This window comes from Peromyscus maniculatus, chromosome 22 (assembly GCF_049852395.1).
Source record: "Peromyscus maniculatus bairdii isolate BWxNUB_F1_BW_parent chromosome 22, HU_Pman_BW_mat_3.1, whole genome shotgun sequence".
NCBI lineage: Eukaryota > Metazoa > Chordata > Mammalia > Rodentia > Cricetidae > Peromyscus > Peromyscus maniculatus.
Genome location: NC_134873.1, coordinates 10,245,055 through 10,305,646, shown reverse-complemented (window position 1 = coordinate 10,305,646; position 60,592 = coordinate 10,245,055). Strand labels below are relative to the sequence as shown.

General features: G+C 40.7%; 1 protein-coding gene and 1 long non-coding RNA gene across 9 annotated transcripts; one reads left to right on the top strand and one right to left on the bottom strand.

The window, feature by feature from the left end:
* Positions 1 to 10,936: 10,936 nt before the first annotated feature.
* Positions 10,937 to 41,429, bottom strand: LOC107399971 (uncharacterized). Of its 3 annotated transcripts, XR_013047463.1 has the most exons (8): positions 41,302 to 41,429; positions 38,582 to 38,738; positions 38,285 to 38,419; positions 36,927 to 37,093; positions 35,970 to 36,053; positions 19,565 to 24,157; positions 14,106 to 14,200; positions 10,947 to 11,746 (listed from the first exon to the last, which is right to left on the bottom strand). It is a non-coding gene; the product is annotated as an uncharacterized LOC107399971 (long non-coding RNA). The 3 variants fall into 3 exon arrangements; XR_013047464.1 differs by having other exon boundaries at positions 10,937 to 11,746; positions 14,106 to 24,157; positions 35,960 to 36,053; XR_006066995.2 differs by having other exon boundaries at positions 10,938 to 11,746; positions 14,106 to 24,157.
* A 97-nt stretch (positions 41,430 to 41,526) lies between these two features.
* LOC102906280 (uncharacterized) lies at positions 41,527 to 51,758 on the top strand. Of its 6 annotated transcripts, none has more exons than XM_042266875.2 (4): positions 41,527 to 41,676; positions 46,544 to 46,637; positions 48,672 to 48,831; positions 49,742 to 51,758. In XM_042266875.2, the coding sequence occupies exons 2-4, from the start codon at positions 46,545 to 46,547 to the stop codon at positions 51,163 to 51,165; spliced, it is 1,677 nt and encodes a 558-aa protein (XP_042122809.2). In that variant the 5' UTR covers positions 41,527 to 41,676; position 46,544; the 3' UTR covers positions 51,166 to 51,758. The 6 variants fall into 6 exon arrangements, with proteins under 6 accessions (XP_042122809.2, XP_042122813.2, XP_015845363.3 ...); XM_042266879.2 differs by having other exon boundaries at positions 46,754 to 48,831; XM_015989877.3 differs by having other exon boundaries at positions 41,557 to 41,676; positions 48,705 to 48,831.
* Positions 51,759 to 60,592: the final 8,834 nt, after the last annotated feature.

Sequence of the window (60,592 nt, the reverse complement as noted above, 5' to 3'; positions counted from 1 at the left end):
GCCATTTTAATTCCCCACATTCAATGACATAAGTGCTGTGTTCAGTAACAAATCTTAGCATCTGGTTTTAGCATGTAAATAGCATTGGCAATAGCTTGTAATGTTTATGAGGCCCATAGCCGCTCATTGGCCAACAATAAAATAAAATGTAATCTCTTAGTGGTACTAGGGGTTGAACTTGGTACCATAAGATGTCTAGTTGGGGGTTTGTCTCCCTCATTCTATTGTGATTCCACTTTAAGTTTTTCATATGTGTATTTTAGGAATCATCTATAATAATAGTTTTCTATATGGCTTTCCAAAATATGTTTGGTATGTTTTCCCTCTCTCTATTCCACCCATTACCATTTATTCCATGCTCCTTACCTCTCCTAGTCTAATTACTTCAGTATTCCTTTGTAATACTATTTTCTATTTCCTCTTTCTTGATAGATTCCCTCTGGACCCCCCCCCCATCCAGTACTATGTACATAACCTTTGTCTTATTCTTAGTGAAGTAAATATATGTAAAGCTTAAAAGATAACATGTACACAAATGATAAACCACAATGTGAGTCTTTCTGGGTCTGTTACCCCACCTTTGTGATTATTTCTGTTTCTATTTATATACAAATTCAATATTTTTATTTTTCTTAACAGTTGAATGATATTTCATTGAATAAATATACCATATTTTCATTATCAGGTGATGCATAGGGAGCCTGTTTCTAAATTCTGGGCATTATGAACTGGGTAGCAATGAACACAGATGAGCAAGTGTCTCTGTGGTAGGATGTAGAATCCTTTGGGTATACGCCAAAGAGTAGTACAGCTGAATCTAGTGTTAGAGCGATTTTCATTTTTTTTGGTTTCTTTTTTCTTTCTTTTTTTTTTTTTTTTTTTTTTTTTTGAGACAGGGTTTCTCTGTGTAGCTTTGCGCCTTTCCTGGAACTCGCTTTGGAGACCAGGGTGGCCTCAAACTCACAGAGATCCGCCTTACTCTGCCTCCAGAGTGTTGGGATTAAAGGCATGCGCCACCACCACCCGGCACAATTTTCATTTTTAAAGGAACTTTCATGCTAATTTGCATAGTGCTGCACTAGTTTGAACTCCCACCAGCAATAACTGTTTCCCTTTCCCCACATCCTCATCAGCATGTGCTGTCATTTATTTACTAATGAAGAGTCATTCATATATATATATATATATATATATATATATATATATATATATATATATATATATAAAATCATATCATCAGCAAATAAGAATACTTTCCTTCTTTCTTTGTTTTCCATTGATGTCCTCCTATTATCACTCTAGCTAAATTTCAAATACTACATTGAATAGGTATAGAGAGTCAAATATATTGAATAGTATAGGATACACACACACACACACACACACACACACACACCTATACACCTTTGACCTATTCCTGATTTTAGTGAAAATGCTTTCAGCTTATCTCTGTCTGAGACAATATTGGCTGTGGGATTACTTTAACTTGTCTTTATTATGTTGACATGTGGTCCTTGTTTCCCTATTCTAACAGAAGTTTTATCATAAAGGGGATGTTAGATTTCAAAGGCTTTTCCTGTATCTGTTTATGTTGTGGGTTATGTTTATCGGTTTCTGTATGTTTAACCATCCTTGCTTCTCTGGAATGATGCCAACTTCATTGCAGTGCATTATTTAGGTTTGCATGTATTTATTGAGATTTTTTTTACTTAAGTTCATAAGAAATATTGCTCTATAATTTTCTGGGATTTTTCTTTTTGGGGGGCTTCATGTGATTCTAGTGTCAGTTGTGTTAGTCATTTCAAATTAGTAATTAGAAAATGTTCCTTCAGATTATATTTTGTGACACAATTTGAGGAATATTGCCATTAGGTCTTCTTGGAAAGACTCGCAGAATGCTGTCAGGAATCAATTTGGCTCGGGATTGTTTTGATTGAACAATTTTAATTACTGCACCTCTTTTACTAGGGGTTGTAGAATTGGTTTATATTTATTACATCTTGATTTAATTTTGGTAGGTCATATATGTCAAGAAATCATCCATTTCTTTTAGGTTTTCCAGTTGACATGAATATAGATTTTTAAGACATAATTCTCTGAGTTCCCTTGGTATTTATTTTAATGTCTCTGTTTCTAATTATGTCAATATGGTTCTGCTCTCTTCTATGATTAATTTAGAAAAAGATTTTTCTTTTTTTTAATAAATTTTTTATTAAGATATTTTCTATTCATTTTACATACCAACCACAGAATCCCCTGTCCACCCTCCTCCCACAACCCAGCCTTCCTCCCCACCCAATCCCCCCATTCCTACCTCTCCTGAGGAGTTAGGAGAGCCTAGTACATTTAGTTGAGGTCAGGTCCAAGTCCATCCTCCCTGCACCAAGGCTGAGCAAAGTGTCTCACCATAGGCACTGGGTTCCAGAAAGCTGGCTCATGTACTAGGGACAGGTCCTGGTCCCACTGCCCGGGGCCCCCTAAACAGTTCAAGCTAAACAACTGTCTCTGTTATCCAGAAGGCCTAGTCCAGTACTATGGGGGCTCCTCAGCTATTGGTCCACAGTTCATGCGTTTCCACTAGTTTGGCTAGTTGTCTCTGTACTTTTTCCAGTCATGGTCTTGATATCCCTTGCTCACAGAATCCCTCCTCTCTCCCATCTACTGGACACCTAGAGCTCTGCCTGGGACCCAGCCATGGATCTCTGCATCTGTCTCCATCAGTCACTGGATAAGGATTCTATGATGACAGTTAGGACATTCAGCTGATCACCAGAGTAGGTCAGCTCAGGTAGCTTCCCTGTGGGTTCCTGGGAAACCACCCCCAGCATTCTGTTTCTCCCTATTCCCATGGGGTCTTCATTTATCCTGGTATCTCTTTCCTTGTTCTCCTACTCTGTTCCCATTCCAGCTTGAGCCCCCCACTCCCCTAAGCTCTCATCCCCCATCCCTTGCCCTACATTACCCTCCCCTCACCCCAAGTTTGCTCATGTAGATCTCATCCATTTCTCCAACACTGGGCAATCCACGCATCCTTCCTAGGGTCCTCCTTACTAGCTACTCCTGCCTAGAGCTGTGGGTTGCAGTCTGGTTATCCTTTGTTTTATATCTAGTATCCACTTATGAGTACATACCATGTTTGTCCTTCTGAGTCTGGGTTACCTCACTCAGGATGATATTTTCTAGTTCTATCCATTTGCTTGCGAACCTCATGATGTCATTATTTTTCTCTACTGAGTAGTACTCCATTGTGTACATGTACCACATTTTCTTTATCCATTCTTCAGTTGACGGGCATATAAGTTGTTTCTAGATCCTGACTATTATGAATAATGCTGCCATGAACATAGTTGAGCATGTGTCCTTGTGGTATGATTGGGCATTCCTTGGGTATATGCCCAAGAGTGGTATAGCTGGGTCTTGAGGAAGATTAATTCCCAATTTTTTGAGAAACTGCCATACTGATTTCCAAAGTGGCTGTAAAAGTTTGCATTCCTACCAACAGTGTAAGAGTGTTCCCCTTGCTCCACATCCTTTGCAACATAAGCTTTCCTCAGTGTTTTTGATCATAGCCATTCTCACAGGTGTAAGATGGTATCTCAGAATTGTTTTGATTTGCATTTTCCTGATGAGTAAGGATGTTGAGCAATTCCTTCTGTTGAGAATTCTCTGTTTAGCTCTGTAGCCCATTTTTAATTGGACTATTAGGTATTTTGATGTCTAGTTTCTTGAGTTCTTTATATATTCTGAATATCAGCCCTCTGTCAGATGTGGTATTGGTGAAGATCTTTTCCCATTATGTAGGCTGTCATTTTGTCTTATCGACAGTGTCCTTTGCTCTACAAAAGCTTCTCAGTTTCAGAAGGTCCCATTTATTAATTGTTGCTCTCAGTGTCTGTGTTACTGGTGTTATATTTAAGACGTGGTCTCCAGTGCCAATGCATTCAAGACTACTTCCTACTTTCTCTTCTATCAGGTTCAGAGTAACTGGATTTATGTTGAGGTCTTTGATCCACTGTGACTTAAGTTTTATGCATGGTTACAGATATGGATCTATTTGCAATCTTCTACATGTTGACATCCAGTTATGCCAGCACCATTTTTTGAAGATGCTTTAGTTTTTCCATTGTACAGTTTTGACTTCTTTGTCAAAAATTAGGTGTTCATATGTGTGTGGGTTAATGTCATGGTCTTCAATTTGATTCCATTGGTCCCCATGTCGGTTTTTATGCCAGTACCAAGCTGTTTTTATGACTGTAGCTCTGTAGTACACCTTGAAGTCAGGGATCATGATGCCTCCAGAGGTTGTTTTATTGTACAAGATTATTTTTAGCTATTCTGGGTTTTTTTTGTTTGTTTTTCCATATGAAGTTGAGTATTGTTGAGTATTTCCAGGTCTGTGAAGAATTGTGTTGGGATTTTGGTGGGAATTGCATTGAATCTGTAGATTGCTTTTGGTAAGATTGACATTTGTACTACATTAATCCTACGTATCCATGAGCATGGGAGATCTTTGCATTTTCTAATATCTTCTTCAATTTCTTTCTTCAGAGACTAAAAGTTCTTGTCACACAGGTCCTTCACTTTCTTAGAGTTACTCCAAGGTATATTATTATTTGTTGCTATTGTAAAGAGTGATGTTTCTCTGATTTTTTTCTCAGCCCTTTATCATTTGTATATAGGAGGGCTAATGATTTTTTTGTGTTAATCTTGTATCCTGTCACATTACTGAAGGAGTTTATCAGCTGTAGGAGTTCCCTGGTAGAATTTTTGGGGTCACTTATGTATACTATCATGTCATCTGTAAATAGCTCAATTTTGACTTCTTCCTTTCTAATTTCTATCCCTTTGATCTCCTTTTGTTGTCTTATTGATCTAGCTAGAACTTCAAGTACTATTATTGAATAAGTATGGAGAGAGTGGACAGCCTTGTCTTGTTCCTGATTTTAGTGGAATCACAGTTTCTCTCCATTTAATTTGATGTTGGCTGTCAGCTTGCTGTAAATTGCCTTCATTATGTTTAGGTATGTTCCTTATATTCTTTATCTCTCCAAGAACTTTATCATGAAGAGGTTCTGGATTTTGGCAAAGGCTTTTATAGCAGCTAATGAGATGATCGTGTGGGGTTTTTTCTTTCAGTTTGTTTATATGATATATTACATTGACAGATTTTTTTTTTTTTTGGTTTTTTGAGACAGGGTTTCTCTGTGTAGCTTTGCGCCTTTCCTGGAACTCGCTTTGGAGACCAGGCTGGCCTCGAACTCACAGAGATCCGCCTGGCTCTGCCTCCCGAGTGCTGGGATTAAAGGCGTGCGCCACCACCGCCCGGCTACATTGACAGATTTTTTGTTTTTTGAACCATTCTTGAATCCCTGGGATGAATCCTACTTGATCATGGTGGATGATTTTTTTTGATGTGTTCTTGGATTCGGTTTGCCAGTATTTTATTGAGTATTATTGCATCAATGTTCATGAGAGAGATTGGTCTGTAATTCTCTTTCTTTGTTGCATCTTTGTGTGATTTAGGTATCAGGGTAACTATAGCCTCATAAAAGGAGTTTGGTAATGTTCCTTCTGTTTCTATTGTGTGGAACAAATTGAAGAAGACACGAAGAATAATGCTCTACCTTTCATGAAGGGTTAAGTTGAGGAACTACTGATGTATTTTGGCAATGTTGTTTGCCATTAAGGAGATCAATAGCAATCCCCAACTCAATACATCTCTATAATTTGGGATCCATAGTGTTGCATTCAGTAAAATGTTCACTCTGAGGAAACTCATAACCTCACAGGGAAGAGATTCACTATTCCTAATTACAGTCGTGCATAAGAAAACAAATCAGCTGCTGTACTTACAGGAATATCATGGATAATATCAGAAACTTAGGGATATTTACAAATTACCAAAGGTGACAGAGGGTGGAGTGAGGGAATATGAATTTGATGACATTTCTGGTGGTTGCTAGGGGAACTAGATAAGACATGAATTACTACTCATCACTGAAGGGAAAGGATGCTTACCTTCGTTGATGAATCTCCATCACTGCATCTTGGATTATAGAGAAGTGGGTGAGTGAAACAGGCACAGCACATCTGAATAATGTCATGAATCTTTTAGATAACTTAGGGATTAAGGTGCGACTTTAAAAGTAACATGAGTGCTATTAGTCCTAAGGGCTTCTAACTGTTGTTTTAGGGTTGAGTTGTGTGCTATGACAATGTTTTTCTTTCTGATATATTTTTCCCTTCAGTTTACTTTTGACCTTTTGATACTATCCTGAGTGACCAAGCCAGGTGTCTCTGTATCAAGTGGCCCACAAGGACATATCTTTGCCACTGGGAATGACTTCTTTGATGAATTATTTCCAGTGGGCCTGGGTGGGGCTGTTCATTTCAGATGACCACAAAGGCACTCAGATTGCATCAGACTTGAGAAGAAAGATGGATAAAAGTGGAGTCTGCATAGCATTTGTGGAAATGATCCTAGTCAGCAGGGGTTTATTTCTTACTAAATCCTGGGAAAGATGGGTACATTTAATTTTATTAACTGTGATTATTACTTATGTGGATACTGATTCTCCATTAAAATTAATAGTGAATATTATGCATTGGTCACTCACCTGGAAAATCTGGGTTCTAAACTCACAATGGAATGTTTCCACAGTTGATAAATACCACATATAGTCATTGCACAGGACTCTTGTTTTTTCACACCATCAAGAGGAAATAGTTAACTTTACAGATTTTATACAGACAACCAATCCTTCCAAATACTGAGAAGAAATTTAGCTTCATGCATTGTGGACATTGTTTTCCAGCTGCTCGTTTTCAAGGAACAATTGTAAAATTCTGAATAACTGTCTTCACAATATCTCCTTGGGATTCTTACCTGGGAAAATATTTTACATGGCCATGAATGAAGAGAGTTACAATGTATACAATGTTTTATATGGAATGGCCCACTATCTACATGAGATGTTTTTCCTCTCAATCAAGTATAAATCAATTTCATGGAAATGGGAAAGAGAAAGTATAGGCAGAGTTTTTTGTCCCTCCAGCCAACTCCCAAATAAACACACAGAGAATTAATATTAATTATAAATGCTCAGCTAATAGCTTAGGCTATTTATTAGCTATCCTTTATAATGTAAATTAACCCATATTTCTTATCTCTGTTCTGCCATGTGGTGGTACCTTTTTTCAACTTGACAAGTTCATCTTGCTTTTCTCTTTAGCTCCTCACTATCCTCTGACTGTGCTCCTTCTTCTTCTTCTTCTCAGCATCCCTCTGCTCTGAAAATCCTGTCTAGCTATGGACAAGTCAGCTCTTTATTAATGACTGAGAGTAATACATATTCATATTGTACAAAAAGAGTATTCCACAGCAAGAAAGTGTTCTTTCCCTGACAGGTAATATTACTTCCATAGTATTGTAACATCAACAATATGTCACACTGTGGATTTATAAAGGCACTTGGGCTAGGCAACACATAATTTAGAATATTTTGTCAACAGGCCAACATGACAGGCTCTACTTGTCTCACTGCCTAATGATAGATAGAAACCAAGGTTTCAATGTCTCAGATGAATGTGGTGTCTGTAATAAAGAGGGCCTTTATTTTAAGTCATTACAGTTTGACTACAATGAGCCTTGTGATCTTCCGATGACAAAATGTTCAACCTAAATAATCCATATATCTTCTGACATTTCTCACACCAGAGATGGTATGAACTAGACTGGTATGAGCACTTTTATTTTGTGGGGTAGAGACACAAACACTATTCAGCATGACCAATGTCTAAATTGAGAGTCTGTATTAATACACCAGTGACTACCTGGAGAGAAACACTTCTCAAAGAACAGCCTCACATTCATTTTATAGGTAGCTTTAAAATGCAAAGAACACAGAAAAACTACATCATGGTTGGCAGTTGTAAGAGGAAGTCAAGCAAGCAAGCAAGCAAGCAAGTAAGCAAGCAAGCAGTTTAATAGAAGCCAAAAACATGCAGTTAGCTGAGGCATTTCAACCCTGAGTTTCTAGAACATGGTTGGGGACTTTTCATTGTAGAGGTAGAAAATGGGGCTCAGTTTCAATCTAAACCAAAGATAGCTCCATCTGAGACAAGCTGGAAGAACTTTGCCCTGTCATATTCTACAAACACTGTGCTAAACAAATGATCACATAATATTCTATTAAAAAAAATCATTCCCTTTATGCAGTGCAACTGTAAATAGTCTAAAAACTTACTTGGGTGTTATCTTTCAAGAAAGTTGGCATTTATCTCAATACATTTTCATTATTTAGGAGTGCTTGGCTATACGTTTTCTTTTCAAAATGACTGATCTTTGAGGAACATAATGCTTTGTCCACTTTTCTAGGCTTTCATTTGTTCAACATCATGGATGCCCATGTTAAAGTCACTTTTCACTTTGTAATTAAAGTCAGTAGGAGATTGTCCTTAATTCTGGCTCAGTTTTACCTCTATGGGGCCTATTTATCACAAGATCATGCATCTATTTAGGTTCACCCTTTTCGGAAGAGTACCCAACTGACCAAACCTGCTGGAGACCATGTGGTTCTTGACTGGAATGGGAAATCAGACACAGACTATGGTATTCTCAATGTTGGAGGTTTCTCAAAGGGTTTGGTGCTGAGCATGGTAATAGGAACAGTTTTCCCAAGTGATTCCCAGGGACACTTGTCTTTATCAGAGCACATGATACAATGGCCTACAGGACTTACAGGGTTGGTTTTCAAATTATCTCAATGTTTTCACACATATATAAATAACAAAAATAAGTTTCCAATTGTCACATGGTCTGTCATTGCTACATTGGGGCCCATATAAATAAATATAATGTCCAGTATCCTAAAGAATTGTCTACCAGTTAGATCATTTATTTTTAAATCCATTAATTCATGTTATATCATAAATAAATGACACATTTCAGTTTATTCTTCTGGCTAGTTTTATGTCAACTTTATGAAACCTAGAGTCATTTGGAAAAATGGACACTCAATAGAGAAAATGCTTCACCAGGTTTACCAGTTATGAAAAATCATTCCCCACGTTACCATTTTTCTACATCTGCAGAATATAAACAAGTGGAATATATCCATGAGTGAACTGTAGAAATTATCTTCTTCCTTCCAGCTGTAGGTAAACCACTGGTTCCACTTCATTTTATTTCCCACTGAAATAACACACTTTAAACATTGCTTCCTACAAAAAACCCTCTTTCTACATTAGAGCAATGCAACATTTTACCATGAACTTGAACACAACCCACTGTAAGTACCAAGTCTTCATGACTTTTGAGAACATAGCTCAGTCACATTTAAACCTCATTTAAGCCTTTTGTCTTTTGCATCTCAAACTGCATGATTGCCAGCAAGGTTCCAAATACTCAGCATATCAGAAAGGTTGTGTTTTATTTTCCATATTTATATATACCTATACATACATACATACATACTTTATGAGTACAATAAACAATATATTATGCAAAAAATCAAGATTATGATCAGTATGCAGCAAACACATATTGGGCCATAATGGGAGAATATAACTGAATCCATATTTACAGTAGAGTACTGTGTCTAATTTAATGTTTTATTCAGAAGAAAAATATTGATATATCTATTAATGAAGATGACCATACAGTTATATAATTATATAATTTCTGAAACTTGTGTGTTGAATCTCAGCCACATCCTGAAATTTTCAAATCTCAAATCTCTGCCTCAGATTAAAGGTGTACCATTGACTGATTTCTATGTTTAATATAGTGGCTGGGGTTTTCCTCTGATCCTCAGATAAGCTTTATTAGGTTGCACAATATTTAGGGGTACACAATATATCACCACATTTCACCTTATATTATCTAAAATAAAAATATAATATAAAAAACTATATATAGTAAGTACAATAACTATTTGCAATATATACAAGCAATGAATACATCAATAATGTCTAGCCCATTTGCATTTGACAAATTCAGAGAAATTATTTTATTATCGATTCTATTTTTGTGAATACAGAGGATTGTATCTAACATACCTTCTATCCTAATTTACATTACAAAGACTATCTTTTGGTAACTTTCAAACTGATAAGTTTTACACCTCTTTAGTGAGTTTCTTTTCAGAATTTCTTTATAAGTAAAACTATAACTATCTAATCTTCAGCTCCCTCAGAGAACAGAGAAGGAAATAATATGACCTAGTAAAACAGAAAGTGCAAATGAGTGACTTCTAAAAAATGTGAGTTATGACAGAAACAGCTAGCTGCCTGGACAGTCACCCAAGTTTTCTCTGCAATGTTGGGGCATCATCTTCAGTCTACAGGCTTATCATATTTGACAGACTCCTCTGTGAAACAGGATTTTCTAAAGACCCTTCCTATCTTGTCTTGGCAAGGATTGGTAGTCCTTTTTTTGTGTGTCCTGCTTGTCCATTTTGGACAGTATACTGTCAGCAGTCAATGTAAGGGCAGTTTCTTTCCCAGTGGCCAATTTTTTGCCACAGTGAAAGTAAACTCCATGTGGAGTTTCTCCATTACCCATTGTTTTCACTGAAGTAGATTGACGATGCCAGAGGCAGACATGTCTCATTGTCATGTAAAAAGAAAAAAATCTATGTTATTAAAACATCTTAAATGCCATATTATGCAGATCTCTGAATTGTTTGAAGGTAACCTGTCTATCATAAATATATCTCTGCTTGACCTTGGAAACATACCTAATATGACTACAAGTTTGATTGTAATGACTAACTACTAATACATGTCTCTATATACTAATTAGTTGGTAATAATAACTTTCAAGGATTAGCAAATTGCATTACATTGTAAAATGAATTGTATAGGTACAATACCTTGAACAAGATTAGAAATATATGTACAATATATTCTAACAAAATCAATCTGAAATTTGTATCAATATATAAAATTTGTATACAATATACAAAAATTCAATCCAATGTAAAATATATTAAAACTAATAGTTGCCTTCTAAAAGTAGATTCAATAATTTACCTTTTTATCTTTTCATATTCTCTCTTTTTTCAGTGTAGATTCAATAATCTACATTTTATCTTATCATATCTATATCCTCTTTTTTTCTTTTGAGAGTAGATTCAATAATCTGCCTTTTATCTTATATCTATATCCTCTTTTTTTTCTTTTCAGAGCAGATTCAGTAATCTATCTTTTATCTTATATCTACATCCTCTTTTTTTCAAACAAGAACTTTAAACATAATCTCCTTTGTTTAGCCTTTTTCTTAACCATAAACAATAAGAACTTGTAAACGACCATCCTAAACAATGACAATTATCCATAACCCATTGAAAGACCAAAAACCACCCACCCACACCTCTTGGAAATGTGGGCATCTTGTTCTTAAAATTACTTCCTGCTCTTTGGGGGTGAAGGCATCTTTAGGGGATCCCAAAAAGAAAAATTCTGAGTTAATTGTCAAGTTCTGGGAGAGTTAACTGCATCACTTGTTGTCCAGTTTCTGCATATGGGAAAATTCAGGGCTTGTCTCAAGCCCTTGCTCAAGTAGTCTGTGAGGCTGGATCATCTCAGCTAGTCATCTTGAAATTATCCTGAGCAATTTGTAGTCCAAAGCTGATCTTTGGGTGATGTTTTCCAGCTTAGTGGTATTATTATCAACCTGATGGAATCATTGTTGTGGGGTCTTACCATCTTTTTCAAATTTGCTGTTAGGTGTAGTCATGGTTCCCTGTAGAAAAAATGATAGAAACTCAAACCCAAAATAATGTACAGGAAGCTAGATGAAGCCTTCTTTATACAATTAGGTAGTACTCTATATGACCATTAATATCATGACAAAAGTTTATATATATATATATATATATATATATATATATATATATATATATATATGTTTTGATATAAAATAAGTACCTTAAGAAAATTATTAAACAGTCAAAATAGAACCAGAGAATTATGAGATTAGTGGCAATAAAATTGTCCTTTAATTTTGGTTTTCTTCTCTCCCTTATCAGATGGCTCTTCTGACATGATATAGAGATTTTGGATTTTCCTTTTAACAAGCATGCTTGCTTTAGAGAAGGAAAGAGCCACACTCCAACTCCAAAGCCAGCTTTAATTTTTAATTGAATTGGGACTACATAAAGACCATGTGTATTATGTTAATGGGGGAATATCTTTCTATATGCTGTGAAAATGTTGCTCTTCAAAAGTAGATTCAATAATCTACCCTTCCATCCTATCATATCTATATCCTATCCCCATGTCTTCTTTTAGAAAGAGATTGACTATGACCAATAACAATTTGTAACCAACAACCTAAACAAAGACATACATCCATAATCCATTTTTTGGGAATGTGGGCATAGTGTTCTATGATAGTGTTCTGATAAAGGGTGCTGTATTCTTATGGGGATCCTGAGAAAATTAAGAGTTATGGTCAGGTCCTGACTGGAATAGTTTGTGAGGCTGCATTGTCTGACTAGTTGCCTTGAAACCACTCTGGATATTGGATCATCTGGGCCATAGTGCCATCAGAAACCTTTTAGGAGGTCTTGGCTGGTCAACCTATATTAGCCTGGAAGCAATCCACAGCTTCTCATCTTCTGTGGAAACTAAAGCAGAACCTCTTTTCCAAAGCAATATATCCTTAGACATAGATTTTGAAATCAAGATACCTTTAAAATATACATATTGATTTAACTAAGCAGCTTTTACAATCAAATGTCTTCCTGCAATTAAAAATCCCAAAGACAACACAATCCAGATTCTCTGTGTAATATCCATCTTTACCTGGCTTATTTTTTTTATATTACCTTTACTGTCTCTTTAAAGACTTTATTTTTAAAAACTATTTCTTTATATAACTGTCTATATTTCTTTTCCTCTCTCTACCAAGTCTATGTACATTTTTACACACACCATAAACCATTTACAGGTTTATTTAATCTGAATCTGACTTATTGTGACTCTATTGCTTTAAACTGTAGAATGAAAAGGAGTGAAATGGCAGCTTTGGCTGCTGGCTCTGCCAACCTCAGCTTCCCAACGTGGTGGAACTATGTTCATAGCCAGCTCTAGGAACCATGCTCACCATGGGCTCTGTGAAGCAGTGAGTCTATGCTTCCATCCATCAGCATATAGCCCAGAAACATCTTTCTTTTTTGTCTGTACTAGCAAAAACTATATCCATCATGCACCATGCTGCATGGCTTGCAGATGCCTCTGTATACTGTGGTGAAAATCCACAGCCATGCCACTTAGCTCATGGTGGCTGGTGGCCAGCTCCATCTTGTAGGCAGCTGTTGGGAGACAAGTCTGTGCTGCTGCTGATATGAGACGGTGAGACTAGGAAGCCTAGTATGGCTTCATTTCTGTGAAGTCAGAATCTTTAAGCTTTCTTAGGTCTATGAGGATCAATGCCCAACAGTGAGGAATCTTTAGACTCATAAATACAGGATAGACGGAATATTTTCTTTAATTTTACCAATACAAATACACTAGATATTATAACTGTAATTCTTGCTTGATATATGTAATTATACTAGGTTAAAGTTAAAACCTTCCTTTTGTTTAGAAAGAAAAGGGGAAGTGGTGAGGAAATGTCTTTCTGTATGCTATGAAAATATGTTGGTCTGATTGGTTGATAAATAAAGATGTTTGGCCTATGGCAAGGCAGCTTAGAAGTAGGCAGACAATCCAAACAGAGAATTAGGAGAATGACAGAGCAGAGAAGAGACTGCCAGCCACCTCCATGAGAAACAAGGTGTAAAAATATTATTAAGCTACAAGCCACCTGGCAAAATATAGATTTATAGAAATGGGTTAAATTAAAATATAAGAACTAGATAGCAAGAAGCCTGTCATGGCCATAGTTTAAAAATAATATTAGCCTACGTGTGTTCATTTGTGTCATTGGGGCTGCAGGATCAGCAGGTGAGAGAGATTTGTTCTGACTACAGGCCAGGCAGAACACAGGAAAACTTTCAGCTACATTATGTGTCTGTAGAGAACAGCAGAAACAAACATTTAGGAAGACATGAAATTTTATCCTGTTAGATATATGATATACCAATAGGTCAATTTACTCTTTTTCTTGGGACATTTCTTCTGGATGGTTTGTCCTTTTTCTTCAGATGTTTCATTTGTCCAGTGTTCTTCAAATTCCTTAGCTTTCATTCTCCTGAAAGACAAAAACAAAAATCCTTCCCCAATTCTAACTTTAGGGAGGTTCTAAATGAAATCTTTATCAATTTTGATTTATAGTTTTTCCTTACATTTTTTTTTATTTTCTAAAGCTGTTCTATCATCCAGAGCAGTATGACTTTTTACAATAGGCATTAGGTTCTTTAATTCTTCTGGGAAAGTGTTTCTTCTGTGATGGCAGGAAAGCACTGAACTGAATTTGTCATGAGGGCCTGCAAGAGGCCTGTTAGGATATTTCCTAATGGCAAAGGCAAAGGATTACTGTCTGTCCCTTATTGATCTACATTCATTAGTCCAATTGCAACACCTTCTGTTGGGATTATTCCTTGAGAAAACATTATGTCTAGAAATGCCCTGTTTACATTCCCTTTTTAGGTGATCTTGTTTATCACATTTGAAACATTTGACATTACTATTTTTTTCAAAATTCTGGAAATCCCCTCTCCTATCCGAAGTATCATCATGGTCATGAGATTCAATATTCATTGTATCTCGGATCCATTCCTCCAAGACTACTGATCCTGCCTTTAATGGCATAATTACCCTTCTGCATTGTGCATTAGCATTTTTTATAATTTAATTTAATCTTACATATCAGCCACGGATTCCCTTGTTCTCCCCACTCACGTACCCCCCCCCCACATTAGCATTTTCAAAAGCCAGAGATTTAGGTATTATCTGTCCAGTTTCTGAATTTGGTATCATTCTGTTTATTGCTAAAGACAGCCTTTGTAAGAAATCTGTGAAGGTTTCTTTTGGGCCCTGTATAACTTTTGAAAATGACTCAATTTTCTATCTTTCTTCTTCAATTCTGTCCCAAACATTTAAGGCTACCATGTGGCATAAAATTAGGGTGTGTTAATCATATAAAGATTGTTCTTTAATTCTTCTGGGAAAGTGTTTCTTCTATGATGTATATCAGCATAAGCACCTTCTCCAAGAAGTTAATCTTGGGAAATTTCCATACCTCTAGTCCTACATCATTGTCCTGTAGTTTTATGCCAAAATCCAGCTCCGGATGAGGGCACAGTCTGAAGATAGGTGGGTGCAAGAGTGGTGACAGAAGAATCAGACACAGGGTACTTCTTAGTTTGCGGTGGAGGGAGAAGGCACAAGAGACTTCTTAATTTTGTTTTAGGAGAGATGGACAGAGAAGAAGCACTTCTCAATATGGCTTGTCCTACTCTAACAAACTGTATCTCCCACAGGCTTTATTTATACAGAATTTAGTAAATAGGGATGCATTCATGATGTTCCAAAACATAGATCATATTTTTGTTTTTGGACATGTGTTTCACTTCCTTTTGCTCATCTTTTAGTCATCATTAATAAACTATGACAGAACAGAGTTATAGTTTCCAATCATTTTCCCTCAAGTTTTGACATTATTAATAACAGAGCTATCATTCTTACTCATTAACCCCATAACCCAATTTTAAGAATCTAGAGTCACATGACAGCCTGTTCTCAAGCTGGTAGCTTTGGTTGCTTTAAGGACACTGGACCAAAACAAAATCTTTAAGTCACCTTGGGCATTTTGCTATGTCTCAAGCAGTGTATTACTAACTTTTAGTGGTCAGAGTGTCTAGGAAAAATCCCCAGGTTAAAGCTGCTACAGTTTTTATTCAAATCCTGGCATAATACAATGTTTATATTTTATATCTTTATAGAATTTGTCTATATGTCTAATCCTGGCATTCTGTTGTTCCTTGGTCATATGACATTATAGTGGCTCTAACTTTTAAGAGAGGGAGGTCCTGCCACCTTATAATTTCATCTTCTTTCCATTCCATACTTTGCTCATCATATGTCTCTTGGGCAGAGTTGTATGCCACATAATTTTCTAAGTGTACAGTGGAAAGAGTCTTGTAATCTGAACTGTGGCCAACTCCTCTAGCCCATCGAATCTTGTTGACCTTTTTGAGTTTACTTTGTTTTGAATATCTTGTTCCTGTGTAAGTACAGGGACAGATGTTTCAAGAATGTCTCATTTCCCCATGAAGAGACCTCTGGCTTCTTTATGTGTCACAACCTCCAAGGCATAAGGGAGACCTTCAAGTAGATAAGGATATCTCCCTCAAAGTGGGGCAGGGGATAGTATGTCCAGGGCTTTCCTGGGGAAGCTTAGAAGCAGCATTCTTGGGAGAAGACATAAATGAATGATTCATAAGGAATTTTCCATCAATCCAATATCCCCAAATTGTACAAATGTTAGAAGTGCCCCAAATATGTAACAGGTGGAGGTGAAAAGCAAAGGTGGCATGGCAGTCTTCATGTGGCTCAGCTTTGCTGGATCTTTGTCAGGAAGCTGTGCTGGCTTTATGACTTTTGCCATTCCATCCAGCTATGGCTGTGACAGTTTTAACCTCCTCTTCCCACCAGGTCCTCCATTATAACTGGGTTACACCCTCTAGGACAGCTGTAACCAAATCTTTCCAGTCTTGAGGGATAATTCTATTACAAGTTGACCATGAGTTTAACATTTGCTTTACAAACAGAGAATGCATACCATTTGAGACTATGACTTCCTTGAATTTCCTCAAATCTAACATTTGCACTGGAGTCCAGTCAGTTCTTACACAGCCTTGAACATTTGGCAGTTCCTGTAAGGTTACTGGATAGATTGAGTCTGACTGTTTGAAAGCCTTAGGCTCTTTCTCTGTAACCACATAATGTAATGCTGAGATAGGTTCACCTTTAAATTCTTCTGTCTGGGTCTGAATATCTTTACAGTCTGTTTTAATAGGTTTTTCTAAAACTTTTATTTTGGCACTAATATTAACCAACCCTTTTGATGATAAAAAAAGATCAAACAAAAAATATTCATAATTAATATTATGTAAATCCTATCAACACAAACTATCTTCTCATTTTGTTGCTCCATTTTCAGACTGCCTAATGTGTTATCAGAGACCAAATTCTCATTGTAAAAATGTTCCCCTTTTTTTTAATGTAGAAAAATTCTGTTTTAATTAATTTCTCCCTTTAAAAATCTTAATTGACTAACCAACTCTGCTGACTACTTAGAACAGTAGAAGCCTGAGGGAGTTTCAAGGCAGCCACCTGGTGTGGTAGCAGGCTGAGATGGGAATCCAGAGAAAGCCCACAACTCACCAGGAGAGAAGCCAAAGAAACTCCTGCCTATGTAGGGTGGAGACTCTGGCCGTGTGCAGCTGGGGCCTGAGCACCAGGCAATTGGCTTTTTTGGGAATTCATGCCACAAACATTGGGTCACCAGATATAACAAAAATTGCTAACTGGTCTTATTAATTAAAAAAAAACAAACAAACCAGAACCAGATATTGGGGTGAAAGCTGAAAGACCAGAGGAATAGAACAAGCCAGCCATAAATTCTTAATGCTAGGAAATCCTCAGCCCAAAAGAGCTACTTCCTATAAACTTACACCTATATACTTTTCTCTACCCTGCCATCTTACTTCCTCTCTCAACCCAGCTACATCACTTCATCTTTCAACCCAGCTTTGTACAGAACCTCAGACCTCTACAGTTAACTACTGCTGGGATTACAGGCATGTGCCACCACCACTCCTGGCTCTGTTCCCAATGTGGCCTTGAACTCACAGAGATTCAGCTGAATCTCTGCCTTATGAATTAAAGGCATGTGCTACCACTGTCTGACTTCTATGTTCGCTATAGCAGCGGTCTTTGTCCTCTGATCCCCAGGCAAGCTTTATTTGTTAGAGTACAAATAAAATATCAACACACACTACCTCAGAGTGAAAGGTTGGGAAGAGACTTTCCAGTCAAATGGGATTAAGAAGCAAGCTGGTGTAGCTATCCTTTTATTAATTAATTAAGAATTTTTTATCCTTTTTACTAACCAACCACAGATCCCCCTCTCTTCCCTCCTCCCATCCACCAGGCTCCCCCACACAATCCACCACACCATTCCCTACTCCAAAATATAAGGCCTCCCATGGAGAGTGAGCAGAGCCTGGTACACTCAGTTGATGCAGGTCTAAGCACCTCCCACTGCATCAAAGCTGTGCAAGGTGTCCCACTATAGGTAGTGGGCTCCAAAAAGCCAGCTCATGCACCAGGGATGGATCCTGATCCTACTTCCAGGGGTCCTCTTAATAAGATCAAGCCACACAATTGTCTCACTTATGCAGAGGGCCTAGTCCAGTCCCATGCAAGTTACACAGCTATTGGTCTAAAGTTCATGAGTTCCCACAAATTTGCTTTGGCTTTCTCTGTAGGTTTTCCCATCATGATCTTGTTGCCCCTTGCTCATAGAATCCCTCATCTCTTTCTTTGATTGGACTCCTAGAGCTCAGACTGGAGTCTGGCTGTGGATCTCTGCATCCGCTTCCATCAGTTACTGGATAAAGGATCTATGATGACAGTTAGGGTATTCTCTGATCTAATTACTAGGGTAAGCCAATTCAGACACCCTCTCCACTATTGCTAATAGTCCAAGCTTGGATCATTCTTGTGGATTCCTGGGAACTTTCCTAGCATCCAATTTCTTCTTATCCTCATGTCTCCCTCTATTATGGTATGTCTTTTATAGCTCTCCCACTCCATCCCTGTTCCAACTTGACCATCCGATTCTCTTCTATTCTCATACTCCATCCACTGCCCTCTATTGTGCCCCCTCGCCCCTAGGATTACTCAGGAGATCTCATCTATTTCCCCTTTCCAGTGTGATACATGCCTTCCTCTTAGGGTTCTCCTTCTTAGCTAGCTTCTCTGGAGCTGTGGGTTATGATCTGGTTATCCTTTGCTTTACATCTAGTATCCACTTATAAGTGAGGAAATACCACATTTGCCTTTCTGAGTCTGAGTTACCTTACTCAGGATGATATTCTCTAGTTCCATCCATTTGCCTGCAAGTTTCATGATGCCATTGTTTATTACTGCTGAGTAGTACTCTGTTGTATATATGTACCAGGTTTTCTTTATCCATTCTTCAGTTGAGGGCCATCTAGGTTGTTTCCAGGTTCTGGCTATTGTGAATAATGCTGCTATGAACATAGTTGAGCATGTGTCCTTGTGGTATGATTGAGCATTCCTTGGGTATATGCCCAAGGGTGGTATAACTGGGTTATTTATTTATTTATTTATTTATTTACTTACTTATTTATTTATTATCAGCTTGATACAGTATAAATTCTTATCCTAATACTGAAATGTTTGATTGAGGGTTGCCCAGTAATTGAGTAAAACTAAAACTTATTATAAGCCATAATCATCCTAGGGTCCCCCCTGCTATATAGCCTCCCTGGTTCTGTGGGTTGCAGTCTGATTGTTTTTTGCTTTATATCTAGAATTCACTTATGAGTGAGTACATACCATGTTTGTTCTGGGTTTGGCTTACCTCACTTAGGATGATATTTTCTAGTTCCATCAATTTGCCTGCAAATTTCATGCTGTCATTATTTTTCTCTGTTGAGTAGTACTCCATTGTGTATATGTACCACATTTTCTTAATCCATTCTTCAGTTGACAGGCATCTAGGTTGTTTCCAGGTTTTGGATATTACAAATAGTACTGCTATAAACATAGTTGAGCATGTATCTTTGTGGTATGATTGAGCAACAATTCTTCACAGACTTGGAAAGAAAAATACTCAACTTCATATGGAAAAACAAAAGACCCAGGATAGCTAAAAGAATCCTCTATAATAAAGCAACCTCTGGAGGTATCACCATCCCTAACATCAAGGTCTACTATAGAGCTAGAGTAATAAAAAAAACAGCTTGATACTGCTATAAAAACCAACATACAGACCGATGGAATCAAATTGAAGACCCTGCCATTAATCCACACACATATGAACACCTGATTTTTGACAAAGAAGCCAAAACTATACAATGGAAAAAAGAAAGTATTTTCAACAAATAACTGGGTCTGGAAGTAGATTGATTCTCAGTTTTCTGAGAAGTCACCATACTGATTTCCAAAGTGGCTGTACCAGTTTGCACTCCCACCAACAGTTCCCCTTGTTTCATATCCTCTCCAACATAAGCTGTCATCAATGTTTTTTATCTTAGCCATTCTAAAAAGTGTAAGATGGTATCTCAGAGTCATTTTAATTTGTATTTCCCTGATGAGTAAGGATGTTGAGCAATTCCTTAAATGTCTTTTGGCCATTTGAGAGTCTTCTATTGAGAATTCTGTTTAGTTCTGTAGCCCATTTTTTAACTGGATTGTTTGATATTTTGATGTCTCATTTATTGAGTTCTTTATATATTTTGGAGATCAGCACTGTGTCACATGTGGTGTTGGGGAAGATAATTTTCCACTCTGTAGGCTGTTGTTTTGTCTTATTTACTGTATCCTTTGTTTTACAGAAGCTTCTCAGTTTCAGAAGTCCCATTTCTTAATTGTTGCTCTCAGTGTCTGTGCTACTGGTGTTATATTTAGAAAGTGGTCCCCTGTGCCAATGCATTCAAGGCTACTTCCTACTTTCTCTTTTATCAGGTTTCATGTTACTAGATTTATGTTGTGAGCCTTGATCCACTTAGACTTTAGTTTTGTGCATGGTGATAGATATAGATCTATTCTACCTATTGACATCCAGTTAGGCCAGCACCATTTTCTTGAAGATGCATTCCTTTTTTTCCATTGTACAATTTGCCTTCTTTGTCAAAAATCAGGTGTTCATAGGTGTGTGGATTGATGTCAGGCTCTTCAATTCAATTCCATTGGTCCACATGTCGGTTTTTATGACAATACCAAGCTGCTTTTATTACTATAGCACTATAGCAGAGCTTGAAGTCAGGAATGGTGATGTCTCCAGAAGTTGCTTTATTTTACAGGATTGCTTTATGTAGACAAATTTCTAAATAGTCTTATTAAATAAGAAACACAGAGCCAAATATAGGGGTGAAAGCCGTAGAGATCAAGGAAATAGTGAGAGTCACCAGCTAATCTTAGCTCATCACACTGCCATAGCTTCCTGAGAGAGCTCCTTCCTGTCTACCCAGCCTCTTATTGCCTTGCTGTTCTGCCCTCTCATTGGCTCTTAGCCCAGCTACCTCACTTCCTTGTCACTGCCTGTCTATACAGACCTTCGGGTCTCTATGGTTGGTACTCGGATTAAAGGCATGTGTCACCACACTTGGTTGTTTCCTAGTGTGTTCTTGAACACACAGAGACTCTGCTAGCCATGTGATCAGATTAAGGGCATGTGCTATCACTGCCTAACTTTTGTTTATAGCTGGCTATGTCCTCTGATCTCCAGGCAAACTTTTTTTATTAACATACAAATAAAATATCTTCTTATTTCAGCACAAATAAAATATAACCACAGTTTTAGCTATCCTGGGTTTTTTGTTTTTCTATATGAAGTTGAGTATTGTTCTTTCCAGGTCTGTGTAGAATTGTGTTGGGATTTTGATGTGAATTGCATTGAATCTGTAGATTGCTTTTGGTAAGATTGACATTTTTATTATGTTGGTTCTACCTATCCATGAGCATGGGAAGTCTTTCCATTTTCTGATATCTTCTTCAATTTCTTTCATCAAAGACTTAAAAAGTTCTTGTCATACAGGTCTTTCACTTTCTTAGTTAGAGTTATCCCAGGGAATTTTATATTATTTGTGGCTACTGTAAATAGTTATGTTTCTCTGATTTCTTTCTCAGCCCATTTATCATTTGTATATAGGACAGCTACTGATTTTTTTTTTAAGTTAATCTTGTATCCTGCCACATTACTGAAGGAGTTTATCAGCTGTAGGAGTTCCCTGGTAGAATGTTTGGGGTCACTTATGTATACTATCATATTGTCTGCAAATAGGGAAAGTTTGACTACTTCCTTTCCAGTTTGTATCCCCTTGATCTCTAGATACATCGACTTCTGCACTAGCTTTGAGGACACCAACTGTGTGAGGATCGGCAGGGAAACAGCAGATGTAGTGGCCCAAGTACTATGGGAACACATCATTCCTAGATTTGGCCTGCCACTCCCATACAAATGGACAACGGGCCAGCTTTCACTTCCAGGGTCATGGAGCTCCTGTCAGAAGCTCTCAACATTTCCTGGAAGCTCCATATTCCTTACCTCGCACAATCCTCAGGAAAGGTTGAGAGGCCAATGGACTCATCAAACAACAGCTCACTAAGCTCTCCATTGAACTCAGGTTGTCTTGGCCGATCCTTCTCCACATGGCCCTTACCCACCTCTGGGCCACACCAAGCTTTCCTACAGGCCTGAGTCCTTTAGAGCTCCTTTACAGAAGGCCCTTCCTCCTCAATCACAACTCCCAGACTCCTCCACTGTCCAGGTACCTCCTCTACCTCTCCCTTTTGAGGTCCCCTCTCTGTTCACATGCTGACAGCTGTCCCCCTGCTGCAACACCAACACACCCAACTGCCCCTGAGCCTGCCCCACTCTCCCCGGGGGACAGAGTCCTCCTCGAACAGCTAGCTCCTAAATCTCTTCAGACCCAATGGATAGGACTTCATACTGTGATCCTCACCAACTCCTCAGCTGGGAAGCGCCTGGGACATCTCTGCTGGTGCCATCTCTCCAGGTTCAAGCGGGCATCTATTCAGAATACATGGTCTGTCCAGCAGCTGGGACCCTCCACCCTCCTGTTTTCCAAAATGTCCCAATGAAGGGCCTATCTGCTCTTCTGCCTTGTGCAACTAGGACAGATGTAAATAATCTATTTTTTTCCTAGCAACTTGCTTTCTCTGCTTCCTCAAGAAACATATGCCTGAGGTTTCTAAGATAACAATTAACCAGATGCTTCTCCACTCACACCTCCTGAATGTGCGTCCACCAACTACCAACTCCCATCTTCTCCAATCACCTCATGCCCACAGGAAGTAGCCAGACTTGAACTAGTGCCCCTATACCCAAAGAGTCTGCAATATTCTGGTGGAAGCTCCACCTCAGCTCCTGGCACCCTGACATTCATATACCCAAAGATTCGGGTTCTGGTGGGCCTCTACCTCTCTGCCAGAGCCTGCTGCCCAGAAAGTCCCACCAAACATGGCTACTCCCCCAAAGATGTGTAAGGCCACTCCACCAGGGTATTTAAATTGCCCCCCCCAAAAAACAGACATGTAGTTTTTCGGTCCCTGTCCCCTCTCTGAAGGAGCCAGAGAACCATCTGGGAACACTTCACCCATTAAACTGGGACATATTCTAATTTGGTCTGATTTGCTCTGATTTGGATTGCTGCATCAGCAGAGAAGCTTATCAGGGTGCAAAAACTCTTCACAGATCTTTAATTTTATAGCCACTGGATTACATTTTTTCTCATTATTTATACATTTAATTGTGTGTTTCAAGAAGCCTGTTCACCACACCATTTTTTTTGCAATGGAAAAAATCCCATTTTTGGCAACAAGAAGCCAGTTGAAGGATATGCATAGATTTGTAAATTCTGTGTTTCAATTTCAAAAGATAAACTACCACAACTTCTCTTTTTCTAATACAACCACACACTTGAAGTGGGTATCAGTGAGAAAAGATAAATATGACTTGCTGGTCTGTAGTCACATTAGCTAATACCTTTGCTGTATTTGTCTTCCTCAACTCCCTGGTTCACGCCTGAGGGTAGAGGGAGTTGGACCACGACAAAACATAAGACTTATCCGTGGTAGGGAGACAGGGAGTGAAAAGAATTGGTGCCAATGATAATATTAACTTTAATGGTTCTATAGTCTGGGAGACAGTCCATTTGATGGCAGCATCTATGGCTTTCACTTTCTTGACCAGTGTGTGGTGGATTTGTGGTGTAATGCCAGATACTGCCACAGCCATAGGAGTAGAGAGAATCCCCATGTAGGGTCCTTTCCTTTCCAAGTTGCTTCCAGAATCGCTTTGGCTATTTGATTGACCCAGATAATTCACCAGTCTTGAACAAAAGGAAACTGGTAGTGGACCTGTGGACTTGCCAGTAGGCTGACTTTCTTGTATTGTATGATGAATAACCTTTAGGGAAGACTGGAGAGCCTGTAGTGATGAGAAAGGAATGGTAAGAGAGTTCTTCAAGCGGCTGGTCTCTGAGCCAGAAAAACAGATTTTCCAAACCCAATCTCATATGGGGAACATCCCTGCCATATGGGGTGCAGTGGACCCCATGTGAAGCAAAGGGAAGGAGATCGACCTGCTCCTTGCCAGACGCTAATGAGTTTTGTTGGTTTATGTTAACATCCTCTTCATTCTTGTTTCTTGCTCAGAACTGAGGTCTATATGCACAATGAAGTTCCCAATCTATCCCTTAAAACTTTTTATATAAATTGAGAGATTTGGGATATGAAACTTGGGCCACTGTTGGAACCCACCACTGGAGAAGGATGGAGGACCAATTCTCTGAGTTTTTAAAGCTATAACTTGTGCAGTTACAGTCCAGGTAGGGAATGTTTCTACCTACCTAGGGAAGTTGTCTATAAAAATTAGCAAGAACCTGCACCCTCCTCTGGCAGGCTGGGTCTAAGTGAAGTCAGTTTCCTAGAGTTTGCTGGATTGCTGGCTTCTCATTCAAACACACTCCTGAGAAAGGGCTCTCTGTTTTGGATTTACTTGAGCATAAACTCAGCATCTGGCTGAGACATCCCAGTTTTGTTTTCTCAGTTGAGGTACCTGAGGGGAAGGTTAACCTTACAGGTTTTTGTTTGGATGTAGAAACCTCTTGTTTCCCATGCTGGAGAATGAACTGATACTCCCTGCTCTAAGGGGCTAGTTGAAATGCCCTGGCAGAGGACTCTGGGGAATAAAGGAGCTGTCTCCAGGCTTTTCTGAGGAGGTGCTTAACATTATCTTCACAACTGGGTGGACAAGGGGCAAGGGCTATTCTCAAACAAGAGTAGGAAGATAAGAACAAGTGTCAGGGCAGGGACAGGTCTCAGTCCTGAGACTCAGAGTCGAATTGCTTATTTCCTTTCTGAGTCTCAATCAGAACAGAAGCCAAAGAAAGTCCCATGCTAGAAGCATATTTCTTTACTGACCTCAAAGTAAACTGCAGCCATCCAGGGCTTCAAATTTACCCTGGAGGCCTGACTCCTTCTGCTAAAGAGGAATAGAGCTTTGATGTCAAAGTAAAATAGTACTTCTGAGGTCTTTTTTGTAACAAAAAAATGTATTTTGTTACAAAAAGAAGTGGTTTTTCTCAATGCTCATTTCAATACATTGTTGTAAATTAAGAAGTGTTTCACACATCAAAAGGTTCCATTGGACACATTCAAGTAAAATCATAAAATATGCAAGGTAAACAATGACACAGCCAAATATATGGCTTGATAAAAGTTAAAAGGTTGTCCATTCAACTGGGGTGGCGGTGGTGGTGCACACATTTAATCCTAGCACTTGTGAGGCAGAGGCCAATCCGGTCTACAGAGGGAATTCTCCAACAGCCAGGGCTATACCAAGAAACCCCATCTCAAAAAAACAAACAAACAAACAACAAAAAAAAAAAACCCACAAAAAAAATTGGGAGGAGAAAAAGTATTCTGTATCCAGAAGAACCAGTGAGGAATCTTCACTTCTGAAGAAGTGAACTGAGAGCATCAGATAAAATCTATGAGCAAGCTGAGTGTTTACTCAACACTGGAGGCAGATGGACCATTGAGTTTCAATGGTGCCATTATTGGCCACCTGCAGAGGCATTGTGTACTCAATCCAAAACAATGAAGGTAATGCTTCCCATCATGGCCAGTGAACACACACACAAACAGAGCTTGCACTTACAATATTTACCTAGCTTAATGTAAACTATTTTAAGTGATGGAATAATTATTTGTAGCACAAAAAGCCTATAGTGTCAAAGCCTCCTGAGATATAATTTTTCATTCTTTTTTCCCAATTAAAAGGTTTTCCTGCTGAAGTACATGGAATTGGACTAGCATTGGACATTTTTTGTACATAAAGTATTTTAGAGGAAAAATTAGGTCACCACCACTCCTCAAAGACCAGATAATACTCCTGGGAATGGATAACAAAGTGTGGTCAGGCACTGAATTCAGTGGTGTTTCAGAAAAGCTGCCAGGTGACCATGGCAGCTGGAATCCCCAGTCTTACTATTTGTTGTAAAAATAATAAGAGGCAAATTATTCTAAGAATGGTTAGTGAAATGGGTTTGTTACTGTAACTACATCTGAAGCAGTGCATTGCACCAGGGATTCTGAATAAGAATTCCCTGATGTTCGCTGTATGTTCACAGTGTCAGCAATGGTGACTCATAGACCAACATCATCCTCCTAAGGTGGTAGTCCCAAAGGGGATAGGTGGTTCCAAGAGGTGGAGAAATCCTGACTGGGAGGGCAGTTCTTCCCAGAGTGGCAATCCTGGGCATCATGAAAGTTCCAGGGTTGGGGCTTGGCACATTTGACAATATTATAAGTACAAGGTAAATGTTGTGATTTCATTTAGAGAGACGATTAGGAGGAACAGTAATGACAATCAAATTAAAGAACTCACTCATACCTATCACAATCCCTGTAGGTTACATTGTATACCCTTTGACTAGCCATCTCTTTACTCACATTTGGCTAAAATTTAAGCAGTCTTTTAAAATGTAAACACTTAACCATTTAGGTATAGAAGGAAGTTATCTAGACAATAAATATCATGTGTGATAAACCTATTGTTTTCATCATACCCAATAATGAAAACTTCAAAGCTTTTCCTGTGAGGCCAAGAATAAGGCAAACATGTATACCTCTGCCATAATAATTTATAACAGTACTAGAAGTCCTAATGAAATCAATTAGACAAGAAAATGAAATAGGAGACTTCTAGACTCTAAGGTGAAGACACAATAACTTTGAACACAGGACATAAATCAAGCTGCAATTGAGCTGAAAGTTTCATCTCTGTTGGACAATATCTATATTGCCAGAGGTGCTAAACAAGCTGCTGTGGAGAAAATTTATCAATGCCTTTCCTATCTGTGGACCCTGCATTCTACTCTAGCAGTCTCAGTCATGGTGTGCCCATTGATAAAAGTGACATGACTGTAACCAATATGGGGCTGGTTATATGCAGGTACATGCCTGGTATTGTGATCTGATCTCAAGCTTGTAGCTGAGAATATCACAGGCACTGATATCCTAGGTAAGGGAAGAATTTACTAGTGATGTTTCATTAAGTAATTAAATTGACACATAGCCCAAATGCCTTCTAAATGTACATATTTATACCCAATGACTAATGTTACTCTAACCCTGGGTCAGAGAAGCTTTGTTTTACACAAGGCAACAGTTAATGAGAGATTCATAAATAGTACACTTGCTCAGAATAAGTGAATGATGAGTTTTCAGCCCTAATTAGGATATCTATATCATCCTCTCCTCTGAAGCCCAAATAATGCAGAAAGATGTAAGAGCCAGAGAGTAGTGAGTAGTGAGGGGAGCTGTGGAACACTGTCTTCTGGATATGACCTGTCAATTGTAATCGTGAACACAGTTGTGGGGCTACCTAGATTAAAAAAGACCTACATTAAAAAAAAGACATGCAAGTGGGGGGGGGTCTTGTTGTGAAGAAGGGAGTGGGCGGGGACAGGAGAGGATAAGTGGGTGAATATGAACACAACACATGCATGAAACTGGAAAAATATTTTTAAAAGGCCATACAAGTAAGGAAATAAGTGTTCTTTGTTTTTGTTTTTGTTTTTTTTACTGATAACATGCTCTTTAAGCTAGAAAAATCATAAAATCTATACTAAAAATCTGACAGGACTAATACATTTCAGTTAAATTGTAAGATTGAAAGCAACACCCATAATTTGTTCTCAAGCACTGATGAAAGATTCTATGAAAAATAAATTAAGAAAATGATCTCATTTCCAAAGGCATAAACTAGAATAGAATATTGGGGAATGGGTTTAATCAAAAGGTAATAAATAAGCCTTTGTTTTGAAAACTATATGGTTGAAAAGAAATTTTAGAAACCAGAAAAAAGTAAAAAGATACATAATATAAAAAGATGGGAAAAAGACAAGACTGCCTTGTACTCACTATGTAGCCAAGGACAACCTTGAACTTCTTATCCTCCTGCCTCTGACTCCTAAGTGCTGGGGTTACAGGTATGTACCACCATGCCAGTTTATGGAGGATCAAACCCAGGGCCTCCAGAATACCTGGCAGATACTCTACCAACTGAACTACAGAGCCCAGCTCTCAAAATAGATGTTTGAAAACACATGGAACTAGAATCTCTTTAGATAAATCCTCTGTTTGTTTATCTTATTCTTATTTTACCAGCACTAGGATTTGATACCATGGCTTCATGGAAGTTACCCATTTGTTTGAAGACTAAGCTCTATATATCCTCAACTTACTTCTTATTGTTGTATTTTGAAAAAAAAAATAGAGACAGAATCTTACTAAGTTGCCCAGGCAGATCTTAAATTTTCAACCTTCTGATGCTAAACCTGAATATATGAGGAGAAACATCAAATCCATGACTGTCCAATTAAAGCAAGCCTTATTTTAGAGGTACACTGGGACTGGCCACCTCACCCAAACAGTCTTAACCTAAGTTGGGATTTGAGAGAGCAGCCCGTTACTGTTTTTTTGGGGGTACCTTTTATGGGGAAAAATTATGTTAATGGAAAACAGTTGTAAGTGTGTTTATAGGGGCAAGATAATTGGTTATTGGAAAAAATACAAAGAAAGTAAGCATGAAAGCATTATCATGTGGAAGTCATACATTATGGGGTAGATCATCAGGAGTATAGATCACAAAATTGAAAATATTTTGTAAGGCAAAGAGCAGTCATACATCATCAGGTCATGAGTTCAGCAAGGCAAAGGAGTTCAGCAAGGCAAAGGGTGGTCATACATCATGAGGTTACAAGGACAGTGCAGTTTTGCTGGGTACATTAGTTTGGGAAACAGAAACATATTCTTGTAAAATATGAAGACTTACTAACAGTGTAGCTCCTGTTCTGGTTTCCCTCCTCCCTTGGCCTCCTAGTAGCTAGGATTAAGGGCCTGTGCTACCAGACCCAGCTGTGCCTAGTAAATATGTTTCTGCCAAAAATATCTTTATAGCCAGGACTGTTAGTGTAGCCTTGTAATCCCAGCTACTGGGGAGGCTAATATAGGAAACTCAAAGTTCAAGGCCTGCCTAGGCTACAGAGTAAGTTCAAGACCAACATGGACAACTTAGACTCTGTCTCAAAATGAAAAATAAGAAGTGCGTTGGGGGTGGAGCTTAGTGATAGAGTGCTTGGCTGTTATCTGTAATGCCTAAGACTTAATCTCCATATCACAAAAAACAATACATATATACATATGCATGTATATATACATGTATATGTAACTTATATATAAAATATTATACATATTAAAACAATGCAGAGGAAATTAAATGAAAACAGTCAACTCTAAGCTTATGATGTAATTGTTCTCCACATTTGCCTTAAAAAGTATATCAGGGTATATGTCTTTATATGTCTTCATTTTGGTCAGAGCAACAACAGGAGACTCTCTCAAAACAAAAGACAAAACCAAAAATAGAAACTAAGAGCAATCAGACCAAGGCTATGGGTATTTCTGTAAACATGGAAGGCTGCAAATGGCTCTTGTTATGTCAGCTGTAACTATGGTAGGCATGGATATGGGGGGATCTACATATGGTAGGGGCATGGCTAGGTCTCTATGACTTCTGCCAGAGGCTAACTTCAAGCACAAAACAGCCACAAAATCAATTAGAACTAGAACTTAGGAAGAAGATTCTGGGACCAGGAGAGTAAGACACTAGAGGCTCACAGCTAGACCCAGCCAGGATGAGGCCTCCTAGGAGGAAGGAGCAAGGCCTGCCCTAGGCTACTGGGGCTGGTGCTACTGGGTCCTTGGTGTGGCTCACAGGTGTCATTGGAAATCATATAACATTCTATGCCCAAGCCTAGGAAGAAGTCAGGAGTCCAGTTGCAGAATTGGCAGGAGTTGGGGGGAACTGTTGCCCATGTCCCTTCCATTCCCTACTGCTGTGGGATATTCTGTATGTCAAATGTGTTGCTCTGATTGGTTAATAAATAAAACACTGATTGGCCAGTAGCCAGGCAGTAAGTATAGGCGGGACAAGCAGAGAAGAGAATTCGGGGAAGTGCAAGGCTGAGGCAGAGAGACACTGCCAGCCACTGCCATGACAAGCAACATGTAAAGATACTGGTAAGCCACAAGCCATGTGGCAACTTACAGATTAGTAGAAATGGGTTAATTTAAGATATAAATACAGTTAGCAAGAAGCCTGCCATGCCCATACAGTTTATAAGTAATATAAGCATCTGAGTGATTATTTTATAAGTGGGCTGTCGGACTGCTGAGGCATGGAGGGAGCTGGAGAGAAAGCTCTCTAGCTACACCCTACTATGGTGAACCTAACTCCCAAGTCACCACTGTCTGCTTGCCCTTTACCTCTTCTCTAGAGACAGGGACAAGTCTCAGAAACCTGGCATTCACTTGAAGACACCTCTCAGTACTGTACAGGAATCTCCAAAATAACCTGCATTACTATGCCACCTTGTGCAGAAACCCAATAAATAAATGTTTTAAACAATTGGATGAATGAATACACAGAACAAAAAGAAGGGATGAATGAATGCAATAAATTACTGAAGGAAATAAAATGGAAGGGGAAGGCTGAGTGACTGAATGGGCCAAACAGTAAATGTAGGAATGAGTCAAGACCTGTAACTAGAGACTCCCTGTTATAGTATATTATTTTAAGGTGAGTTACTTGTGTTTAAGCTCTGGAACATTTGCCTAACAATACAAAGATGTGTTCCATTGGTTTGATTAAATAAAATTAGCCTGCAGTCATGAGGCTGAGTCAGCAACTAGCTGACAGGAAGCAGTAGGGAGGAGTCAGGTGGAGAGGGGCTTTTAAGTGGGGTCTGGTAGAAGGACTCCTGGCTTTTCGGGAGATGCAGTCAAGGATGGTAGTTGGGCTCCTTGCTATTCAGCCTCTCAGATCTGTAGAATTCCACCTCCACCTTTGAATACTGAGTTCTTTAGAGGGACAGAGATTTAAATAAGTTCCTTTCAAAGCCCTAAAGAGTCATTGCCCGAGGGAACAGAATCCCCTTGGGCTGCAGCCCGTGAGGAGAACCACTTTGGTAGCAGAGTTGCAGTTGCTGATTGGGACAGACATTACTTAAATGGCAGCAACAGTGACAAAGAAAGACAACTCTCAGCCTGTGTAGACAGCAGTCAGGCAGTGAATGGTCTCAACTTCTTTGGTCCCCAGGTGGGACAAGTGGGAACACAGGAACGGGGACCATTCAGCTACTCAAACCTGCCTCACACCTGTCTGATGCCCCAGACCTCTCATGTTTCATGTCTGCTTCCCATGTCAGCATAGCTGGTTAGTAAGGGCTCTCAGAATGGGGTGCTACTTCTGCTAGGCAGGCCCCCAAAGTGGAAAGGCACGTGGCATACACGAGAATACGATCTGATTGGGCCCTGAGACCTGGGCTGGGGCCACTGGCGTGACCAAGGCAGTAAGGGACCACGGGAGGCATCAACAGCCAGTGCAACACATGCACAGAGCTAATCTGCTCCCTGTGCTTCAATCCAAGCCTGCTGTGGCCCCAGTCTCTGGACCCTCACACAGCAGCTGCCCACAGCCCTGGACCCATCCTCTATAGACCAAGGAAAAGGAGAGAAGGACGATGCAAGGGAAAGTGCGCCGACTCCACACATGTCTCCTCCTCTCTCAATGAATCCTTGACCTGGGAAGACTAGAGGCAGAAAACCAATCCCCAGGCTCACTACTGGCTGCCTACATGGGGGTGATGTTTTAATCAGTGTTTTATTGCTGTGAAGAGACACTATGATAACAGCAACTCTTATAAAGGAAAGCACTGAATAGGGACTTGCTTACAGTTTCAGAGGATTAGTCTCTTTTCACACTGTAGAACACAGGTAGATATGGTACAGGAGATATAGTTGAGAGTTCTACATCCAGATCCTTGGATCTGATGTGCCCTTACTACTCAGGATGTAGGAAGAGAGAGAGCCACTGGGCCTGGCTTAGCTTCTGAAAACTTTGAGCCCACCCCCAGTGACATGCTTCCTCCAAAAGGCCATACCTCCTAATCCTTCTAAGCTGTGTTACTCCCTAATGACTATGCATTCAAATATATGAGCCTATGGGAGCCATACTCATTCAAACCACCACACTGCACTCCCTGGCCTCATAGGCTTGTAGCCATATCATAATGCAAAAAAGTTCAGTCCAACTTCAAATGTCTTTAAAGTCTACCACACTCAACACTGGCCCAAACATCCACAATCTGGTCTCTTCTGAGTCTCATAGCAGTCTCTTAAGTGTGACATCCTGTAATATCAAAATCAAGTAGCAGATCCCAACCTTCCAGCATGCCATGGCACAAAATATACATTCTCATTCCAAAAATGAGATAAGGAAACATGGTGAGGGACAGCAGAGTGAGGAAATTCTGAACAAAGGCAAGACTATAAAACAGCTGGGCTGACTCCAAACTGCATCTCCATGTCTGATGTCAAACAAGTCTTCAGAACTCTAGAAACTTCAGCTTTGTTGACTTCAACACACTTCTTTCTCTTGGGCCAGTTCCACATACAGTTTGCAACCTTCCCTGGCAGGTATCCTGTGGAATAATCCTTCTGAACACTGTGAATATGTATAACTTTGATTGGTTTAATAAAGAATATGACTGGCCAAAAGCTGAACAGGATAAAGTTAGGCAGCAGAGCCAAACAGAATTATGGGAAGGGGAAGGGCAGAGTCTCAGGAGTCATGGGAGTCTGAAGTCACCAGCCAGATGTTGAGGGAGCAGATTAGGATACTGCTGTGTTGCAAGAAGGTACTGCCAAGTGGCAAAACATACATTGGAAATATGCAATAATTTAAATGTAAGACTTCTCTAGTAACAAGCCTGAGCTATTGGCCCGGCATTTATTATAAATATTAAGATTCTGTGTTGCGGTATGTATTCAATCATAAGTGGACATTGGAAGTAAGGCAAAGGATAACCAGGCTACAATCCACAATCCAAGAGAAGCTAGATAACAAGGAGGACCCTAAGAGGGACATTCATGGATCGCTCTAGGATGGGGAAATAGATAAAATCTCTTCGGTAAACTGGGAGCATGGGGTGGGAGATAAGAACATGAGGGAATGGGATAGTTGAGTTGGGAGAGGGACAGAGTAGAACAGCAAGGAAAGAGATATCTTAAAAGAGGGAGCCATTATGGGGTTAGAGAGAAACCTGGTGTTAGGGAAATTCCCAGGAATCCACAAGGATGACACCAGCTAGGACTCCAAGCAATAGTGGAGAGGGTGCCTGAACTGGCCTTCCACTGTAATCAGATGGGTGACTACCCTAATTGTCATCATAGAATCTTCATCCAGTAACTGATGGAAGCAGATGCAGAGATCCACAGCCAAGCACTGGGCCAATCCCCTGGAGTCCAATTGAAAAGAAGGAGGAGGAATTACATGAGCAAGGAAGTCAAGACTGATGGGGAAACCCACAGAGACGGCTGACCTAAGGTAGTGGGAGCCCACAGACTCTGGAATGACAGCTGGGGAACCTGCATGGGACCGAACTAGGCCCTCTGAATGTGGGTGACAGTTGTGTGGCTTGTGCAGTTTGAGGGGCCCCTGGCATTGAGACCAGGATTTACCCCTAGTGCATGAACTGGCTTTTTGGAGCTCATTCCCTATAGAGGGAAACCTTGCTCAGCCTTGATACAGTGCAGAGGGGCTCGGTCCTGCCTCAACTCAACATGCCAGACTTTGTTGACTCTCCATGGGAGGCTTTACACTCTCTGCAGAATGGTGGGGGAGAGTTGGGGGAATAAGAGAAGGGGAGAGAGGGGGAAATGTGGTTGGTGTATAAAATGAAAAAAATATATATTAAAAAACAACAACAACAACAACTCTGTGTTGGTTATTTGGGAAGTGGCTGCTCAGACAGAAAAACTCTGACTACAAGAATCCCACCACTCTGGCATCTCTAACATCTTGGAATTTCCAAGTCAATCCAATTCATCATCACAGTTTCATACAATGGCTGCTTCACATCTAATACATGCCTGGCTTCAGCAACTTTCCTGACCCCAAAAGCTGGCAGCAGAAAGAAGAAGCCATTGGGCATGGATGGCATGGGCTTCTGAAACCTCAAAGCCCACCCCAGGAAGATACCTGTTGCAGCAAGGCCACACCTCCTAATCCTTCCAAGTAGTGTTACTCCATGATAGCTAAGCATTATAATATATGAGCCAGTGGGGGCCATCATTATTCAAACATCCACAGATGCCGAGCCCTCAGCACCTCCACAAACTCACACGCATCTCAAAGGATAAAGAGAGGTGACTAAATTCAGTCTGAGCCTCACCAGGAGCTGCAAGTGGCTGGGTATTCACTATCACCATCATCACCCAAGAGGATAGACCTTCAAAGCAACTGCCCTAAAAGTGCCAGTCCCTTCTCCAAATTCCTAACTTAACTCACAGCCTACTTTGAAGCTGTAGCCAGGTTCCGACCAGAAGACCAGGCATCACCTCTCTTTGGGAGTGGGCAAAGCCCCAGGGCCCTTGTGCAGGTACCTGCTTCCCCAGCCAGCGTCTTGAAAATCTACCAATGTCCCTCTATCTGGGAAGGGAAATTTCCCAGCCTATTCAGTTTTTGTTTTTATTGTTGAGGATGCGTGTATGTGTGTGTGTGTCCCTGTTTGCTATATATTTGAGATCTTAGTGACAGATTTCTGAATGCCCTATCCCAAAGAACAAAAGATAACACCAGGCTAAAGTTGCCATTTTGATCCAGGAAGCTTAGTTTAAGGGTGATACAAGGGTACCTGTTTGGAAATGCTTCCAAAAGAAGGCTGACTAGACCCAGCATTCTTGGGCAGGCACTAACAAAGATAGTTTCTTAGCTACATGAGATCTTACCTCCACCCTCCAGCCCTCAAAAGCTGCTGGGGTAGAACAGGACTGCTTCATGCCAACTGTGACATTTTGTCCCTCTCAGCCAGTTTCTTCAGCTGGCCAGGCCTAAAGCACCCCCAAATCAACTCTGACAGGAGTGAATCAGTGTATCTAACCGGGTGGAAGACAATGCATGGTGAGGCCTGGGAGAACCCAAAGAGCCGTGCCTGGGCACAGGCCTGCACTCAACTCCAGCAACTGTCTGCAGCAAACAAACATGTAGCCGGTACTTCCAGGTTTTGGACTTTTGTTAAGAGACAATCTCATATTTCCTACACATAAAAAAAACTTCAGTCAGGTGGGGTGGCACATTCCTTTAATCCCCATACTCAGAAAGCAAAGGCAAGGAGGATCTCTGAGAAATTGAGGCCAGCCTGGTCTACATAGTGAGCTCTGGGACAGCAAGAGCTACATAGTGAGACCTTGTATCAAAAACCAAACGAACAAACAAAAAAAATACTCAAAACATTTTATGCTTATCCTTCCAAATGTGCAACAGTAACAAATAGGCCAGTTGATTGGATCACATCAAAGGTCATTCCTAGCTCAGATATTCTGCATGATTTATTTCAGAGCTCATCTAAAGCTTTGGGGTTTTGCCATGCCCAGACCATGCACTATCTAGGGAGTTAGTCTGACTAAGTTCCCTGCTGGTGTTCTGCTCTGGTGGGAAAAGAGCTGCTTACCATCTTCCTAGGTCCCTGCTGCCATCTCTAACCACACTAACCGTTTCTCTCCATTCTCTTTCTCAGCACCTTTCTTATCTGCTCTTTGATGACCTGAAAATCTCCAGAAATGTGCTATGTATTGGCTGATGCCAAGAGAGGACACCCACCATTTCCTACCTGGAATCTGGAGTCACAGCTGCTACATGTGGAGCCCAAGAAATGTGCCCTGTGCTGAAGCCAGAGCCTGGGGCCAGTGCAATCCTATGAGAATAAGAATGAGAAGACATTTAGCTTCCTATTCTTAGAGCTTATAAGCTCTATGGAAGTGTGCCGTGTGAGTGAGATGGCTTGAAAAATTGAAACACTTCAATATATGGGTGTGAGTTTCAGGGGGTGCTGAACAGAAGGGAAAGGTGAGCAGGAAGGAGGACAGTGAAGTAGAGGGGTCATTCTTTGGGTGTCTCAGGGAAGCTTCAGATGAATGGGTGTCATAGAAACTGGGCCATGGCAAAGAAAGGGACAGAGCATTGTGGGAATCCCTCCAGTGAATTAAAAGAGCAGAAAGCAGGCAAGCAACTCTACATTTTTGGCTGAGTAGGCTAGGAGGATGCTGCAGGTCATGCAGAGCCTATAATGTAAATAAAGCTCAAAGGTGCTAGGGGGACTATCACCCAGCAAAACAAGGAAGGAGATATCCCTGTTAGAAAATGGGAAAAATAACCTAATTAGAAGGTGCTAGGGGGCCGCAGATGCTCACAACTTTGGTCCACTAAGTGGCAATGGTCATCACTGTGTCTGAGATGGTGAGGGCTGATGTCTGCGGTATAGCAGGCTGGCACTAGGGAAGGTGTCACTTCTGGGGTTCCCCACAGGACCCTGGCCTGCTGCCGGACCTCACAGTGTGGCTAGGGGGCCTCCAAGGGCATTGAGGGGCTGCAGAGAGGAGTCAGGAAGAACAGCCCTTCTGCTGGCCGCTGCTGGGGTGGGCGGTGGAGGGGGCACAGGTGCATGCAGCCTGGGGAATCTTCAGCAATTTCAAGCATTAACAGCAAGGAAAGAATAAGTCCAATTGTGATTGGAAAACAACACCCTAAACACGAAGTGGTCATGCGAGGAAGCACTGGCCCATCTTACCTCAGATTCTTGGGGATCACTTCATAGAACTTCTCTTACTTCTCTTTGTCTTCTGCCAACTCAGAGGGGAGCACAATGCTCTTCTTCACAATGATTTTGGTGATGATGTTCAGGATCTTGCTCTGCTGGAGCAATTCTCAATTTGTCAGAGATGCTACAGGTAAAGTCTATAATGAAGCAGAGCAGACAGTGCAGGAAAAAGTTGGATCAGACCTGGTGGGGTCACCAGATTAAAATACACAGTAAGTGAAGGTCTTAAGAGCCAAGGACTATAGTTGTCTAGGTTAAAGTTGGTCTCAGCTGTATGCTGAAGGCCTGCTAACAAAGACTTTGCCTTTGGTATGAACATCACACCCAGGAGATATCGAGGTACTCAAGTGTCACCTTAACACAGCTGCCCATGATGAACACAAGACAGACACATAGTCTGATGTTCTTCTTCTTGTTTTTAGAAAGGTCAAGGGGAGCTTGCCAAGAAATGAAGAGCAATGCCCTGAATCCTAAGTGATTTCCTACAGAGAAGTGCTGAAAGAGAACCCACCAATGCATTTTAGGACAACATTGCCTCAAGTCCCCAATATCAAACAACTGACACAGGAATAATGGCATACTCCTGAAACCCTAGGGACAGAGTAGAAACTATGGGCTGCTCCAGAGAAAACAGCCCCAATCCAAGTCAACCTAAATGCTCTTAGCAAGAAGTGTCCCTCCAATCAGAAGCCTGGCCGTGATGACCACCACCAGAGCGGGGAGTGGAGGGGGGTCCCCCCAGAGGGGCAGGTGAAACCACTGCCAGGCACAGGCCACTCTCAGTCGTTCCCAGAGGATCATGTCATGCGGTTCCATGGCTTTCAGTTCTCAGCTATGAAACAGTGGGAAAGTTGTGCTCTACCACCTCCAGCACATTCTGTACACCTTCTAGTTTACACAACATGCACTTGGACTGCCACATGGATTTGCCAATCATTGGGGAGACGGTGGCAGCATTTACCATATTCCTCCCCTGTGATGTCAGTAGCCTTTCCAGTCCAAGTGGTCTCAGCCTTAGTCAACGCTGCCTGATCCACTCATGTGTTTCTTCTTAGTCTCTTTGCTTTTCCCTTTCTTACCATTGCCTCTGTCATCATCCTCATCTGCTCCCACATCTTTACTCTTACGCTCGTACTCCAGATTCTTACCTTCCTCCTGCTTCCTCATCTTTCTCTTTCTCTGCCTCATCTTCTCTGATCTCCTTCTCTTGTTTCTTCTCTAAATAAACCACCAAGTTTAATGAGTTGAGGAGAACTCAACACCCAGCTAGGCCAGAGGCCAGGAGCCAACACAACCACCCACCCAAGCACTGCCAAGCCCATACTCACATAGAGGGTGAAGGGAGAACTTAATGAACGGTGAGTGTTTCTTCATAGCTTCCTTGACCCTCCTCTCCTCTCTGCACTCTCTCAGGTCTTCTTTTAGGCGAAGGCTCACTTTAGTATTCTGTCCAATGGGCTCACCTATAGAGAGACGAATCATAATATAATAATGAGAAAGGGAATTAAAACTACAGCTAAAATACTCAAAAAAGATAGACCACTTTAAAACAAAATGCTCAAGACTTCTGACTTACTTAACCCAGACAATTCCCCCAATCCCCACAATGTAGGTAGCCAACTCACATGGTCAGCACAACTTGAAGGATCCACCAGTAACAGACTCCCCGGCATGCTGCTCACCATTACTGTGCCTTGTGACCACAAACATTTTCTCTGCCACCAGATAGACAGAATAGAAACCATCATCCAAGTGTCCAGTCATGGAGATGCATCCAACAGCCTGCCAAAGGAGTTTCAAACGTTCAAAGATCTTGCAACACGGCTCTGCACAAGCAAATCAAGATCTTGCTGATCAAGTATAGTAATCACGGTTCAGTCCACAGAACCTGGTGGTCAAAGTTCCCCTCAGACCTCCACATCATACTCTAAAGATCCAGTGCATACACCAGTCAAACATGTTTTCAGAAATTATCGAGCCAAAACCGGTAATAAACTGAGAACGGTGTGGATGAATGGCCATACAAGTGGATAGCCTCCATGAACACTTTTGTGCCGGACTTTAGCAAGGGTTCCAAAGTCATATACAGGGCCATCATTGGCCATGCAAATGCATGTGTCTAGAATGTCAGCAATGCTATTGATGTTAGGGATGCCAATTTTCAACTCATTACTATTTGCCCACTTTTAAGGGTCTCTCAGGCCCTTAAACAACAACAACAACAAAACCATCTTGTTCAAGGCTTGTAAATACACATGAAAAGCCACATTGTTTCATTTTCCAAATAGTCCCTTGCCTTTCAAATGAGGCAATATTGTGGGACCAACTGATAAGATTACTCCTCTCAACCACCTATACTACATGTCACACTACTCCAGCTTCTATGAAGTTTTAAGAATACAACAGAATATTCACATCTAAAACATTAGAAATCAACTCCCACAAAAATGTCCTTGTCTGCCTAGGATGTACTGAAGATGAGGGGCAGGAGCTGAGCAATTTCTATCTGAAAGAAGAAGGTCTCCACCTCTTTTTCTGGCATCTAAGAATAAAAGCATCATGTATTACCAGAGACCATCATGGCTGAACACTTTAAAATCCAAGAATTGACCTGTTTCAATTAAGTCCTTATTCAGAGGTACAGTTAAAAATGCTTTCAACCCCAAGAGATGAGAAAAGACCTTGAATCTACAGTGAGGAAGGAAATCCAGAGAGAGAGAGACAGACAGACAGAGAGAGACAGAGACAGACAGACAGAGAGAGACAGAGACAGAGAGAGAGAGAGAGAGAGAGAGAGAGAGAGAGAGAGAGAGAAGAGAAGAGAAGAGAAGAGAAGAGAAGAGAAGAGAAGAGAAGAGAAGAGAAGAGAAGAGAAGAGAAGAGAAGAGAAGAGAAGAGAAAACAACAACAACATTGGAAAAAATCCAGAATGAGCGTTACTAGATTTAGAACCCAAGCAACTCCTGGGCACAGAAAAATGGGAAATTCCTCAACTAGAACTTCTTCATTTGGACTAAGACCAAACTTTAAAAGAAACAGCAGTCATTTCTATGTGCAGCTCCTGAAGGGTTTACAACACGCCCCCACGGTTGGGCGTGTTTACATATGCCCAGCGGACCTGGCCATGTCCGCTTAGCCAGTTCCAGGTCAGGATAGTCATTTCTAAGTCAGAGCATCTCATGTGACCCGGACCCCTGATGTTGCATGGCTATGTAAGCCCTCGATAGCCATGTGATCTATGCGCATGCCTGGAGTAGTGACGTGACCTGTGCACGCCCAGCCTTTAAAAGCCAGCACCATGTTCCCGGTTCTTCTTCTCCACACACATGTCTCTGTCACAGGCCTGTGCACTCTCTGTCCCTTTATCTTTAATAAAACTCTTATTAGCGGATTCTATCGTGTTAGTTATAGTGCCGCAAATAACTAACAGCTCCTCCTGGGCATAAGTCAATCCAGCAAATGCTCCCTTCCATCCTGCTGGGCAAGAGAACCCAATGTGTAGTAGAGGTGCTTAAGGGGCAAATAAATCAGAACAAAGGGTCCAGGAGACAAATCTCCACCATGACAGCTCGCTGTGCAGACTTGCATAGGCCAAAAGCCAAGCAAACCACTGGCCCAAGCTGTCCAGCAGGCTAGTCACTGCAGAGCATCAGTGGGCAGGAGCAATGCGGGGAGGCAGCGCCAAGGTTCCCCCTCCCATCGCCCGGCATCTAATTGCGGGAGGCCAGAAGCTTATAAAACGATTCGAGCATTTGGGACGGGAACCTATGAATCTTCCTGTGCCTGCCTTTTCCAAATTTCTCCTCCCCCTCCACCTAGAGCGCAGAAAAGATCTGGAGAGGAAAAGCACAGTGGGTCCAAGCATCCCTGCCAAAGCGTGGACCCCTCTCCCAAACCAAGCACATTGGGAAATGCGTCCAGGACAGCTGGCAGGACCATCTTCAAGGGACAGAGCCGCCAGTCACTGAACAGATGCTTCAGATCCAGCAGTCATGAGGCTGAGTCAGCAACTAGCTGATCTTTAAGGGGAGGGCAAGCATGGCTGCTTGCCCGGGGTCCGAGGTTCCCATCGGCTGCTGTCCCCAATTGGGTAGGCGCCCCCCGCCCCCCCCCCCCCCCCCATAGCACAAGGTGCCCCTGCCTTGTGAGCTGCTGATCTACCCACCTAGAAGAGACTCTGGGGGTGGGGTGGGGGGAAGGGTGAGCGTCCTGCAGCTACAAGCAGTTATAAACTCTATGGGCACATCAACCCGCTGGCGGAAGCCTTTGGGACAGATGCAAACACGGAAACGCTTCTGGGAAGGAGCCACTGGGAGCAGCAAGGGACAAAAAGCCAAGGCCTTACTTTAACTGAAAAACGAAGTAGAACTACAGAGCCGGGTGATCCCAGACTGACTCACACTCAAAACGTAAGCCTTGAGGAGGTGACTGGAGTGAGCGCTCCTAGACGCACCAGGACCTCCTTTATTTCAGAGGTGCTCAGCTCAAGACAGCCTGCTTTGGATCTCTCAGACTTAAAGGACCCGCGTCCACCCACCGACAGCCCTGCCCCCGCACCTTGGCGTCCTGACGTCACGGTTGCACACCCTGGAGGGGGCGGGGAGAAGCAGGAGCCTGGGTCTGGACTGGAATTGAATGTTTGGCGGCTCCTGCTGAGGGAGCAGCTGTGGCACTGCTGTGTTTTCTTCTGGCATTTTTCGCATCAGGGCCTGGTGCCAAGGTAAGGGAGAACCCGGGCCTCAGCCTTCTCCTGCTAAGGGATCGGGGAGTAAGGCCAGGAGCTAGGGGTTGTTCTGGCCAGCCTGTCAGACTTCATTCCTGGAGATGAAGACCGCGATTGTGGGGGGCAGGGGATGTAGCAGTGAAGGTAAAGAACAGACCCAAAGCTGCCAACATTTGCAGTCCCTTGAATTAAGAAACAGGGTTGGGGCGTCTCTCAGCACGGTGCTTACCTGGCATATACAGAGCCCTTGATTCGATCCCTAGATCCAAGACATGATGCTGGAAATGCAGGAAATGCTGCAATACCAGCATTTTTCCTTGTACCAGGCCCATACATGGTTCTTGCTCCTCGCCAGACCCTGGCTGCTAGCCTTCTATCCTTTCCAAGTGGTTAAGCCTTAGGAGGACACTGGGAGATGTGCAGGTAAAATAAAAGTTTGTTTAATCAGAGAGCCTCTGAAGGCCCATGGCTTCTGTCAGGGTTAAAAGAGAAAAAAAAAAGGCAGTAAAATGACAAAGGGCGGTGACAGGGAGAACAGGCATAGACAAAAGGAAAGAGAGGGAACCTCATCAGAGCACAGGATACAGCAGTCAGGCCTGCCCCTCCACCTCATCCTTGTGACAGACAGACAGATCTCTTGCAGCCTAGGAGCCTCTTGTGCTTGACTTCAGCAGGAGCAGTCAGAGCCGTCAGTGAGAGCTGTGTCTCCTTGTATTCTGACTAATCCCAAGTCCACCCACAGAGGCTTCCTCCTCCCCGGGGCCTGGCCATCTCTGGGCAGCACTGACCAGTAGGAAGGAGTTGGCCAGAAGAGCAAACCTGCTCCTGGCCCCAGCTTATCTCTGGCATGGAAGAAAATGAGACGGAAATGAGCAGGACACAGGCGAGCAATACAGTCCTTCTGTCCCCATGTGGACACACAACTGCCCTTATACAGAGGAGAATATGGCTCCCAGAGCCAGGCCCAGAGACAGGAAGAAGGCCATGATGAACCCCATTGTCTCCATTGCAGAGACCACTATATATAGTAGTTAGAATCGATCGTTATAAGAATGAAAGGAACCAGGTTGGTCCTCATGCTTTAATCAGGGCCCCTAGGATTAAGCCTCTAGGCCTGGTTATTTGGGGGAGTGCTAAATGGCAGGTGTATAGTGGTGGTGCCTATGGAATACTGAATTTTTATGCTTTCCTTTTTTGAGAAAATTCTCATGTCTCCCAGGCCACCCTCAAACTCACTATGTAACCCAAAATAACCTAGAACTTCTGATCCTCCTGTTTCTATCTGTCAGGTACTGAGGTTGCAGCACCACACCTGACTTCTGAGATGCACTGGATAAAACTCAGGGCTTCATGCAGTATGCTAGGTAGGCAGTCTTAAAAACTGAACCACATTCCTAGCCCCAAATACTGGGATGTATCTTTAGATCTGGGTATATATGTGTGCATGTACAGTCTTGCACACCTCTGCCTAGTGGCACACCTAAGAACTCTACACTTGGGCTGAAGGGCCCAGTGGTCTAGAGTGAGTACCTCTCTTGCAGAACAGCCAGGTTCAGTTCCCATCCCCCACACCAATCAGCTCACAACCACCTATGACTCCAGGTACAATTCCATGGTATCTGATGCCCTCTTTGGACATCTGTGGGCAGCTGCACTCACATACACCCCCCCCCCAAACATATAGACATAATTTAAAAACATCTTTAAAATCTTAACTGGATATAGGAGCACATGCACTTGGGAGCAGAGGCAGTTGGATGTCAGTGAGTTCAAGTCAAGCCTGGTCTACACAGCAAGTTCCAGGACAGCCAGAGCTACATAGTGAGACCTGACTCAAATGAACAGAAAGAAAACCATAATGACTTTAAATTGTAAAAAATATTAAAAATAGTTACACGTAAGTTACATCTAGATTTGATGCAAGCACTGCTTTTTGGTTTTGTTTGTTTGTTTGTTTGTTTGCTCCCCCCCAACACACACTTCTTGCAGTGCTATATAAATAGAACACAGGGCCACACTTGCTAGGCAAGCCCTCTCCCTCAGAGCTCCACTCCCAGCCCCACCTTTCTACTTTCTTGGGGTCCTTCCTGATCTCTGTTAGACTCTTTGATCTCACATGTGTTAAAGGTCCTCCTGTACTTAACGTACATGAATATAGCTGTGAGGCCCCAGCCTACACACTCAAACACATTGCAAGAAACAAGACACAGGAACGAAGTAGCTTCCTGGACGAGAAAGGAGAGACTCAGACTTAGCCCCTGTCTCTCTTGGGCACAGCCTCCTCACTGTAAAGTAGAAGAGATGTTTCTAGCCAGGGCAGGGGGACAAGGCCCATGAAGATCCAGCTGGCAGAATCCTCTCCAGGTTGCATACATTCCACCCTTGGTCCTGCTCTAGACTTTGGCTGAATCCATCCCAGGGATCCACAACAGCCTTTCTCCAGGTACACAGGTGCCTGAGATGCTGGATTTGAAGAGTATAAATAGAAGGAGAAATCTGGGAGGGGGAATTGGAGAGCAATAAATACTGTGAAGTTGAAGCAGAGGTTGAGAGCCAGGACTAAGATCTGGAGAGTGAGGGAACAGATTCATTCATTTTCTGTTGTTCATGGTTGCTCTGTACAGATACCAGAGAGCACACACACAGACATATTGTTCGGGGATTTTACTCTTTTTAGGGTGGCCTGCCACCTAGCTCCCAAATAAATCACACATGGAGGCTTATTATTAATTATGAATGTCCAGCCTTAGCTTGGCTTAGTTTCTAGCCAGCTTTCCTTAACTTAATCTGTCTACCTTTTGCCTCTGGGTTTTTCCCATTCTCTAACTTCAGAAAATCTTACTCTTACTCCGTGGGTTGCTGTGTAGGTGGTTGACTGCCCCCTGGAGTCCTCTTCCTTTTCTGGTTTCTAGATCTTAGCTCTCCAATCCCAATTCCCAGATTTCTCCTTCTATTTATATTCCCTGCCTGTCATCCCTGCCTATCCTTTCTCCTGCCTTTCTGTTGGCCAGTTCTTTATTAAACCATCAGGTGTTTTACAAGGGCACAGCGACAGAGCTTCACAGAGTTAATCAGATACAACATAAACAAACGTAGCATACATTAAAACAATATTCTGCTACATGCAAAGACACACATACACACAGACACAGATACACACAAACACACACAAACACACAAACACACACACACACACACACACACACACACACACACACGTCACAGGGGGAAGAAGCCAGGAAAAGGCCCAATCTCAGGTCAGAAAGGGAGGTGGTGTGAGGGTAGATACAGCAAAAGCAGGTGAGGAAGGGAGGTCAGGATACCCCAGCCCCACATACACTCTTAAGTAAGGCTTTGATAGATTGGTTTTGCATGTTTGTATCCTTATTGCAATGTGTGTAGTCTACTTTGTATCATGGGTTTTTGTTGGAGTGTCTTTTGTCTCACCTGGAATGAAATCCATTTAAGTCATGGACCCACTGAGCTACAAGCATTGTTAATAACTCAGCTATAAGTACTCCACCCACTGAGCTAAAAGCCCTCTAATAACTCAGGTGAAAACACTCTCCTCACTGAGCTTCAAGCACTCTACACACGGAGTGACAGGACCCACTGAGTCAAGAGCTCTCTACACACTGAGCTACAAGCAGCATAACAACTCAGCTACAACACTCTATCCACTGTGCTACAAGCACCTTGCCAAGTAGGGCACAAACACCAACACCTCTCCCCTTCTCTTCCCTCTGGAGTTCCCTTTGCACCTGGAAATCAGTTTAGAGCAGAGAAATCCACCCAGTGTAGCTTTGTCTCTTTCCATTCTTTATGTCCCCCCAACACTTTGGGTGTCTCTGTGCAGTCTTAGGTCTTGTTACTTCTGTCCCAGTCTAAAGAGGAAACTTCAGATCAGCTGAAGGTTGGAGTCTCATGGACACACCACACCTACGCCAACAAGGCCACACCTCTTAATAGTGCCGCTCCCTTTGGGGCCATTTTCTCTCAAACCACCACACCTACAGAAAACACAGATATTTACATTACAGTTCCTAACAATAGCAAAATTGCAGTTATGATGTAGCAAGGAAAATCATTTTTTCACTGAGGGGGTCAGCACAACATAAGTAAATATATTAAAGGGTCATGGCATTAGGAAGGTTGAGAACCACTGTTCTTATGGCTCTGGATTACATAAATGCACCTCCATTCCCTCACTGTGTTCCTGCTAATGCTGTTCATTTTTGTCTCCTTCCTGTAATGTTGGCCTAGATGTGAAAAGTGCATTTTACTCTATGGCTATGTTCCATTTCTTCCTAGTTCCTTTAGGAGTTTATCACAAAATCTTGGTTTTGCTTATAGCTGGACTGTATTTCCTATATGTATTTTTGTTTGTGTGTTTCTTTTTTTGAAAATATATTTTGTTTTTGCAAAATTACTGGCTGTATTTTTCCCCTCAACTTGGAAATACAGCGGTTTTATTTTAATGTAGTCAATTACTCCCCAGCTTCCTTCTATTCTATTCATCGTGTTAAATTTCTTATATCCTAGGTTCTCATGGATAATTTCTCTGTGATTTTTCTATGCATAGTTTGCCTCTAATATGACCTCCAGTTCTACCTGAGTCAGTGATCTGTGTTATGTCATTTATTTCTTCAAGTGTACTTCCTTCTCCATGAACTGTAAGAGCCAACGTTTCTGCGTGCAGTGATATGGTTATTTTCTTTCAGCATATCTCCCCATGCCCACCTGTATGTAGGAATGCTGACAGGACCTTTGGTATCACTATAGTATTGGGGTCTTTTATCTGGTTCAGTATTGTCCATAACGGTTATATTAACTGTAGGTTTGTGTTTTTCACACCTTGATTTAGAATGTCAACAAGAGTTTTGGCTTTTGCTCCCGAGACAGAAATTCAGAGAATAGCAACAAAGAGAATGGCTGCATCTCCAGTAAATGCTCACCAGGTCAGTTTTGTGTCCGTATTATTTGGAATAAATTTGAATCCATGCAATCCTTTATTCTTTGTCTCTGATAATCTTATTTAAAATGCTTATTTTTCATGATTGTTTTTCTTTTTCAGTTCTTTAAAGATTACATCGTTGAATCTTGACAACCACATAGCATAATGTGTCTCCTTGTATCCTCCCTTGTCCATTACTGTGAGGACATAAATTTACAGTCTTGTCTGTGGTTATGATGTCATTGTTTTAACAGCTGAGTAAGAAACTGGGTGCAGGGTCAGGAAAACCCACAGAAAGCACTAGCCTGGCTCATAGGAACTCACAGAGTCTGAACCATCAACAAGGAGCCTGTATGGGACCAACCTAGACCCTATTCATTTATGTGACAGCAGTGTGGCTTGGTCTGCATGTGGGACTCCGGTAAACAGGAGGAGGGGCTGACCTGGTGCTTTGAGGACCTGCTCTTGAGAACCTGTCCTCATGTTAAATTGAATACAGGGGGTGGTGCTTGGTCTTATGGCAGTGTGATATGCCATCCTTTGCTGAAGTGCATGGGAGGCCTGCCCTTTCTGAGTGATTACAGAGGAGGGGTGGATTGAGTAGAGGATGGAAGACATGAGGGAGGGGGGACTGGAAAAAGAGGAAAGGGAGGAGAGGCTGTAGTTGAGATGTAAAATAAATAAATAAATAAATTTAAAAAGAAGGCAGTTCTGAAAGGGATTCCACTGTAAATGATCATCAAAGAAATATATTGATGCCTAGTTCCTACAGAGGATAGACTTGTGTCCTCATACATTAGTGAGGAAGGGAAGTCTTAGGTGCCATGCAGGTTGCATTTTGGGGAGTGCCAGGTTCCCAGAACCAGGCTTACCAATATGGCCATACAAATACATAGATAGTTTTGCTGGTATCACCAGCAAATCTATGGAGAAGTAGATAGAAGAGACTCACTCTATTGAATCTTAATACTAAATAGTTCAGTACCATAGACAGCATAGATGATGGAAGGAATAAGTAACTTGCTCTGTCTTGAAAACAGTGTTTCTGTGAAAAGATGCAGATTGTGGTATACTGTTTCTCTCTTTGCTATCACAATGTGGTGATGTGTCTTTGGGGTTTTTGACACCTGAAATGTATTTGACTCAGGGAAGCTGCTGCTCATATCATCCTCTGGATTCCAATGACCAGTGTTAATATCTCAATAGACAGATCAGTATTTTCTCTTTTATTTTGTATTGTGTTTTAGACAGAGTACCATTGTGTAAGCAATGCCAAGTACATTGCAGTATGTGGAATATATCTATATTGCATCATGTGAGATATATCTATAAGAAATTTCTAGAAATTGTTGACTTGGAGCTCTTCATAAACCATCAATTTTCAGATATAAATGAATGCCTTTAATGATGCTGCTGAAGGCTGTCCCACCTTGTGTTTAGAATAGAGTCACATGAGGCCCAGCTGCAGCTGGTATTAATCCAGTTTCTATATTTGAGAAGGTTAATAGCTATAGCATTTGCAAGTACAGTTTGCACATTGTAATGTTTCCAACTGAAATGAGACACCCTTTTCCTGTTTCATAGCCACATTCCTTTCATAAAGGTACATCCCTGCATGTAGACCTCAAATATTTAATGTTTACTAGAGTTTATATGTCATCCTGTTTTTATGAAATATGAAATACAATATAGAGTATGTGTATTTTAGAAAGTATCATTTATAATTAACTTTCTTTTTATGTTTGGGGTATATTTGCCTCAATGTATATATGAGTGCTATGTGTGACTCCTGCATGTTGTATTCAGAAGAAAGCATTGTATCCCATGGAACTTGAGCCAGAATCAGTTGTGTGATAAAATGTGGATTCTGAGTCTGGAACATGTGTCCTCTAGAGCAGCAGCCAGTGCTCTTAACTGCTGAACTATCTTGGCAGAACATACACAAGTTTTGTCTTTAAATAATTGTCATGCCTCATCTATATCACAAAACTGTCTTTTCTTGGGTGTCTTTTACCTAGGAAAGCATTTTTTTTTCTAGAAAAACATGGGAATGGATAATTTTCCATTACAGGGTCTGTTGACATTCAGGGATGTGGTTGTGGACTTTACCCAAGAGGAATGGGAATGTCTGGAGTCTTCTTGGAGGGCTTTATACATCGATGTGATGCTGGAGAATTACAACAATCTAGTCTTTGTAGGTAAGATTGCTTTTCTTGTAGAATTCCTTATGCATCTTTTGTATTTACCTACTTTGTACGTGTGTAAACTTTCTAAAATGTAATAAAGGAAATTAGAGTAATAAACATAACTTTTCCATGGGGTGTCATTTTCCTATGTTAACTGCAAGAGTAACCAATGTGCTAGACTGCATGATTTCTCCAGCTCTCTTTTCTAGCTTTTAATGAGAACTTGAATGTTTAAAGGAAATGGGTATTCAGAATAAGGAAAGTCATTGAAGTATATTTAGTAATTGGAATATTTGATTTTCAGTTGAATTGAACTATTCACCTATTTCTGATTTTTACAAAAATTAAGTTATTTTAAAATAGTGAAAGAGATGTTTGTGGTGAGCATATTGTTGTTTTATTTTATTTTATTTATATAATTTGAGATATGGCTTCTATATTTAGGCCTGGCACAATATGATTTTAATCCCAATGCTGGGAAGGCTGAAGCTAGAGGATCAGATAAGTTGTAGGTCAGATTGGTTTACATAGTGAGTTCATTTCTGACCAAGGCTACACAGTGTGACTCTGTCTCAAAAACATAAACAACCAGAAGACAAAGGAACAATCCAAATAGGGTCCTTCATGGATATCCATTCTCAGAGTAACAATTGCCTAATCATCTATTTGTCTCACCTTCTGCAAGGTATGCAGTTTAGATAGGGAAGAGAAAATTATCAACTGTCCTTGTGGGTGATTGGAGATTGCAGTGGTTCTTTGGAGGATTAATTTAATGATAGTGTAGCACAGAAGACCTGTGCTGAATTCACTATTTTTGAGACTTGCTAGTTTACCTGTTTTAGAAAACGTATGGAGAAATCATTTATTGAATCTCTTACTCAGGCATCAACATCTATCAGCCCTATTTGTGCTCTTTTTCCAGAGAAACATCGCACATGTAGAAAAAATGAAAAGTTCTTAGATCAAGACTCAAAGCACATTGCCTATCAGTCTGTGAATATCCAAAAGAAGCCTAATAAATGTAATAAACTTGGCAAAATGGTTCGTGAATCATCCCAATGTACACTTTATAACACAAATGATACTACAGAACACTGCAACGAATATGATTGTGGCTACCACATGGATGCTTCTGTTGAATCATCAAACCATAAAAGTGTGAACAGTGGAGAAGAACCCTGTAAATGTAAAGACTGTGGAAAATGTACCAACACTAGTCAAAATCACAGAAAGCACACTGGAAAGAAAGAACACAAAAATACAGAATATTATGTATCATTCAACTCTAAACATAAACTCACATTGAAACAATTCCATAGTAGAGAGAAAAAACACCAATGTAGGACATGTGGACAATGCTTCCTGACCCACTCGAGCCTCAATAGACAACAGAGAAATCATTCTGGATCAAAATCCTACAATTGTGAACAATGTGGCAATTGCTTTTCTCGGTTGTATCAGATTAAAAAACATTTCAAAACCCATACTGGAGAGAAATATAGTGATTGTGAAAATTCCTTCACCAGTGTTTCTCATCTTAGGAATCATCATATAAATTATACAGGAGAAAAACCTTACAAATGCAGTGAATGTGGTAAATGTTTTACCCGACTGACACATCTAAGAACTCATCAGAGACTTCATACAGGAGAAAAACCTTACAAATGTAGTGAATGTGGAAAATCCTTTACTTGTGGCTCAACTCTTAGAGAACATCAGAGAATTCATACAGGAGAGAAACCTTACAAATGTATTGAGTGTGAGAAATCATTTAAACATAGCTCAACTCTTAGAACACACCAAAGAATTCACACAGGAGACAAACCTTACAAATGTAGTGAATGTGAGAAATCTTTTACATATGGCTCAACATTCAGAAACCATCAGAGATTTCATACAGGAGAAATTCCTTATAAATGTAGTGAATGCCAGAAATCTTTTGCATGTGTCGCAACGCTTAGAAACCATCAGACATTTCATACAGAAGAAAATCCATACAAGTGTAGTGAATGTAAGAAATTCTTTACATCTGGCTCAAATCTTAGAAAACATTACAGGATTCATACAGGACATAAGCCTTATAAATGCAGTGAATGCGAGAAATCATTCACATTTGTCTCAACTCTTAAAAGACATCAGAACACTCATACAGGAGAGAAACCTTACAAATGTAAGGAATGTGAGAAATCTTTTACACATGACTCAAGTCTTAGAATACATCAGAGAATTCATACAGGGGAGAAACCTTACAAATGTAGTGAATGTGTCAAAGTCTTTACACGCCTCTCAAGTCTAAGAAAACATGAGAAAATTCACACTAGGAAAGAAATTTTCAACAGTCAATAATATAGCATACCTTTTATTCAAATCTGTGTCCTAGAGACCACTGCAGGCTCCATTGTAGAAAATCATCATGAACATGAGAAACCCATGAAAGCCTTAGATAATATCAAAAAGTTTATATTGAGAAAAAGTTCTAAAAATGGGAAATACGAGGAAAATTTGTACTTCAACAGTTTACTTTTTTACCCTTAAATACTGCATAATGAGTAAAAAATATAGAATCCAAAACAATGTCCTGTTTTTGCAGCCATTTCCTGGAGACTGAAATATTTCAAATGGAGAACCTGAGTAAATGGGTAAAAATAAATAACTTTAGGAAATATTAGAAAGTCAAAGAATTCTCTCTGCTTAACTCACATGAAGAAACTTCAACAAGTCATGCTGCTTAGATGAGGCTCTGACAAACTGGTCACCAAGAAAGGATGTCCTTCAACCTGTAGATATGCCTGCAAGTGTGCAGTGTGCTATGGCTGTCCAGTTGTCCTAAGCTGTATCCCATGAAGCTTTGGAGTTAGTTACATTATGGAAACTCTGTGAGTCCCTTTTCCCCACATATTCCTGTAACTAACCTGAATAAAGCTCATTGATTCAACAAGATGGACTTCAGTGCTGTCGATACTTGGTTCTGGGTGAGTAGAGGTGTATTGTGTTGCACCTCCATAGGAAGTCTATCATACAACATGTGCTGAACCTATTAATTCTTCCTCCAAACCTGTTTTACACCAGAACATTGATGTTAGAAGGGATTTAAATATCTAATGTTATGTTAGAGTCATGCCTCTTTGCACCCCATAATGTCCACACTAGAATACCCAAATAAATACATTAAAGTTAATAAACAGCCTAGTGCTAAAAGTGTAGACTCATGTGAAATTTGACCCTGAAGGAAACACCTACTTCCAAATTCTACAATAAAGATTCATGTTATCCAACATCAAAATATTGATTCTGGAGTGAAAATCTACCAATAGAAACAATGTGAGATCTTTATAGCTATAACCTGTGGATTTCACAGCATAAATGTTTGTGTATAGATAGGAAATTTCTGAGAATGTGAAGGAAATGAGCCTATCAGTACACAGCAAAGTTTAAGAAATATTAATTAACCTAAGGAGCACAACAATTGTAGACAGTTCATATGGAAAACTATGACAGACAGATTTGTAGACATCCAGCAAACCAAGTGCAATACAATTAAGAAACAACAGGAGTATATGGTCCTGTCTCACATGTCAGAGGGTGAGGATTGTTCTTTATGAATGCTTATGAAACCTGTTTTGGAAATACTTTTGTATTGCTAGTATTAGAGTTGTGGTCATGTCAACACAGTCTTAAAATTATAGAATCCCACTGTCTAGGTGACATGATTATATATTAACATTCATGCTGCATCACTAGATCCTCTTTTACAGAAGCAGGGTAAGGTAGGGGCACTTGGGCCTCTTCCTCCAAATAGACTAGTCCCATTTCTGGAAGATGTAGGCTTATATCAGGCTTCCATTGAACAAGAGAGCAAATGTCTAGTGCCAACATTGACTACTCTGCCAGCATCTGGCTTTCTGTTTCTCAGACTGGTTTTTGCTCTGCATTCTCTAGGTGGACCTTGGTGGACTATCTGCTTCCCAAGCTACTTGGAGGGTTGCTGCCTTTTCAGGGTTTGTCTCAGCTGCAGATAATTTGCTAATCTAAGTTCATGATGTTTTTGCATGACTTCCACTTGTTCCCACAAGTTATAATGATCTGACCAGCTGATTGACAATGTGAACATAATCTCAGCTCCAGTTAACCTGCTGTTAGGACTCACCTCCATATGCTTTGGCCTGCTTCCACCATGTTTCTCCCAAAGATGGTTCCCTAGCCATAATACACATCCTGCTTGTGACCTTACACCAGGAATGTTCATCTCCTTTTTCCTCAGGGCAGACCTCCAGAGCCTGCAAAAGTGGCCTTGCAAACAGGCTCCCTCATCTCCAAGCTACAACACCCTGTGAGTGGCTCTGACTTCTGAGGGTGCTGCCATCTGGGCCCTTTTGCCTATGCCTTCTGAATCACAACCCTGATGACTGTGGTAATGGATGATTGGTGTTCTGGGGAAACCCCAAATCCTGATGCCCTTTCATTGATTCTGTGTCATCAGCTCCCAGCACTTTAGGAAACACAGGAATTTCCTTTGTCTGTAGACATCACTAAATGGGCACTGTGAGTTCATAGCTCTGAGTTTCTAAGCATCCCTTGTACCTGAGTGGAGTGGATGAAGTCCTGAGTGAATATGTACTGTTGACATGGGTTACAGATTGCCAATTAGAGTGTAGGTAATGAAGAAATGAAAGATACATACAGAAAAGTTGGGATTGCATTGTCCCATGACTTCTGATGAAGACCAGCAGTGGCCTGGAAACTAAGGAAACAGCATTTTTTTTTTTTTTTGGTTTTGTCGAGACAGGGTTTCTCTTGTGTAGCTTTGCGCCTTTCCTGGAACTCACTTGGTAGTCAAGGCTGGCCTTGAACTCACAGAGATCCTCCTGCCTCTGCCTCCCGAGTGCTGGGATTAAAGGCGTGCGCCACCACCGCCCGGCTGGAAACAGCATTTTTTAATACATCTGAAATTCAGGATGTGGGGATATTGTATAGAGCTGAATGGGGAAGTAGGGTTAATCTTTTTGTGTGTTGAGAGAGTGTCTTTTTATTGGAGCAGAGTCAGGCTGCAGCCATCTATTAGAAGAAAGCTGTGGTTACTAGTTTTTGTACAAATAGTCAACATCATCATATGGGCCATACAAAAGATTTGCTATTTCCCTGTGAGTGAATATGGGGAAGGTTTTGTCATTTTCATGGATCTGAGACTTTCTGATCCTGGACATGGCCATGCCAATTTAAATAAACACATTAACTTATCTCCCCACACGTACCTTTTCTTAGTTTGGGTTTATATTATTGTGAGGAGACACCATGTCCAAGGCAACTCTTATAAAGGAAAACATTTAATTTTGGCTGGCTTACAGTTTCAGAGATTAAGTCCATTATCATCATGGATAGAACCATGGTGGCATACAGGAAGATATGGTGCTGGAGAAGGATCTGAGAGTTCTTGATCTGCAGGAAGCAGAAGGTACTAGGCCTAGTTTGAGTGTATGAGATGTCAAAGTACACCTCCATAGTTACACACTTTCTCCAACAAGGCCATACCATTTAATAGTGCCAGGCATTCAAACATATGAATCATTTGGGCTCTTTGTACTCAAAACACTACATAACCTAAGTGGAGTATGTTTGCTTGGCATTAAAGAAAGCTCAGAATGAACTAAGCATAGTTTCTTGGCGTCCTGAAAACTAGTGTTGTCTTCTTTAGCAGAAATTCTTCTGCTGAGAGGATCTGAGAAGAAGGAATGTCCTGTTGATCTTTTTGCTCAGTTGGTCAGGGTGGCTATTTAAATTAATGTTCTTTAAGGAGCATTGTGTTTCTTTAAGGAGCCATTTCTCTTTTTCTGTGCTAAAAGGAAGTACCTCAGTTAGGAATCTGAATAGATATCTGTCATTTTTTTTTATTTAATACCTGGTCTCATTTATCCATGCTGGCTTTGAACTCACTAAGTAACTAAGCTTGACCATGAATTTTTTTTAAAAAATTAAACCATTTTTTAAAATTTATTTTACAACACCATTCAGTTCAACATAATAGCCACAGATTCCCCTGTTCTCCCCCTCTCGCCCCCTCCCCCTCCCCCCAGCCCACCCCCCCATTCCCACCTCCTCCAGATCAAGGTCTCCCCCGAGGACCGGGATTGACCTGGTAGACTCAGTCCAGGCAAGTCCAGTCCCCCCCTCCCAGACCGAGCCAAGCGTCCCTGCATAAGTCCCAGGATTCAAACAGCCAACTCATGCAACGAGCTCAGGACCCAGCACCAACACACAGCTGCCTCCCAAACAGATCAAGCCAAATGACTGTCTCACCCATTCAGGGGGCCTGATCCAGTTGGGGGCCCCTCAGCCTTTGGTTCATAGATCCTGTGCTTCCATTCATTTGGTTATTTGTCCCTGTGCTTTATCCAACCTTGGCTTCAGCAATTCTCGCTCATATAAACCCTCTTCTTTCTCACTAATTAGACTCCCAGTGCTCCACCAGGGCCCAGCCGTGGATGTCTGCATCCAGATTCCTCAGTCCTTGGATGGGGTTTATGGCACAACTATCAGGGTGTCTGGCCATCCCATCACCAGAGTAGGTCAGTTCCTGCCGTCTCTCGACCATTGCCAGCAGTCTATTGTGGGGGTATCTTTGTGGATCTCCGTGGGCCTCCCTAGCTCTCTGCTTCCTCCCCTTCTCATGTGGTCTTCATTTACCATGGTCTCCTATTCCTTGTTCTCCCTCTCTTTTCTTGATCCAGCTAGGATCTCCCACTCTCTTTCCCTCGACCGTTGCTCTTCATTGTTCCCACTCATGACCAGGCTGTTCATGTAGATCTCATCCATTTCTCCGTGTCTTTTTTGGGGTCCCGTTTTTCAGGTAGCCTCACTGGTGATGTGAGTAGCAGTCCAGTCATCCTTGTTCCACATCTAGCATCTTCCTATGAGTGAGTACATACCATATTTGTCTTTCTGAGTCTGGGTTACCTCACTCAGGATGATTTTTTCTAGATCCATGCATTTGCCTGCAAACCGTATGATGTCATTGTTTTTCTCTGCTGAGTAGTATTCCATTGTGTATATGTGCCACAATTTATTTACCCATTCTTCAGTTGAAGGTTGTTTCCAGGTTTTGGCTGTTACAAACAATGCTGATATGAACATAGCTGAGCAAGTGCTCTTGTGGTATGATTGAGCATTTCTTGGGTATATGACCAGGAGTGGTATAGCTGGATCTTGGGGGAGATTGATTCCCAATTTTCTAAGAAAGCGCCATATTGATTTCCAAAGTGGTTGTACAAGCTTGCATTCCCACCAGCAGTGGAGGAGAGTTTCCCTAGTTCCACATCCTCTCCAGCATAAAGTGTCTTCAGTGTTTTTGATCTTAGCCACTCTGACAGGCATAAGGTGGTATCTCAGAGTTGTTTTGATTTGCATTTCCCTGATGATTAGGGATGTTGAGCAATTCCTTAAATGTCTTTCAGCCATTTGGGTTTCCTCTGTTGAGAATTCTCTGTTTAGTTCTAAAGCCCATTTCTCAATTGGACTGTTGGTCGTTTTGATGTCTAATTTCTTGAGTTCCTTATATATTCTGGATATCAGTCCTCTGTCACATGTGGGGTTGGTGAAGATCTTTTCCCATTTTGTAGGGTGTCGCTTTGCCTTGTTGACCGTATCCTTTGCTCTACAAAAGCTTCTCAGTTTCAAGAGGTCCCATTGATTGATTGTTTGTCTCAGTGTTTGCGCTACTGGTGTTATATTTAGGAAGTGATCTCCTATGCCAATGCATTCAAGACTACTTCCTACTTTCTCTTCTAGCAGGTTCAGAGTAGCTGGATTTATGTTGAGGTCTTTGATCCACTTGGACTTAAGTTTTGTGCACGGTGACAGATATGGATCTATTTGCAGCCTTCTACACGTTGATATCCAGTTATGCCAGCACCATTTGATGAAGATGCTTTCTTTTTTCCATTGTACACTTTTGGCTTCTTTGTCAAAAATTATATGTCCATAGGTGTGTGGGTTAATGTCAGGGTCTTCAATTCGATTCCATTGGTCCACTTGTCGGTTTTTATGCCAATACCAAGCTGTTTTTATTACTCTAGCTCTATAGTAGAGCTTGAAGTCAGGGATTGTGATGCCTCCAGAAGTTGTTTTATTGTACAAGTTTCTTTTAGCTATCCTGGGTTTTTTGTTTTTCCATATGAAGTTGAGTATTATTCTTTCCATGTCTGTGAAGAATTGTGTTAGTATATTGATGGGGATTGCATTGAATCTGTAAATTGCTTTTGGTAAGATTGCCATTTTTACTATGTTAACCCTGCCTATCCATGAGCATGGGAGATCTTTCCATTTTCTGACATCTTCAATTTCTTTTTTCAGGGACTTAAAGTTCTTGTCATATAGGTCCTTCACATGCTTGGTTAGTGTTACCCCAAGGTATTTTATGTCATTTTTGGCTATTGTAAAGGGTGATGTATCTCTAATTGCCTTCTCAGCTTCTTTGTCCATTGTATATAGGAGGGCTACTGATTTTTTTGAGTTGATCTTGTATCCTGCAATGTTGCTGAAGGTGTTTATAAGCTTTATCAATTCCTGGGTGGAATCTTTGGGGTCACTCAAGTATACTATCATGTCATCTGCAACTAGGGAAAGCTTGACTTCTTCCTTTCCAATTTGTATCCCCTTAATCTCCTTATGTTGTCTTATTGCTCTGGCTAGAACTTCAAGTACTATATTGAATAAGTATGGGGAGAGTGGACAGCCTTGCCTCGTTCCTGATTTTAGTGGAATTGCTTTGAGTTTCTCTCCATTTAATTTGATGCTGGCTGTTGGTTTGCTATATATTGCCTTTATTATGTTTAGGTATGTTCCCTGTATTCCTGATCGCTCCAAGACTTTTATCATGAAGGGGTGTTGGATTTTGTCAAATGCCTTTTCTGCATCTAGTGAGATGATCATGTGGTGTTTTTCTTTGAGTTTGTTTATATGGTGTATTACATTGATGGACTTTTGTATGTTGAACCACCCTTGCATCCCTGGGATGAAGCCTACTTGATCATGGTGGATAATTGTTCTGATGTGTTCTTGGAGTCTGTTTTCCAGTATTTTATTGAGTATTTTTGCATCAATGTCCATGAGGGAGATCGGTCTGTAGTTCTCTTTCTTTGTTGCATCCTTGTTTGGTTTAGGAATCAGGGTAATTGTAGCCTCATAGAAGGAGATTGGTAATGTTCCATCTGTTTCTATTATGTGGAACAATTTAGAGAGTATTGGTATTAACTCTTCTTTGAAGATCTGGTAGAATTCTGCGCTGAAACCATCTGGTCCTGGGCTTTTTTTTTTTTGGTTGGGAGACTTTTAATGACTGTTTCTATTTCCTTAGGGGTTATTGGACTATTTAAATAGTTTATCTGGTCTTGATTTAACTTAGGTATGTGGTACCTATCCAGAAAAATGTCCATTTCTTTTAGGTTTTCCAGTTTTGTGGAGTAGAGGTTTTTGAAATATGACCTGATAATTCTCTGGATTTCCTCATTGTCTGTTGTTATGTCCCCCTTTTCATTTCTGATTTTGTTGTTTTGGATTCTCTCTCTGTGTCTTTTGGTTAGTTTGGATAAGGGCTTGTCTATCTTGTTGATTTTCTCAAAGAACCAACTCTTTGTTTCATTAATTTTTTGTATTATTCTCTTAGTTTCTAATTTATTAATTTCACCTCTCACTTTGATAATTTCCTGGTGTCTATTCTTCCTGGGAGACTTTGCTTCTTCTTGTTCTAGAGCTTTCAGGTGTGCTGTTAAGTCACTAGTGTGGGATTTCTCCAACTTCTTTATGTGGGCATTTAGTGCTATAAATTTCCCTCTTAGCACTGCTTTCATAGTGTCCCATAAGTTTGGGTATGTGGTGTCTTCATTTTCATTGATCTCTAGGAAGTCTTTAATTTCTTTCTTTATTTCTTCCTTAACCCATTGGTGATTCAGTTGAGCATTATTCAGTTTCCATGAGATTGTAGGTTTTCTGTAGTTTTTGTTGTTGTTGAAATCTAACTTTAAACCATGGTGGTCTGATAGAACACAGGAGGTTATTCTAATTGTTTTGTATCTGTTGAGATTTGTTTTGTGGACAAGTATGTGGTTGATTTTAGAGAAAGTTCCATGGGGTGCTGAGAAGAAGGTATATTCTTTCTTGTTAGGATGGAATGTTCTGTAGATATCTATTAGGTCCAATTGGGTCATGACATCAGTTAAGTCCTTTATTTCTCTGTTAAGTTTCGATTTGGGAGATCTGTCCAGTGGTGAAAGTGGGGTGTTGAAATCTCCCACTATTAATGTGTGGGGTTTTATATGTGGTTTAAGCTTTAGTAATGTTTCTTTTACATATGTGCGTGCCCTTGTGTTTGGGGCATAAATGTTCAGAATTGAAACTTCATCTTGGTGGATCTTTCCTGTGATGAGTATGTAATGTCCTTCTTGATCTCTTTTGATTGATTTTAGTTTGAAGTCTATTTTGTTGGATATCAGGATGGCTACCCCTGCTTGTTTCTTAAGACCATTTGATTGGAAAGTCTTTTCCCAGCCTTTTATTCTTAGGTAGTGTCTGTCTTTGAATTTGAGATGTGTTTCTTGTATGCAGCAGAAAGATGGGTCCTGCTTTCGTATCCATTCTGTAAGTCTATGTCTTTTTATAGGTGAATGAAATCCATTGATATTAAGGGATATTAATGACCAGTGATTGTTCATCCCTGTTATTTTTGGTGGTAGTGTGTGTGTACTTCCCTTCTTTGGGGTTTATTATTGTGGCTTTATCTATTGCCTGTATTTTCGAGTGTGTATCTGACTTCCTTCGGTTGGAATTTTCCTTCTAGTGCTTTCTGTAGGGCTGGGTTTGTGGATAGGTATTGTTTAAATCTGGCTTTGTCTTCGAATGTCTTGTTCCTTCCGTCTATGATGATTGAAAGTTTTGCTGGGTATATTAGTCTGGGCTGACATCCATGGTCTCTTAGTGTCTGCATTACATCTGTCCAGGTCCTTCTGGCTTTCAAAGTCTCCATTGAGAAATCGAGTGTTATTCTGATGGGTTTACCTTTATAGGTCACTTGGCCTTTTTCCTTTGCTGCTCTTAATATTCTTTCTTTATTCTGTACATTTAGTTGTTTAATTATTATGTGTCGAGGGGACTTTTTGGGGGGTCTAGTCTGTTTGGTGTTCTATAGGCTTCTTGTATCTTCATAGGCATTTCCTTCTTTAAGTTGGGAAAGTTTTCTTCTATAATTTTGTTGAATATATTTTCTGTGCCTTTGAGTTGGTATTCTTCACCTTCTATCCCTATAATTCGTAGGTTTGGTCTTTTCATGGTGTCCCATATTTCTTGGACATTTTGGTTCATGACTTTGGTGGCTTTAGTGTTTCCTTCAACTGATGAAACTATTTCTTCTACTGTATCTTCAATGCCAGAAATCCTCTGTTCCATCTCTTGCATTCTGTTGGTTATACTTGCATCTGAAGTTCCCAATCTTTTACTCAGGTTTTCTATTTCCAGCATTCCCTCTGTTTGTGTCTTCTTTATTTTTTCAATTTCCCTTTTCAGTTCTTGGACTGTTTCCTTTGTTTGTTTCATTGCTCTTTCATGATTTTCTTTCAGTGCTTTATTGTTTTCTTCCAGGACTTTATTGTTTTCTTGGAGGGCTTTATTGTTTTCTTCTAATTTGTTTGCCCTTTCCTCTAGTTGTTTACAGCATTCTTCCAATTTTCTTGTCTTTTCCTCTACACAAGCCTCTACTTTCTTCATGAAGTTACTCATAAGGCTACTT

What these genes read in the sequence shown, in the direction of transcription:
- LOC102906280 (XM_076559922.1), top strand. An exon ending in CTCCAGTAAATGCTCACCAG is followed by an intron (nt 46,638 to 48,671) that starts GTCAGTTTTGTG and finishes TTTTTTTTCTAG; the next exon opens with AAAAACATGGGAATGGATAA. An exon ending in CAACAATCTAGTCTTTGTAG is followed by an intron (nt 48,832 to 49,741) that starts GTAAGATTGCTT and finishes CTCTTTTTCCAG; the next exon opens with AGAAACATCGCACATGTAGA.